At 42.3% G+C, this 71,711-nt stretch overlaps 2 protein-coding genes across 2 annotated transcripts; both read right to left on the bottom strand.

The window, feature by feature from the left end:
* Positions 1-7,385: 7,385 nt before the first annotated feature.
* On the bottom strand, positions 7,386-19,706 carry MAL2 (mal, T cell differentiation protein 2). Its single transcript, XM_049825031.1, has 4 exons — positions 19,473-19,706; positions 16,908-17,078; positions 11,701-11,859; positions 7,386-9,305 (listed from the first exon to the last, which is right to left on the bottom strand). The coding sequence occupies exons 1-4, from the start codon at positions 19,605-19,607 to the stop codon at positions 9,234-9,236; spliced, it is 537 nt and encodes a 178-aa protein (XP_049680988.1). The 5' UTR covers positions 19,608-19,706; the 3' UTR covers positions 7,386-9,233.
* A 15,342-nt stretch (positions 19,707-35,048) lies between these two features.
* Positions 35,049-56,493, bottom strand: COLEC10 (collectin subfamily member 10). Its single transcript, XM_049824923.1, has 6 exons — positions 56,207-56,493; positions 44,751-44,822; positions 43,202-43,273; positions 41,213-41,266; positions 39,844-39,939; positions 35,049-38,367 (listed from the first exon to the last, which is right to left on the bottom strand). Exons 1-6 carry the CDS (start codon positions 56,352-56,354, stop codon positions 37,976-37,978), a joined length of 834 nt encoding a protein of 277 aa, XP_049680880.1. The 5' UTR covers positions 56,355-56,493; the 3' UTR covers positions 35,049-37,975.
* Positions 56,494-71,711: the final 15,218 nt, after the last annotated feature.

The following is a 71,711-nucleotide window of genomic DNA, read 5'->3' as shown; positions in this document are numbered from 1 at the left end:
TGTTTGCCTGCATGAGCATGTGCATACAGGCAGCCCAGCCCTCGCAGAACTGTAGAAGAAAAGGTAATGAACTGGGGGAGAAAAAACCAGGACAGAAAGTATCTAGGAGATAACAAGAAAATTTTGTGAATCTTCTTTTTCAATAACCTTGTGCATATACTTAATTTTGACAATTACCTTTCAGCTTGTCACTGCTGAAAAATGTGTTCGAGGAAAGTCTGAAGAGCAGTACTAAAGGCTAAGGTAGAACTCTCTCAGCTGACTTGGGCATCTTACATTGTATCCATTTACTGTTCCCAAAACTGTGTGTAAGAGCATGACCTGATTTTACCTCTTGTTCTTCCACTGCCTTGTGAAGAACCGGTACCCAACACTGTTATTCATTTGTACCAAATCAAGCAGCGCTGTTTATGCTAGCACATACAAGTTGTACCTTTTCCTAAAAATCCTAATTTCGCTGGCTGGATTTCAAACTATCAGCTGGCCTCAGGCCTCAGCCTGAGGATGAACTCAGCATTTTGGTGATGTAGCAAGGACCGAGTGTGTAGGCGAGGCTGTATCCCACGGGGAACTTTGCCATTTGGAAGAAGTCACAAGCTGCATATAAGCGATGGCCCGTGGGTCACACCAGTGAGCCCTCTAGCCCACTGCTCTGTTTCCAACAGTGGCAAGAGGAGATGCTGTTTAGGAAGAACATGTGAGACTGCTTGTTACGTGCAGCCCTTTCCCCTAGTACGCAACATTCACAACAGTTGGATTAGGGATACTAGAGGGTATGTTCCTGCCTCATCCTTTTAGCATAAAGACCCATTAATTTGTCTAATCCCTTTTCTGAACATGCTAATACCGTCTGCCTCCACAAGCTCCTGGGTTGGCAAGCTCCAGAGGTGCACTGCCTACTGTGCAAGCGAGTAATTTCTTTTATCTCTTTTAAACTGATTTTTGCTAGCTGCCTCAAGTGTCCCTAGATCCCATACCAGGTTCTTGTAAACAAGTTATGTGTTTGGTTTAACCAGCACATTCATCATTTTGTAAATAATGATTATATCTCTCCATCGCCCCCTTCATTCCAGAGCAGAGTCCCAGTATTTTCAGTCTTTGTAAGGCAGCAGCTTCAACACCTAAACCATTTTTGCTGCCCTTTAACTCTTCTACAAGAACGCACCAGTTTTTTATATAGCAGCAACATTACACCCTCTGTCCTGTTCCTAATAACTTTCTTACGAGTTCCAACATTTTATTGGATTTTGTTTGCCATTGCATACTGAGCTGGTGATTTCAGAGAACCATCCGCAATGGCTCAGAGATCTCTTTCCTAAGTTGTAACTCTCAGTTCCAAGTCTGATATAGATAATTTTTTCCTAGATGCTTTACCCCGGAATTATCTATATTAAAGTTCATCTGCCACCTTTGAGCCAGCTCAGTTTGGTGAAGTCCTCATGGCCTGCACAGAACTTGACTGTCTGCAAGAACTTAGTATCATCTGCAAATTCTGCAATGGCAGTGACTCCATGGTATGAGCTGGTTCCGTTGCCATTTTAAATGAATTGACTTGGTTAACTTTTATAGCTCCCTAGGAAAAAAAAAATAAAAAAATCCCTCCAAAATCCCCTTAAGGTTTGAAGGCTAGTTTCCACTTCTCTAACTTAGTGGAGATTCAATCACGAACGATTTATGGGGGTCAATAAAGCCAAGTGTCCTGTAGGGAGAAGAGTGAAGGATACTGCCTCCAGCTGCCTCTTAGCTCCTCAGAAAAGGGACTTCGCTTTTCATTACTGTCCTGGGGGTTGTTCTTGATGAACATGAAATTTGTAGCATAACCATACTGACAGAAGTATGTGTCTGGCGCTGAGTTGTTGCTATGTCTGCTTATAATAAAAAGATGAAAAGGTAAGCCCCCTCCTTTCGGAGGAATCACCCAAGTTGTAACGAGTATTCCTGACTGCGCTCCCGGGAGCTTTGCTTATTTAGAAATGGGGGTGCGCAGAAGCCCTGAAGCAGGACTGCCGGAGGATTGTCCCCAGCGCGGTGCCGGTCGGTGCCGGTCGGTGCCGCCGGTGCCGGTCGGTCGGTGCCGCCGGTGCCGGACGCTCCGAGGCTGCAGCTCCATCTACCGGTGCTCATTGCCCTGATCGCCGCGTTTTAGTCACGGGCTGCAGGTGACTTGTTCTCTTTGGGGGGTCTTCGGTAATGAAAAGAGTTATGGTATGTAGGGAGGAGGTAAATCCACGGTGAGTCTCTTCTCCCGATATCCTTTCAGCCAGCAGAGGTACTCAGATCGCTGGGAGACCCCCGTAACTTGGTGATATTGCAGCAGTTCTTCATCTCAGTTTGATGCGACGGTGCACCTCAGGTACCCTGTCCAACATTGCCAACCCTAAACCATTCACAACCCATGAGTCAGGTCCCCCAAAATAATGAGATTCTACAAGTGATGGACTTTTATCTTGGAGTCTTCACACTTTCTAAGTCTGCCATGGCCACAAAGACTGTTTTTCCCTTAATGGCAGCAGCTATTCCAGCAGTAACTTATGCCAGCAGCAGGATCCTTAAGAGAAAAAAGCAAGTGACACAAGGCCAAGGAATTTGTAATACCACTTGTTTCAAAGGTCAGCTCTATTTAGTGCTGAGGGAAAATTCTGTTCTTACTTCCATTAGTGAAATTCCTCGCTGGTGACTGGACCTCAGAAGAAGTTGCATTTATGTAACTAAAAGAAAAATTTGGCCTCTTGTTCGTCATGAAATTTCTCTCTGATGTAGCTCTGTCTTTTTCTAAGAACATTTGCTCCAGCTAAGACTCGGGCTCCTTGTTTGACAGTTTCATTATTCGGGTATATTTCCTTCTTATTCTAGGCCAGGGACTGAACCTTGGGCTTCGGCCCCGGAACAGCTGTCACTGCTATGGGTCACGTCAGGCATATCTTAGCACTCAGATGACACTTCTGTCCAAGCCTTCCTCCTTTCTGTCCTCCCGCTCATCCAGGGCACATGCTGATCGGAGCCAGGGACCGGAGAGGAAGAGGAGAACTACTCCTGTCCTTCTTCCAGCTCTTAGAGCTGGTACCAAGTTGGGAAGTGGACCTGGGAAATGGACATCTCCCCTTCCCCTCCGCTCCTGAATTTTGTGTTAAAGCATCTGGTGATGATTCACCTTGCCTCTTATTCAAACAGCCCAAGGCTCTAAGCTGGCCCTACAGGTTCCCCAGGGATTCAGATCCCAGGCCAAGGTATTTACAGTTTGAAAAACAGGTATATTAAGGAGTCAAGAGCTGGATTCAGTGCCAGATTTAATGCAGGGGACAAATGGAGCCAAGTACTAAGGTCTTAATCTCCTTTCCTAATCAGTAGGCCTCCCACTCCATTTCTCCATTTGCCATAACTTTGTGTGTTATCTTGGTGGAACCACCTTGAGACCATCTGTGCCCTTTAGTGCTACTGAACAGTGAATCATATCCCAATACACCACATTAGTTTCTGGGTTGTCCAGTCTGTCCAGATCATGCATGCTGCAGCTCCCTGCTTTCTTTGCAAAAACAGGGCAGAGGCAGGGAGGAGAGAAGGTGTTTGTTTAGGTCTTACCCTGGCATAAAGCTGTGACCTAGCTGAGGTGTTCACCTGGACCCAGGTCTGGAAATACTTCCAGGTCATGAAATTTGGGAATAGTAAGACCCATGATATCATTAATTACATTATTAATTTATGCTAAAGTATGTTTTCCACCTGAAAAGTAATCACAAAGGAAAATGCCTATGGTCCTTCTGTGGGACAAAAAAGAGGCAGCTAAGTGTTTATAGGAACAAAACACTTTTTGCCTCATTAGTTGGTCTCATAAAGCTTATTGAACCTGAAACAACATCTGTAACAAAGTAATATTAAAAGCCAATCATTTGTGGGCGCTGCAAGTAGAACTGCCTAAGCATGTAATCAGATCACTAGGAAGCCCCAGCACCTTTGTACAGGACAATGGGGCTGTGTGAGGTTCCAACTCTGCAGCAAGAGGAGTGCAGAAGGTTCCTTTTCTCTGCAAAGAACCCCTCTGGGCTTGTTCTGATCCGCTGTTTATTGTGCCACACTACTGGTCCAGTGACATAGGTCACACCTTGCCGAGATGACCAGGAAAAAGTGTTTGGATGAGATTAAAATCTCCAGTGATTCTTTTAAAATTACTAGCAATGCTGCAATCACGTATGGATCCACAGGGCTCAGCTCTTGCACAAGAGCGTCTCTAGAGCCAGGCACAAGAGGTCTGACACCAGATGTGCTGGACATAAGCATAAGAATATTTTGTCCACAATTTCCAGAATCCTTACAGATATTTGCAATAATCCCACAGCGAGAAAGGTGTTAAAACCACACCTACACATAATCCAACTTGATCATTGTGTTCCCTTGAAAGGTAGCTTGACAAGTTAGTTGCCAAAACGCAGCTCAGGTTTCTGAACTGAAAGGTGCTGTGTCCTGGCAGGCTTCAGGCAGGTAATGTTTTGCTATTGCCAAGAATTTAGGGCTCAAACATGTTGTATAGGAGGAAGTAGCTGAAACCTGCAGATTCCTGAGGACCTGTTTCCTCTCTTAAGATGCAGGAGGTAGATCAACACCTCAAACAGCAACTCTGCGTAACGTATTTACAATTGGATAATCAAAATGTAAGGTCAGAACACCCAGAAACTAAGATGTTTGATCTAGGAATGCCAGTTTGGCACATTAAACCTCCCTTTGACTCATAATCCTTCACAAACAGTCATTCTACCTTTTAACCCCGTGTAACTAATTGCCGGAATAATACCACCATGGCAGAGACAGAAGTGGCACAGGTCACCTACAATCCACGCTACGCTGCTTTCCTGCCCACAGTGGGCAGCAGCATGGGCTGCTGGGCACGGCACTGACCTCTCACTTGAGGAACCAGGTTTCCTTTTCCTGCCCCACCACAGATCTCTCGTGCGAGGCCTTTGGCAAACAGGCTGCTTAGTGTCTCTGTGTCTTGACTTTCCCACCAGCGAAATGAGAATAGAACTTTTCCTCTTTGCAGGAGCACCTTCAGGATAAGTACAGTAAATTCTGAGCTGGTCAGGTTAGAAGGGGGGTTTAGATGAGTACCATAATGGACCAAAAGAAACTTAACCCAGTGGGAGAAAGGGGAACGGTCATGCTGAACTCAACTTCAAAGGAAATATTTAAATACTTTCCATTGGTGTTTACTGATTCTAATACATCGGATTTGCTTTTTCTTCTGATGGTTTTCTTTGTGTCTCAACAAAGACCAATGTGTCATGACCAATTGTACAAAATACAGCTAAGAAAGAAATACAACACGCTCTCACTTTCAAGTTTTTCTTTTTGTAAGACTGAAAAAAAGCAATGTCCTATTTGCATCTTGGTTTGAGAACTCATGGTTCACCATTATCCACAGACAAGACCTGGGAAGCCTTTCTGTACAGCTTGGACAGCCTGGCAACAGAGCATGAAATGCATCAGGACACTAGTGTTCAGAGACCAATTTCACAGTACATAGATAAAAATGGAACAAACGAGCTATCAGAGTTTTAAGCTCTCGTAACATTATTTTTTCAAATTCAGATGGGAAAGTGATGAATGTCAACATTTTTTAAAGTTATAAACCAAATGCAAAAGTACAATGATCAGAACAAGTGCAACGTGAGTCAGCATTGTCATCTGGTTTTGGAAGCTAAAGAGAAAGATGACACTGGTCTAGTGATTTTCCAGCACTGCTTCTTTAACTTTCTATGAAGGGCACAGATTTGTGTGATCACTGGTTCTGTCTCTCTCACCTTTTACAGCTGTGTTTTACAGCTGCATTTTAAGGCAGCATTTTACAGCAGCATAACTTTACTCACACCAGGAGTAATAACCAATGTATACAGCCAGAGAAATCATGAGAATCTGAATAGACTGATCCTGTATATATCAATAATGACTGCAGGACCTGTGTCACTTTGGGTTATTTCCAGGCATTCAGTGAGACAGAAGCAGAGTCAGGGCTTCTGTGAAGCACCTTGCTGTGCATATTTTCTGAGCATGTTCTAACAAAGTTTTAGCTTTTGAAAATGTGCACTTTCATTTCTCATTAGCAATAAGCAACAAACTGGTACTTCTCTCTGCACCCTTTGAAGGAAAGTCTCCTTAGAGAGAGCTTATTTACCAGCAGCTACTACACAGTGGTATCCAAAAGGCCATGAAATATTTTCCAATTCTAAGAGTAAGGACCTGCGTGGTATCTTAGATACTCCTGCACTGCAGCTTCACATCAAATTGAGATGTTTGATGAAAAGGCTATTAGGCATCTGTGGTTTCATTCCTTTCACCTTAAATTCACTGAGGTAAATTATCTCCCTATGTGCTCCCCTACTCCTTCCACTCTTTGGAGAGGGCTAAGCTTGTGTTCTTCAAGGTCATAGGCTTGAGGGAATTTTTTTACAGGGAAGAGTGAGATTTATTAGAACGAGCTATCACAAGGATTATGTGTTATTCCCATATCAGTATTTGCATACAGAAATCCCAGCACACACATACCACTTCTGAGTCACGCCTATCTTTTTAGCTCCCTGTATAACACAATACAAAATTAACTACTGGCTTTTTTCCTTTTTTTCTTCTTTTTTTTTTTTTTGAAAAAATGTAACTGCTTGTTCTGGTGTGTCCTTCCTTAGATCTTCCTCAAAGTACAGCAAAACTCCATGCACACTAACATAAAATTTCCATTCTTTCACTCCTTTTTAGCTATGAAAGCCTTTCTTCGTTACTGTAGCTTTTACCTTTCTATCTTCTCTGCCCTTTGTTTGTCTTTGATACTTAAGAGGGAAAGTTCAGCCTCTTCTCGCTGTACAGTTTCCATGCTACGCTAACTACCCTCTGCTATCTGGACTTCTATGAGTAGCTTAAGAGATTTGAATAGCACCCATCAGTCATGGCCTTTACACCTCAGGTTCAAACTCAGAGGTTAGATACAAATGCCAGCTAAACTTGGACGGCTTTTTAATTGACACTATGTGTGGGATTCATAGCCTGTAGGTTTAAATAGGTAAAAAGTTACAATCTTTCCCCCATCATCCCAGTTGGCTGCAGAGACTGTAGCTGTGGCAAGCATAGTCTGTGGTATGCAGTGCACATCCAGGTCGCAGGATGCAGGAGAAACCACACAAAAGATCTGCACCCATTTGCAATGTTGTACAACCTTACTCTTCTCCACTAATATTCATGCTGTGTCCTGTAGCAAACCGCTATACAAAACTAGCACCAATGTAATTGTGTCTTCTCAAGAAATCTTAGCCTTAATTGTATATGTCTAGCATCAGGTCAGTCAAACTTGCAAGATAGTTTTTTGATACATTCCAAAGACAGAATTAATAACCGGACTACTGCCATAAATATATTAAATAACTTTAATGCTGCTTAGCATAAGTCTTTGTTATATACTTTCATCCATATACTCCAGTGTAAATGTATTTCATACAATACAAAGTATTTTTAAAAGTATGTGACTCTAGATAAAATGTTCACAAAACAAATTTCAATGCAAGTAGAGAGTCAGAAAAAAATATCTGCCAGAGTACAAAATCTTTGGAAGATAAAAATTTCAGAAAACGAGATATACAAAACCATCCCATTGCAGTAACTCAGGATGACTGAGTGGTTCCAGTAGTCAGAAGGGCTGCCACTTACTGCTGCGTCATCCATGAGAACCTACGCTGGGTCAGCAGGGACTGCAGGGCACTACTGAGAGTGGCTGGCTCTCAGAGATCCTTGTACCTGGACAAGTGTGATAAAGTAACCTTCATAGTAGACACCCTTGCTGGCTCAAGGAGAATGAGTAGGCCTGGGAATGAAGAAAGTCCTGTCTTCCCTTACACAACCACTGCTGGTCTCTGCAGAATATTCAGGTGCACTGGCAAGATATGGTGAGCAAGTTGTTTTATGAATGACAGCGAGCCTTTATTCTCCCAGGTTATCAATTTGGCACTATTCACAAGAGCAAAAATTATTTACTAGCATTATTTAAAAAAAAAAGTTACAACATCTGCAAAATGGCATAAGTATTAGGGAACAGAGGACAATGCTACCATTTAGTTTTGTTAAATTAATTTTCTGTATATAATGTTGCATGTCATTATACAACAGGGATATTCAAGGGAGGCTCAATTATACTTCATTCATGCCAAAAGCAAACTCCATAGTGGGCGGACCGCTTTGCATTCCACTGCTTTCAGTAAGATGTTGCATAGGCATCTGTCCAAATAAAAACACCTTTACAACACTGCAGGTTTAGAAAGCAACAAATAACACACTGCAAGAATTGAGGTCAGACATTATTCACCATCTGGTAACATTCCGTTCAAATTATATTGACTCACATAATAAGTAACAAATGCAGCACTTGAAGTAATAAAAACAAACAACAAAGTAAAACAGTGCAAATATTCCTGTTAAACAAAAATATACCATGTATATACACACACAACACAAATGCACTGTTTTGTTTTGCAGTATAAATAGATCCGATTAAGCTAAATTCCTAAAACTAGTGAACTACTGACTGACAGTCCCAAACAGTTTCCATCTACTACAGAATACAGTAAGTTTTAAGGGTCAGATGGCTATAGCTGGATATGGCTATAAAAGAGTATCAAAAGATTTCACTGGATGGATATTTAAAATATTTTCTCTGTATATCAAAGTTAATAATATATATACTAAGTTGGTACCACAAAGTCAGCTTGGGGTCTGATCACGCAAGGAGCAGCACACAGAAAACCCATGACTCTACAAGGAGCCTCAAGGCCCTACCTCTGTGGAATGCACTGTAATGCTGCAAAACACTTAAGGCCCAATACCGGGGCCTTAACAAGGGGGGAGCTTTCTAGCTGTGTATGCAGTTAACATGTTGGTTTAGTTTCCATTGTCTTCCTCTTCTGATTTAGCACTGGAATTCTGTTTACCTGCTAATGACACATCTGTTTATCCCTGAACTCTGTAATACCATACAATTAGTATGCTTCTAATGAGTACACAATAGAAGTAAAAATTAGAAAGGGAAGAGATGGAAACTTGTTTTCTGTTAAGGAAATCCTGATTAGGGGTTATTTGCATTTCAGCACTTGGAAACAGATTTTAAGCAAAAAAAATCTTTTTGGAATTAGACTACAGTAAAACAGAGAAGTAGCACTTAGTTTGATCTGAAGTGGAACACCCCGGCATTAACCTCTCTTCAACTGCTATAGCCTCCATCTCCTTAATGCCAGGGCTGTGCTGCAACCATAACAAACAGCTGTAGCAAAGGCAAAAATCTAGAGGAGGAGCAGGGAAAAAAAGAAGAAAAAAGAAAAAAGTGAATCACACATTATACTATTCTACATTTTTTTTTTTCTATTCTAAATGAATACAGGAACACAAATGATTCAAATGTTACCTCCCCCAGCCAAAATGCTTAAGGTAAGGATAGGTTTGGGATCCTCTGAAGTTTTCTCAGGAACCTGCCTGTTAAAACCCTATGTTATTGCTTTTAACTTACTTGCTTGCTTCAGAAGACATTTTGAAATAGAATATGAAACAGAATGTCTGCATAAGTTATGGTACAAAGTAATCACGTGTGTATGTACACTGTGTATTTCAGTTTTCTCTTATCTAGACTGATCAAACATTAATCTCAGATTTGTTTCCAAGTGAATGCCTTTACCAGCAAATAACTAAGGCAATATCCCTCTGAACAGCAGAACGGTTTTTCTTGCAGAAATACAGAAACAGCTTCAAGTCTGGCCTCCTTGACCAGATAACCAGCCATTAGAACAACTTCCTGAGAAATTCCAGGAAGTTGTTATTGCTCAAGAATTGAATTGAATAGATTTGAACTGAAGGTCATGCCACTGTAAACTTGTATACATAATGTAAACCAGAAGGAAGAAATGAGAAACTGAATTGCTGAAAAAAATAGTTTCTCATATTGTCCAGTGCTAACGATAGATTCTGTCTCTTAGAACACAGAATTCAATAGTATCATAACAACACATCCCTTGCTTTCCATACAACTGCTAATTTGACAATTAAAGTTTTGAATAGATACTACACCATAGAACTATCACCTGTATAAAATGAACATATATATTTTTAATTACAGCATACAAAAGTAATTTAAAAAAAAAGTTAGAAACCTCCTGTTTTTTTCTATGTAGATCACAGGACTGTTTTAATGAAGTGTTTCAAAGGACTACAATTTTTTTCCTGTATGTCCTGACTTTCTAATTACATACTTTTGGAAAAAAAGACACTAAAGACTACAGTTATCTGATTCACCATTTCCCAGTATTTTTAATTAAAAATACTGAGGCAAGTTACAGAAGCCTCCTCCTCCCCTATCTTGACAGGGATTTGAGGGGCTTGAAGAACTGAATGCTCCTTTGGAAAAATAGTATGGAACTGGGAAAAGGTCTCTTGGAGTCCACAGTATCCTGTTGTCAGACAAAATGACTGAAGTGACCATGTATTCAGCGAGATCTGAGCACAATGAACAAGGATTGAAGGGCTACACTTAAGGGTAGAATTTCAGACACTTGCTTAGTATAAAGCCCTCCCTTAGTTCAGGCACAGCTATGAGACCCCACCTCTGCCCTTGTGCCATACAGCCAGGGATCAGATGTGCTCAAGTGTGTTACTGGCAAGTGGGTAATGGTGAGCCACTCTGGACTTGGGAGACTGACATGCCCACCTCACCCATTTGGAGACTGGCTTGCCAAAGCAAAAAAGCTTTTCCTTTTTATTCTCCTCTTCCACAGAGAATGTGAACCTTACACCTCACGTTCATCTGTTTTTATCTTAAGATGAACTGAAGGTGTTTACTGTGCAAAATTTATGGTGTATTTAGTTTTAAGGACAACAGATATCCCCAGAGGGTGTTAGATGCTTAATAAATATATACAGTTCCCTGAAGTATGCAAGACCCTCTGGATGGTACAAAAAACCATAAGAGCAGTAGTTTCAGTTCTTTAAGTTAAGTTTACTGGCACACCTCTACTTGCCCTTCAGGAGTCCAGCCAGGGAGAAAGCTAGAACCTGGTATATTTTCTGACTCAGCTATGCACACCCACATCATCAGATACAGTGATGATGCAACTACAGTGAGAAAAATGCAGTCTGAGCTTAGGCTATCAATAAAAGCACTCTAATCCTTGCCATAAGAGGCAGTAGGGCCCTTACAGATAACTTTTATGACTGATGTAGTAAGTACCTATCCGGAGCTTTACAAGGAGCTAGTCCAAGGTTTTTTTCCCCATGACATGTTCAGAACTATCTAAATGATATAAGAAAAGCAACTGAAAGTTTGAGCACAGGCATGAAATTCACACCTGATGTTTTGATGAAGGCTCAGTCATTACCTTTTTCTGCTATTCTAATAACCAACATTGGTCTTACAAAATATCTCTTCTAAAAATTATAAGCTATAGGGATCATATATTTAAAACACTATAGTGAAGAGTAGCAACTAAGCAGCTATCACATCAGCATTAGCTTATTCCAATATTTTTTGCATGTCACTGTTAGGCACTATTTGTTGCTCTCAAACATAATCCTTTCTCTCATGGCTCCTCTTTCTATTCCAGCTTGCTGTTAAGTTCCCAAGTTGAATGGTTGGCTACAAGGACTTACAAAGACTTCTGTTCCCCAGATACAAATATATGAAATACATACCGAGGCTGCTATGCTTATGTTATATTCATGATCAGCTAGAAGCTTCTCTTGTGTGGTGGAATTGAATTTGCGGGGAAAGTAATGCAGAGATGTAGTTGCTGCTTGCAGTAGAAAAGCTCCAAAATAAAAGACAAAAGTAACCCCATGGAAAAGAAAATCCTGAAAAGCAAATAACAGAATCAGTCTGGGCTGCAATACATATCTAATTCTTTTAGTCTTAATACAAATGAAACCCAACACTGAAACATGAATCGAGCACTGATTACAATAACTTTAGATAAGCAGTGTTAAATCCATCTGAGAGCTTAACCTGGACATGTTTTCACAGCTGCTTGCAATTATAAGCAACTCACTAATTTCATCTATATGTACATGTGCTGACCTTTCAGATCACTTTAAAGCTGTTAGAGCTTACAGAACTCCCCCTTTGTACAGCTTAGATAAAAAAAGAAGGGACATACAGGCCAACTTTATCACAATTTAAGCAGTACAATACAAGCTTGCAGCTCCCCAAATCCCTTCTCAGCTATAACCTAAGCTCCAGATGTCCCCCACTCCATGCTTAGATTTTGCTTCTGTAAATGCCCAGAAACACCTCAGCCTTGAAAGAGCTGAAGTTTGCTTCCCGATACAAGCGGAATCCAAGAACTGAGGCATTTCCTCAACCCTCTGTGACTTGGCTCTACCCAAAATAGAGTAATTTAGAAGTACTTAATGATACCGTGGAATAAAATGCCTGAGACTTGAGAGGACAGGAGTTAGGATTTACTTTAAATATGCCTCTCTCCTGGCCTCCTCTGGGAGATTCCCTCCTCTGTGGTGAATGCTAGCTGAACACAAGGTTTAAACATCTAACTCTCATTTCTGGATTCTATTAGTGGAGGACATGAAAAAGCAGCTCTGGTGCCTAAATCTCTTCATGGGTTGTATTTCGGAGTCCAGTGTTCCATGCAGCAAGATCCAAGACATGTTCCATTACAGTATTAAAATGTCTAAAATATTCTTCCAAGATCTTCTGTTGTTGAGTCTGCAAAGCTGACATTTGCACTCAGTTCCTGAGTCCATACAACGTATACTTTGTGCCTATACCTATGCAGGTCTGCAAAAGCCATAGACACAATTTTTAAAATCATACAAAAGTATATGTATGCTTTTTGGTGATATCCATGTTATACAGTCTCTGTCCAGCACTAATTAATTCTTTATACACTTTTAATTCACTTGAGTGCAATGGACTACCAGTATGCCAAGAGTGAGAACTCGGGGTACACGATGTGTGAGTCCATCACAACAGCAGACAGAATTCATATGCACTGGAAATTACTGTGCAACATCCATACCTACTGACTGTCTTATATCAAAGTGGGAATGTGCTGCATTTCCCCATTTAGAGAATTGTTTCTTCACAGATGCGAGATTCTCTTTTTATTGAAAGAATTTTCTTTTCAAACTCATCAGTTGTTCCATATTTGATAGCAGCTAAAGCTACTTAAATCACACCCTAGTCAGTTTTGGTAAGTTACGATATAAGCTGCTACTACAGTTTCCCATTCCACTTAGATCAGGAAATAATTTTCTCTTAACTAAGAATCATTTGAGGTTAGGTCATAGAGTGTATTGCTTTTCTTAATGACTGCTAATTACTGGGAATCCAAGTTTTGGCAAAACAACTGCAGTAATTCCCAACTTCTGGTTTTCCACCCTGGCTGGGTTGGGGTTTTTCTCCGTTTTTTAAAAACAATTACTTCCTCTTGGAGTATTCACCAGGAGGCCCCACTGACATCAACAGAACCGAGAAGATAAGGGGGCAGAGGGTGGCTTCCTGACCTAGCTGGGTAGCCTTTACGTGCTAGGCTTGCCAGATCTCAAGCTTTGGGCATAGTACACATTCCCTCAGTCTCTAGCTCTGTTGTAATGCCTGTACCTCATAGAAAAAAATAGCAGGGACCTACTCCAGCATGAGGGTGCTGAAGCATCGGAGAAGCTGCAGTGCTCTGCTGCAGCTGGGGGAGGCACTTCTCCCCACCAGATGCTTACTGTTGTGGCTTCCCCCCACTCACTTGAACTGGCAGGCAGACACACACATCTTTCATGCTACTGCCTGCATGCACCACGTCAGACTGCATGCAGGTGTGTGTTCACTGTGTGACAAATACTGGCCACCATATCATGGCCTGACATACCCATTTCATAGCACAGGATTCCAGCAACTTGAAAGGTCTGTGTAAATGCATGGGTAGTCAAGGACATCCATTATTCTTGGGCTGCTAAATAGCTAGCATGCAACTATGCCAGTGTTACCAGCTGTATGCTTTTGGCACCAGTGCTCATGAAGGAGCACAAATAGCTCTATGAGGAAGACAGTGCTGACTGTGTACAGGAGAGGTATTTTCAGAAGACAAACTCTTTCATTTCCTTCATTCTCCTGCCAAAGCCTCTAATTTCCTTCTCCTGGCAGCAATTACAGTGAAGCTATGTGGCATCAGTAAGGTTTCACATTCGTATGGTTATGGTTTCTGTGACCAAAAAACCCAAACTCTTAGGAGGGAGGGGTTTTTGGGTTTTAGTGATTGTTAGCATGGTGCCTAACTCTCCCTTGCCTCCACACTTGTATAATGACTGAAACCTCATACAAAGTGTATGTAAAACACTGTAAGAACTGCATGACATTTTAGTTGACATCTAATTTTGTAAATTAGTGTGTTGTGAGTCAGGCTGTAAAGGACAGCATTTGTCATACCATCTGGTTTAATACAGTGATGTACAAAGTGATGATGTATCTCCATAAGGTCCATATTCCCCCCCCCATCTTTTCACTGTGTAGCATCTTTTTTTTAAAGTATCTGTATTGGTATCAATGGAGCTACATAAGACATAAGGTATTACTAAACACAGGGCTGTCAGAAGTCCCTGCTATTTTTCAAACTTACATTTAAACTCCTGGAGTCTTAAAACACATTTGTTCATGAATCCCTACATGAAGCTATAGTACTCCAATATAACTAAGCCATGACTCTTCCCATTTTTGACCTAATGTAATGACCTGTAGCTTCTGAGTTCTATTGTAAATTGAATTTATGAAATAGCAGAAACCATGTGTTTATCTAAATACATGCCAACCTAAACCAAGGAGGTACACCTTTTTTTTTTTATAGTAATAAAAATAGTTTTAGTGTTTCTAGTAATTATTTATTTGCAACAGAAGGTAAAAAATCCTTGTGAAGTGCTGCTAAGGAGTTTAGTGCAAACGAGTTACAGAACATTTGGGCACCTGAAAATAGTTGTCAAATGATCTATATAGTGTTATTTTGTTGACAGCTGGATTTCTGCTACCATGTTAGAGATAAAATGATTCGCTCTGCATTTATTTAAGATGTTGACTTAGTTATGACAGCTTTTTATATTAAGTTAGAGTCGCACAGATGCAGCTTTTATACAAGTCAGTAGCAATTTCCTGACGTAGAAAGTTTTTCAGTAATTTATCATATACAAGGGGACAAAATTAACAGAACAACAAATCACTGCCAGCATCAAGTAGCCAATGTGTAAGACACACTTACACAATTGTTATAATATGAACATTTGTATAGCATTTTCAATCTATAAAAGGCTATGCCTTCACCCAGAAACTCTTAAATACATGCATGATTGTAAATCGTCAAACAGTTTCAATGAAACCCAGGACACTATTAATTTACTTAAATTATGCACATGCTCAAGGGCTTTGTTGCATCATAACTTGTGAGGATGTCACAGCATAAATCCCTGCAAAAGTTTCTGTAATTGTAACTCATTATTAGCCTAATTACTGTCTGTATTGTGCTGGAAAGCTGATACTATATGTATAGGTATTCGCCATCAAAGTGCTAAAGTTTTTTTTAATAGAATCCAGTCTGTTACCACTGATGGGCTTTGAAGTTATCAGTTAGAGCCCCAAACTCATGAAGCTCTAAAATTTGCTTTAAAGACCTTTTGCTTTAAGGGACTATCCATGAATAACTTGAACAGATAAGTAACCACAGATGTTGATACTGAAGCATGCAATTCCAGCTATGATCAAGAAAAGAGTTGATAGGAAAACTAAGCCGCATAAGAGGAAGGTGAAGGTGAGCAGCAGTTACAAACAGCCATACTTTAATATTTTAGAAGTTCTGGTCCTTTTGAAAGTTTTTTTTTTTGGAAATTCCCATTCTGATCACAATTTTGGCAACTCTTATTATTTACTTCCAGTAATATAAGAGAGAGTGATACCATCTCATGCTCAACTACTGAGCGCTAAAAACTCACAGTAAAAAACAGTTAATGACAACAAAGGAGTACATAAATTAGCAGACAATAACCTGAAGTATCCACGTGGTTGGTAAAAACTGGAGCCAACAGCTTCCCTTTTTTAATAGGAAGGTACAGTCTGTGAGAACTACTGGCACAAGCTGTAACAATCCATTATGGCAAGAATGAAGCCTTGTCTTCACAAAAAAGAAAAGCTCAGCAGAGTATAATGATATCTGTAGTCTCATCAGGCTTCCTCTAAGAAAGATAAACATTAAGTCTCCTAAAAAGATGTTATGCTATATCGAACTGCAGGTTACGCTGTCTTTGACTACCTAAGGTCTAACAGCTACTCACCAATACTGCCCCAGCTTTAAGGAATTGACCCGAAAGTCAGCAGAAGACTTTCTTAGGAACGGGAGGAGACTGGTGGGTGCTTTCGTCCAGTCCATGCTATCTTAGACAACCACATCACACAATATATTCACAAACGTATCACTTCCTTTACAATATTAGATTCATCTTTCTACCCCTTGTTATTCACAGGGTGTTACTACCACTTCCCTGACAGTCAGAAAATATTTTTCCATTTCCAGTCCACAATTATTTCTGGCCAGTTAAATCAATTTGTTGTCATGCCTTGTTAAACTAGTCCTCTTCCTGCTGCTCATGCATTTTATGTACTTGTAGAGGACAAGTATACTCCTTCAATCAGTTTCAAAACCTGGGCTCTTTCAGCCTCCATCATAAAAAAAGGACCTGTAATTCCTCCGTAATCCTTGTAGCCCCACTCTTTTTCCAGTTTTGAATTCCACTGTTTTGAAAACTTTCCGCTAAAACAGAAGGTCAGGCATCAAGACTTAGGATCAGTACTTCTCATGAAATGATTTTCAGTTTATAAAACAAAGGGAATCCTTAAACAAAGCAAAAAATCTTACCGTCTGGTTCCAGTTGACAGCAATTCTATTTGCATAGCCAAAGAGGAACACACACAGGAACACAACAGACAGGAACCACGCAGTCACCGCTACAAACATTACCCATCCCTGCAGTAGTGGCAGTGGAACTTGGGTAGAAGCTACCAAAATCCAGACTATTGTTCCAAACAGCTGCAAGGAAAGGAATACAGACAATGAACCAAGAGATAACTTTTATTCAGTCCTTCCTGCCTAAGAACTTATATCACACATCAACACATCCTCAGATTACTTTCAGGAACCAAGAGGAAACACTTCAAAAGCACTCAGAGAGCCCAAGGGCCATTCTCAGAAATGATAGGCACTAAGTGGCGGTAAGACGAAGCCACTCTGAAATTCTTAAAAGCTCTTAAAATAGTCTTGAAAATAGGATTTACAAACCCAGGTGACTTGCCTGCTGCTGCTCAAAATTTTACCCTCTCATTTTGAGGGAAATACAAAGAAATGTGAAAACATGGTTCACACATGCGCGTACAAACCTCTCTATATATTCTAAGGTTAGCATGACAAGGATGTACATCAGATTTGGAGTCAATCTCATACTGTTCAGGTTTGTAGTCATAATCAGATGAGATCCAGAAAAAGAGATGAAACTGCATCCTCTTTTTCAATGTATTTGTAATAAAAAGCTGAAAGCGAACACGTTAAGCAATAAAGGGAAAGAAAAAACTAGAATACAGAATAAGAATTATGTTGTAATGACTAGAAAAACATACAGCTTTCTAGAATTATGATAACCCAGGGAAGAATTCAGCACTGCCAATTTTCTTTTCAGCATACTGATTGCAGCGATTGAGTGGTGGGGATGCTGTGCTATGATGGGCTGATGGAGAATTTACGTACTCTAAGGCTTGCCTGGTTTAATCAACTCTTGGCCTAAGGAAGAGTACTATTTCTCCCTGCAAATCCTGCCTCTTTATAAAACGGAAAACTGAAGAAAATCATAATTGCCATCTGAAGTATGTTCACTTACTACAGAAAGATTTAACTTCATAATCCAAACTGCTGCATAGTGACAGCTACACAATCAATTGCCAAGTAAGTTACTACTTTCCTTTTTAAATTCTACAGATTTACAACTACAAAGTCAGAGGTTACATTTTCAGATTCAGAGAACTTTCTTTTGAATCAAGGTTGGATGAGAGATACCTTTGAAAAGATGCCTGCTATAAAAATAGTTGGTTCCTCTCTTGTGTTACATTGCAGCAGCATCTATGCAAAGATGCATTGCTAGTCTCATTTCAAAACTCCCAAGGGTTTATGTATTAGCCTTCAGGTTGTTCTCTAGGGTTTCTTTTTTAGCTGCTGCGAAGAACCGAACTTTCTCTAGTTTCACAAGGCTGCAGGTGCAAGTCTGTTACTCAGAAACCAGATAGTGATGGGCAGTGAGGAAGCAAAAGGGATAGCAGAAAGCGTCTGTTAAACAAAAAGCAGAGACACATGAAATGTTTTCAGTATTTTGAATGTGCAACCTTGCAGACTTCTTTAAAAATAAATTTAGAAATCTACCATAGCGACTGCTAATCTCAGCACCCACTGTTGCGCCATTTCTCTCATACTACACCTGTTCACTTCAACTCGGCTGTCAGATGTGTAATGGGTTGGCCAACCTAATTAACCTTCTGTCCCTACTGACTCAGGGCCTGATTTAGTGCCTGGACTTGTGCTCTGAGCTCTTTGCTCAGGTGCAGTTTTACAGCTTGCAGGGTGGGATCCATCTCACAGACTGGGACCCAAGCAATATTCTGCTCTGACCTCAAGGGGGAAAAAAAAAAATTAAAAAAAAAATAATCAGATGAGTTCTGCCAAGGTATTATTTTTTTTTTTTCTCCTGCTAATTAGTACCACAGCTCTGCAGAGCCTCATACACAGCCTTGGCTCAAAGGTCCTCAGCCCTCCGTACACCAGTAAGGCCTTACACGCACATGAAATCAAACACACTCGCAGGAGTTTGCACAGGACCCGTAACGCACACACGCACACAGACAAAAACCAGTGTAACCCTCCATGGTGAGTTTTTGGGTCTGGGACTCTGTGTGACTCAAGAGTCCTCGACGGCTTCAACAACCCCCGCAAAACCCATCTCTACGGGCCTCCTGCTGCCGCCCGGCCGGGGCGGGGCGGGGGGGGAGAAGCGCCGCCACCGCCCGGCCGGAGGTGAGCGAACACGCCGGGGCAGGGGGTAGGGAGCGGGGACGGGTCCCGCTACCCTTCCCGGCATAGCCCCGCGTCCCAAACCCCGGCCCCGGGGCCGGAGCGGGGCAGCCCGGGGGCTCCCCCCTGCCGCAGCCTCGGCCGCCCGCGCCTTTCCCGCTCGCAAAATGGCAGGTGAGGAGCGGGGCCGCCGCTCCGGCGGTCTCCGGGCAGAGGCACGGCCCCCCCTCCCGGCTCCGGGCACCACCGCCTGCGCGGGGAGGAGGCGGGCGCAGGGCAGCGGGGCGCGGAGCCGCGGCGGGGCGCTGAGGGGAGGGAAAAGCGCGGGAAGGCCGGTGGCCGGCCGCCCCCCCCCCCCCTCCCCGCACTCACGATCTCCAGGAAGATGACGGCTCCCGAGTAGGTGCGCAGGATCTCCAGGCCGGAGGGCAAAGTGACCCGGGGGGGCGGGAAGTAGGCAGCGGGGTTGGGAGGCGGCGGCATGGACGAGGCTCCCCTGGGCAACATGTTGCTGTGGCGGCGGCTGCTACCGAGCGCGGCGGGAACGGCCGAGCCGCGGCCAGGTGGGCGAGGAGGAGGAGGAGGAGGCGGCGAAAGAGGGAGCAGGTGTGGGCGAGCCTATGCGCGCCGCCCCGGCCGCCTCCCTCCCGCCCGCCCCAGCGCCGGGCCGGGCCCGCCCCGCCACCTTGCCTCGCCTCGCCTCGCCCGGGCCTGGGCGGACGTCCCCGGGGTGCCGGGGAGCGGATCCTGCCCCGCGCTTCACCGCGCCCGGCCGGGCCCCCCGGGCCGCCCTGGACGGAGGCCGCGGCGGTGCGGGCGGGCAGGGGCAGTCTCGCCCGGCGGTGGGGCGGGCTGGAGGGCTCTGCGCCCCGGGCCGGGCCTCCCGGCTGCCCCGAGGAGCCGTGCCGTGTCCCGCCGGTGGCTTTCGGCTTCCCCGGGAGGGCTGTGGGTGTTTGCGCCGGAGCGCAGCGCTCCTCCTTCGCAAGTCCCGAGTCGGGGCCAGACAGGCTTAGGGCATTACCTCCTAATGCCAGTTTGCAAAAGGTTGTTATTTACCTCCTGGTTACGGATATTTGAGGCTTCAAAATTACGAGGTTGCCTTTTTTTTTTTTTTTTAAAGGAACCTACAAGGTTGCCAGTTCAAAATACCAAAAACGTTTCGTTTGTATTTTCTTTTTGTTTAATCTGGCTTAACTGAGCACAACTACTTAAAAGTAGTAGAAAATGTTTGTTTGATGTAAAAGTTTTGGGTAGGTGAGGGTCTAGAAAGGTATGTGTTCATCGGACCACTTACAATGTATTTTCTCCTGCTTCTTAGTATAAATATCATCCCCAGATGAAGGATGTGGCATCATCCAGCATTTTTGTTTTTCCTCCTTGTGTGGCTTAGGATGGGGTGTCCTGGCACTGGGATGACTAAGCACTGTTTCACCTGGTGTTATCCCATGCAGTGTTTCTGGGTGGTTATCCTCAACATATACAGCTGCAATTTTAAAGGTTATATTTTAAGAAGGTTTCAAGCAAGTGTAGGCAGCTGCTCCGGAGGTTGAACCAGCTAGGGTGTTAACGTTGTATTCCTTTGTTTTTGGATGCGTGATGTTTCTCAGTTGTGCTTTTGTGATGACAAGAAATGCGTCAGCCTGAGATGCCTGTGTTCCCCACCCGAGGCCAAGCTCTAGGTGGGGAGCTGTTGGCTCCTCTAAACAGAGCTCATCTGTGCTTCCAGCATACCTAGTAGATAAATAGGTTTGGGACGCTTCTAAAATTCAGTAATAGCCACTTAGCTTTGAAATTGTCATGGTTTAACCCCAGCTGGCAACTAAGTACCACACAGCTGCTTGCTTACTCCCCCCTGGTGGGATGGGGAAGAGAACTGGAATAGTAAAAGTGAGAAAACTTGCGGGTTGAGATAAAGACAGTGTAACAGGTAAACCAAAAGCCACGCGTGCAAGCAAAGCAAAACAAGGAATTCATTCACCACTTCCCATCAGCTGGCAGGTGTTCAGCCATCTCCAGGAAAGCAGGGCTCCATCACACTTATCAGTTACTTGGAAGACAAATGCCATCACTCCAAATGTCTCCTCATTCCTTCTTCTTCCCCTAGCTTTCTGTGCTAAGCATGACGTCCTATGGTCTGGAATATCCCTTTGGTCAGTTTGGGTCATCTGTCCCAGCTGTGTCCCCTGTGCACCACCAGACTACTCACTGGTAGGGTGGTGTGAGAAGCAGAAAAGGCTTTGACCTTGTGTAAGCAAGCACTGCTCAGCAGTAAGGAAAACATGAGTGTGTTATCAACACTGTTTTCAGCACAAATCCAAAACATAGCCCCATACCAGCTACTGTGAAGAAAATTAACTCTATCCCAGCCAAAACCAGCACAGAAATCATGACTTCTAAAGGAGGCAGAAGCAACAGTTTGTATTCTTTCTTGTGCTCTTTCCTTGTCCCTACATGCCTTGTAGCTGGATGCCTCTTGCACTCTTAGGAAGTGGGAGCTGTGGGATTGAATTCCCATTAGGCTAAGGAAGGTGCTGAGCCCAGCCTCTCCTCTTTTCTGAGTGCTTTACCCCATTGGTTATCAGATGAGATAATACTCCTCTTCTAGACCTATTTTAAAAGTGAACCTTGTGCCCCATCCATTTATCTTCAGGGAAGGGCTCCAGGCTCTGGAGGCACATGCCTACGGGTCCTGATTTGGGTGTGTTTTGGAAGGGAATAGGGTTCAGGTTTGTGCCTAAGCGATTAGGAGTTCTGGAGACCATATGTCCAATTAATTTCACAGTCTGGCCCTAAATCTGTTGAGACAGCCCTGCAAAGGGAGAAATGTGAGTGGGTGGAAAACTGAGTTGATTAGTTTATCAATTGGAACAAGAAATGTGATTATCCTTATCTTATACAGAAGAAGTACAAATAATACTTGGTCATAAACATTTCCATTTTTATTATCCAGCCACACAATTAATCTGTGTGAAGTACAGCAGCACTGGATTTTACTGATGATTACGCACCATGTGCAGTCATTTTTTCTTGCTTGTAAATACCTTTTGTTTTTACCTGCACGTTCCTTTTAACACTGATTTTCTTGAATATTAGTAGGTTTTCACAATAAAGTCTAAACTTCACTGTTAGATATACGTATACACAATGGATTTATGGCAGTACTTTTTCCTAAATCCTAATCGTTTCAATGAAAGTAGCTGTTTAAATTATTTTTACTGTATTTGGGCAGGATGCGCTACAGTGCCATGTGGGATTCTTTATATACTGATTCATACACTGTTTAAATCTTTAAAAATCTGGATTCTTTAAAAGATTAGTATCAGGATTGCATTTTTAAGTTTCCATGGCAAAAACACATGTTTGTGTTGGACTGCTTTTTAATAGCATTTTTATGTAACTAATTGCATCTTGGCATGTTGCAGGGTAAACTAATGATGCTGCTTCAAGTCCACCAGAGTCAACAAGAATACAGAAGTATATTTATTCACTGTACATAGGAAGGTCTGTCTATACAACCAAAAGGACTAAAAACTTCTCTTAAATAGCTGTTACATAAAGTCCAAACTCTTTCCCCTTCATGTTTTTATGCTTATGGCAGCCTAATGTAAAGTTGCAATTGTCACAGAACTACAAAACCAGTTGCTATAATTTTTAGATGATAAAAATTATTGATGATTTAAGTTCCAAGTATAGTGATATAATATGTGCATATCTTTAATAGATAGAGAAATTAAAATATCTGGTTCTCAATGCTGTAATTCTCCCCCTCCCCCAAGTGACCAACCATTAGAAAAATGCATTAAATCATGGAAATCTGTAGTCAGCTACTAACCATCACATATAAGCTGTAGGGGTTAGAAGAGATAAATTGATGTTTTGAAAAAACATAGCCATACATCAGGCTGGATATGAATATTACTTATACAACAGTCCTATGTAGCAAGATTGAGACTACCTTTTGTGATGTATGGCATGACACTTCTGGAAGAGCTGAATATTTTTAAGGATACTAGAGTAATAGGTGAAAGTAATGTCAATTTAAGAGTTCATGGTTCTTAATACCTTGTCTGAGTGCGTTATCAGAAGCACCTCTGGAAGCAGATGTAACTGTGCTAATCTTATGTCTCGTATTGCAGTGTGCACAAGGGTGGTCTGCCAAAATGGCAAAAGGAGTGGAAAGCTTAAAAACAGTAAATGACAGTAACCCTATTCTTTACCCACGTGGCTCTGTTTATGCACAGGTAGATCTGTGCAAACAGATGTCCCTCAGCCAGAGTGGAGCTGAGCAAGGTTTTTCTGGTAGTATCAGGATCTGCTTCTTTCTTCCAGTTACTTTCCTGATCTGAAGGAAGTTGCCCCCAAAAGCCCTCTCTGTTTCTTTTAGATTTGCAAAGCTACTCTTTCTTAAGAAAGAACACAGACTCTTTTAATCCTGTAGTTAGTTATATATTAAAAATAGAAAGCCCGATGTTGATTATATAAAATGCAGACTGTTTTGTTTATGGATGAGTTAATTTAACATGCTCCTGGAAATGGCATGCAGGATTCTGATCTCATACTGGTGCAAAGTCAGGAGTCATTCCCCTTCAGCCAGTGAAATTAAATAGGCATAAAACTGCTTTGCATAAGATGAATAAGGAAACCCTTTAGCATCATTTGTATAGTGTATTTACTCAGTGGTAACAGAATTTTAGTGTCGTGATTGGACCAGTGCATATTATGAATTCGTGTGCAAATACCACCACATTGTTGAGGTTTCTTGGAAGGCAGCATGACAGTTTTTATTTTAACAGGCAGGGGCAGGCTTTTGATTGCATGCTGCCCCTTTTTGCATCATCAGACTAAGGGAAAAATGACTGTTGAAATAATTCGCCTGATCCAGTTAAACTGAGCTTGGGATGCCTGCCGGAAAGAGGTGATGAAGATAAATGTGCCACCTGTTTTGTCCACCAGTCCCAGGGACGGCTGGTTGCCAAACCAGTCCCCAGAGTAGCTTAAAGCGGTCTCAGAGCTGCTCTAAGCACAGTGATTTCTGGCTGGCTCGTAAGGCTGCAGTGGCACTCTGGATATGGCCTCTTCCCGCAGAAGTGTCTTTTGTGCCCAGAGCTGTGAGAGGAAAGGCGTTGACCTGGCTACTTTGGCTCTCCACAGTCCCAGGATGCCTTTTAAAGCAGGGAATCCTTAGCTGGCTGGTTAAGGGAGTTTGAGGGTCTTTTCACACAGGCACCACAGAGCTGAGAGGCTGGCGTTGAGCCAGAGACCCTCCTTGGTGGAGTAGGCTGGTGTTACTGAGAACAGAATGAGGTCTCTGACCTGTTCCGATAACATCATTTCCATGTTCCTAAGGATGCCAACACTTAATTTGATTTGGTGGCACTGCAGTTCTCTAGCAGTATGGTATAACATATAGTATAGTATAACATGCAGTCAAAGGGCCGATTCTTCTTTCATTCACACTGGGAAATTCCTCTTACATGTGTGAGGGTGCAGCAAAGGTGAAAATGCAAAATCTCATCATAGCAGAGAGGAGGATTCTAAACTTACATGGTGCAGGAGGATGGGTGGGTAGAGAGGTAGACAGAGCAGAGCAAAGTTACCAAGCGGGAACGTGTTGCAAGAAGTCAGCGTGCTGCTGCTCTTGGCATAGGTGAGCCAGCAGGAAAAATGGGTTGCATGGATTGTCCCCAGGCAGAGAATGGGAAAGTCACAGAGGTACAAATCGGAGCATAATATTCTTGTAGATGAGGCATAAGTAAATGGCACTCTTTTTTTAAGAGAGAATTGCTCAGGGAAACTGGTAGACAGACTGCATAGCAGCAATACTAAATGTTTTTTCTCCCCTGTCCCCCTCCTGCTCCATGGTGTAAAAGAGGAACGGTTCAGCTGGTTGCAGAGGAACCTGAATTCAGCAGCATGGGCAGGAGGACATGCTGTCTAAGTGCTGCCAATGCAGGATGCAGCATAGTGCTGTGCCATTAGTACTGCTGGTAGCATGGGTCTCTTCAGTCAAGGCTTGACGTAGTAATCTTCAATCATAACATGGTAGCCCCTGATCTTATCTGTCGTTGGTCAGGAGTATGTATCTATTGTTTTGATGAACTATCAGTGCTGACAGGGAGTCACTTTTTTTTCCTCAGTTGCAGTTTGTTTGCTTTTTGGGTACTGTTTGTTTTATTGAGCAAATTCCTGGCTAAAAATCCAATAGAAGGCAAAGGATAATTAAAGACAATGGTGGCTTCATTTTGTGATGAATGAATTCAGGAAGGAGAAGCAGGGAGACATATTAAAATATGCTTGTATAAAAAAGCTCCGTAATGTTTTGAAATAACATAAAAACACTGCTGCAAAAGGATTAAGCCTGTAGATTTCAAAGCACTCTAAGTTTATTCAGTTGTAAATAAAAAGGATTTATCTTAGTGTTAGAATGTACACACGTAATTAGGCCTTTATCTGATGACTGTTAGTAGGATGGTAAAGAGCTGTTTCAATGTAAGTATGGGCATCATTAAGTGAATCGTAAGTAACCTCTATATTTGCAGTTAGTTTCAGTTTGCTTGAAAAAGCAGGGTCTTATTCTACTGGCATCTGTAACTACTGGAGTTATAAGGCTAAGAAAGAGGGAGCTCTTCAACAAGCAAAACACTGGGAGACCTGTAATCCTTTTGCTGGCTATGCTTCATATCAAAACTGTCTTTGACCCCATCCTCGAAGAATTCTATGCCTGTGGTGTTTACGAACTTTCTCGTGGTAGTTCAAGCTGCACATAAGCCAATGTAATTGAGCTGCTGCCAAATGAAGTGATCCTGTTCCCCCAGCCATGGTTTCCTTCTGCCTCCTTTGCATCAAAGCTAGTGACAGTGAGGGTACAGAGTGGTCCAGACCAAGGCAAAACTGTTCTTTTTTTTTCTCTTCACTTGATTAAACTTGTGCTGAAATTAATTAATTTTCAGTTCTAACAGATCAGTTTAAAAATAAACACAAAACTTATGAACCAGATACACTGCCATGTTCTATATTCTTTATGGAATGTACAGTACATGGATGTTGTTGCAGTTTTAAGGTGATAGATGAAAAGCCATTATTATGATTTTTCTTTTAGATAAGAAATGCTGATGCAGCCTCTAGAAGCATTCACATGGTCTGAGCCATGTTTCTGCACTTCTAGACACTGTGTGCTACTGCGCCCATATTAAGTGAAGGGAAAAATCAGATCATCACAGTGAACTGTTTGTACTGAAAGAATATTGATTTCATTATGAAATTCAAGTTGTTCATAAAGAGGTGTTTGAATGTTCTTATGATTTTAGGGAAATTAGTAACTGGAGTGTATTTTCTTGAGTGATGTTTACAGTCTTTTACATCCTGGAGGACTCCAAGGGTCTCAGTAGAGATGAACGGGTCACAATATATCAGCATTTGTCTCATTTTTTGTTATTTGGTAAGCACAGAGACATGTTCTGTAACCTTGAACTTCAGATTATGAGCTTGCCTGTCCTCTGCAATGATGAACTCCCATAGGGCACTCAGGTGTTTGCAGGAGCTGGGTGCCCCATATAGAACACAAACCCTATTTCTAACGCACAGTTTTCTGATGTCAGATTGAGAAATGCTGCCTGCTGATATGCTCACATCCTCTGAAAACCAGCCCTGATATGATGGCAAGTTCCAAATAGTAACTGTTTATGATTCACCAAGTGCTGAAGTTAGTGTAACATGTGAGAACAATATCTTTATTTCAAAAGACCATAAGTTTGGGAAAATCTGTGGTTACTCCCACCTGCATAAGGGATTCCCATTCTGGGGAAGAGGCTGGAGGAATCTCAGCTGCAAATGCAATGAACTGACAAGTATTTATAATCAGGAAATTACTGTGAATATATTTCTTCAGGCCTATCTCAACTATTCAATTCCTACTGAACCCAGCCTCAGGTGCTTTCACAATGTTTGGTAAGTTTAAGCATTTGATCAAGTAGGTTTTGATTCATAGGAAAGCAAACAGGTTTGATTTTTTTTCTCCTTTCTTTCATAAATCCTAAACCAGTTAAACTGCATTCCTGTTAGCCTGGCGTCCTTTGTGAAGAAATAAGTATTACACACAGTATGTATGCAATTTCTGGATAGAAAACAATCTGTGGTTCTACTAGCATCCTTTAACTTACGAATCATTAAGGAAGTTGAAGTGGTTTCTGCAGTCCTCACACTGAGACACACACTCTACTAAGATGTGGTTTAGACTATGAAAAATAAGTTAAAGACCAACTATCTCACTTTCCCTTCATGATTTTCAATGTGAAACCCACAGAATTTACTCACAAAAACAATGAATATTTTAATTCACTCATAGCTGCTAATAGTTTCTTGTGTTCATTAGTGTCTTACTTTGTGCTTTGTTTCCTGACATCTTTCTACTTCTTGTACATGCTCCTCTTAAGTAGTGAGTGTTTTCATCCTCTACAGTAAATAACTCTTCACAGTGGACTTGCACGTTGTTCTCAGAGATGCTGGAGGAGGAGAGAGAAAAGGATGATGACTTAGCTACCAGGAAAATTTTGTAGTTTATTTACAAGGCAGTAATTAAAAAATAAAACCAAATGAACTTAAAACAGGAGCCTCCCTGCACCTTTAAACAAAATTATTCTTCTACTCTGGAATCTGATTCTGTATGGGACCTTATGTTCACGTATCCTTCTGAGTGTTTACAGTCTGTAGCAGTGCATTTCAAATACTTGCCTTGCCATTTCCTGCCTACCAGTAATTTTGTGGAGCTATTTAAGTAGCTTAAATTTTAATCCACAGGTATTTGGAAGAAGGATGAATCAGTGTTCAAAAAACGCAGCTCATTAATTTTACATAATAGCAAAAGAATAAATAGGTCAGTATTCTGTGCATTATTTTACTAATAGGATAGTCTAATTACTGTGTAGTTAGTGTTTATAGGGTACTTTGAGGATGTAATTTGTTGTACAGGACTAATGTTGTGTTCATACACTTCTATATCTAGCTATACTTGGAAAGAAATAACCTTGCATTAAATCCTTTTGGGTTTCGGTGCACAGTGAAAGAAACCAGCATGGGATTCAGCTGACCAAGTGCCTGTGTGTATCTCTGAGCTACCTGACTAGACCTCCACTACAAAGAGGAAAGAAATCACCACATTTGAGGAAAATTTTGTTTCGTACTAAAGTAGATATCTGAAAATAGAGCATATGAATCATTTGTATCTTCTTCTTGACTGCAAACAAAGTTTATGGTGGTTGGGCCTGATGTGGACATCTACCTTGACGATAACTAAAGTTAGGTGAGTGAAATCCCTGGTCCAAACTAGTTCGGTGTTTTTTGCAGTGATTTGGAAGTAAATACAAAGGCTGCTTAAAATGAGTCAAATAAAAGCCTGGGCTGGTTGATTGAAGGGACTGACTCAATATAACTTGAAGAGACTGTGTATGCCATATACATACGTACTTGGTTCCAAGCATATTTGACATAGGGAGTGAAAAATGTTAAGCTCTTTTTCTTTGCCCTCCAAGTCTGTGTTTTTCTTTGTGTCAAAGCCTAGCAGAATAAGTTCCTAGAGTAAACCCATCCAGGCCTGAAGCTGTATCAGTCTGCCCTAGCTTCCTTACAGAGACTTCTGAGCTTCTCAGCCTCTCTTCTGGTCAGTAGTGCAAGTGGTATCTCTGAAGCTGAGTCACAATCTCACGTGGTCTGTGGTAAGGTGAACACAAAGCAAATATAAGACCTTCCTCCCTTCTTGGATCTGTGGCAGACACAAAGCTCTCTCCAGCTTCCCTCACACTAAACTGATTGTCTTCTGCTGAGAGTCCTTGCAGCTCCACAGAAGCAGTTGTTCAGGTGATCAGTGGAATCCACATCTACCCACATTTTGGCTGCCCAATACTGAATGGCACACTTTACCTCAAACGTAAACAACTTCTTTCCTTCCAGGGACATCTTTGCATGTCCCAGTCTGGCTCTTCTCTAGAAAATCTTTATTGCCAGGTTTTTGCTAACTTTATTAGCCAAAAACCATCTTTCAGAGCGTAGGATGGTGTTGTGTCCCTAGAAGTCTTTCTCCAGCTCCTTTCCTCAGAACTGGTCTTCCAGATGGGCTGTGCTTCTGAGGGGGTCTCTTCAACCTTTTCCAAATCTCACCTCTACTTCCCATTTTTTGCTGTCCATACAAGCAGCTGGCCCTCATTTCCAGCTTTTCTAGTAAGCCTCACCTCCATTGGAATAGGAACTGGCTAATACCTTTCTCCATGCACAAAAAAAATTACCTGTCTGCAATGACCAAAAGGGGATGAATATAGGGACTGATGATAGCATATGCAGTGTGACATCTCTAAGTTACAAATCAGATCCTTGTGTGTTGGGAGGAACCATGGCCTGAACCCTCAGAAGTTAATGAGTTATGTGTAATTGGAACAACTGGGGAGGATAAGCAAGGATACCTATCTTTATCCCGTAACATTCCCTCCTCTGCTTCCCAAAATCTCATGGCTATTTGGATAGTTCTGAAGTAGAGTTCTTCTTCTGATGATGATGATGATGATGATGATGATGATGATGATTATCATCATCATCTTGTTTTCTCTTTTATGAGAGTCTTTTAGTGGCATGGCATGCACAGTCATTACCATCTGTCACACACTGTCCTGTCCAAGGAGAAAACAGTGTAGTGCAGTCATATACATTCCTTGCTTAAACTTTAATGGGTCCACTGGTATGTGCCTACACTGGAAAATGTTCATATCTGAGATAGTAGGAATGGAAAAAGTGTTCCTTTCACAAGGAAAGGCTTCTAATTGTCCTTGGTTCTGCAGAAAATTTCTGCTTCTTCAGGTCCTGAGAAAGCTCTCTCTCTCTTGCATATGTGAACTTGCAGAAAGGTCTGGGATTCCTGAGCTATGTAATTGAGATTTCTTTTTGGATCTACTGACAATCTTTTAGATTTCCTCTGACAAGCTTTAAAGCATTTTCAAGACCCAGAAATTGGCTCACAGTGGGAAATAAATTCCTCAGTTCACATGCTAAGCATCCGCCAACTCTGTATTCACATTTTTCTGAACAGTTTTATTTAATCTTCTACTGACTGACTGATCATCATTGTTGCTCCTTCCACCCTCCACATGGTAGAGTGTCCCACATGCTCAGGGAATGTTGTGGGGCAACCGATATAAAGACTTCTATTGTATGACGTTGGGAAAATTAGCATCTCTTGCTAGACAGTTCACTGCTGAGAGGTTAATAGGATAGCAAAGGCTTGAAACATCTAGTAAGGGGAAAAAATGAACAGGACGTTTATGACCGAACTCAAGGACGGAACTATGTCTGCAACAATAAGACCAAAGTAATAATTGGCATCTTTTAAATAATTGGCTACTTTTTAAAAGTTATGCCTGTTTTGTAGAATGCATAAGCAAGGACAAATGCAGCTCTTATCTGGGTGGAAGGGAAAGATATGTAATGAAAATGCATAGTATGAGAAGGTTATGGCTCTGCAGATGCACCCATGCTGTACTGCATCATACCAACGAGGAGCTACAGCCCCTTTACTGCCCCAACATCTGTAGATCTGCACTTGATTAGGCACAGGACTTCCACGGGATTTAAGCATAGGTATAGCACTGAGGATGTTAAGGGTCTTAGGGAGTCAGAAATCACAAATGCACATGATCGCACACACTTCCAAGCCACAGAGAGTTTTGCGTAGTTAGCGACTATGCTTTGGTAGGCTGCTACTGCTGTCTGCAAAACAGGGCGATGCAAGTTCCTGGTCCCACCCACTTAATGAAAATCAAGTGAAACTTTTCCTCCCTGTGTTGAAATATCCGAATAGAGAAACCTTTCCAGGGCAGGAGCGGGTGGGGCCCTGGGGCTGTAGTTGGGCGCGCTGCATGCAGCAGGTAGGCAGAGAATTCTTCTACTATTTGCTGTTCTCCCTTACCACACAAGCATAAAAGCAACCCACATTAAGCTGTTCCTTTGATCTTGCTCATTCTTTCTTAAACATGTTGAGTAGGTTATGTATGACTTTACTAAATAAGAAAAGAGAGAAGAAAAGAAATGGCAATTCATGGCTTTTGTACCTGTGCAAACATATTCAAGCAAGACAATCTAGAGCAATGCTTTCCAAATAACCACAAGTTAATCCCTGTCTCTGTGACACATTTACTATTTTTATCATCATACACGGTGTCAGATCACGTCTCTTAATAACGATTTCAGCCAGTTGAACTACAACTACAATGTACTATTTAAGACTGTATGTGAAACTAACTAGAGATGCCTGTATGTTCTTGTGCCTGTGGTCAAGAATGTGGCACTCCATTGCTCTAGGTGCTAATTATTTTTTTTTAAATTGACTGAACAGATTAAAGGCAGTGAAAGAAGTGGATCTGCTCAATGCCCATGTGAGATTGTTTGAAAAGTTAGAGGAAAATATATTCTTAATGGGATATATTGATTCTGTGATCATTTTTATTAGAAGTAGTTTTAAAAACATTGTATTTACCATGCTGTCATGGTTTAACTCCAGCCAGCAACTAAGTACCACGCAGCCGCTCACTCACTTTCCCCATCCAGTGGGATGGGGGAGGAAATCGGGGAAAAAAAGGCAAAACTTCTGGGTTGAGATAAGAATGGTTTAATAGAGCAGAAAAGAAGAAACTATAATGGTAATGATAACACTAATAAAATGACAACAGTAGTAATAAAAGGATTGGAATATACAAATGATGCACAGGGCAATAGCTCACCACCCGCCGACCGACACCCCGCCAGTCCCCGAGCAGCGATTCCCTGCCCCCCCCCCCCACTTCCCAGTTCCTAAACTAGATGGGACGTCCCATGGTATGGAATACACCGTTGGCCAGTTTGGGTCAGCTGCCCTGGTTGTGTCCTGTGCCAACTTCTTGTGCCCTGGCTGGCCATGAGAAGCTGAAAAATCCTTGACTATAGTCTAAACAATACTGAGCAACAACTGAAAACATCAGTGTTATCAACATTCTTCGCATGCTGAACTCAAAACATAGCACTGTACCAGCTGCTAGGAAGACAGTTAGCTCTATCCCAGCTGAAACCAGGACACATGCACACCTGTATCTTATGTTCATTCTGGACCTGGGGAGAGCAGGAGTTAACGCTTGCACTGAGTGAGATGACAATCTTCAGAATATAGGAGATCATAAAATCCTGGCTCTCCAAGAGCAGGAAGAACACTGTAGTATTCTTGCTATGAAGTAGCAAGATTTTAGGGAGCTGTCTTATGTTCACTGTACATCTACAAGCAGATGTATCAGTAGACTGGAGTGGCTAAACATGGAGGTTGGTGGAGCTCCAATGCAGAAAGGCAGTATAGAGGAGATGGAAGCAGGGACAGGCTATAGTGGAAGAATGTAGAAACGTTGCCCGAGTATGTAGGGGTAGCCTCAGGAAATCCAAAGCTTAAATACAGTTGAGACTTGCATGAGAAGTGTAACAAAAAGAGCTTCCACTGGTATCTTAATATAAAAAGACTGTGCAAGGAAAACATGGGATCACTGCTGAATGGAGGAGGTGATGTAGTGATAGCAGGCACAGATAAAGCTGAGGTATTAAATGGTTTCTTTGTCGCCTTTACAACAAGCCATCCCGTTCCTCTGTATTTAGGGCAAGGGTTCATAGAGAAATATCAGCAGTAGCTGAGGGTTGAATTGGGGGTTATGTGGGAGAGTTTGACTGGTAAGTCCCATGAGACCAGAGAGACCACATCCAAGGTGCTGAGAGAACTGGTTGATGTCTCTGCAAGGCCACTCTGTCACCTTTGAAAGGTTATGGAGATCATGGAAGGTTCCTATTGACTGGAAATAGGTGAATGTTGCAGCCTTCAAACAGGCCAAAAAGACTATCTACGGAGCTATAAGCTGATCAGCATCACTTTGTTCCCCATGAAACTTAATAGTGCGAGTCCTCTTGGAGCACATTTCTGGGCACATGAAGGAGGAGAAGCTGACTGGGAATGACCAGCATGTATCTACCATGGGTAAATCATTCCTGACCAGCCTGATTGTGTTCTAGGATAAAATGACTGCATTTGTGGATGAGGGGAGAACAGTGGATGTCACTTATCTCAGCTTTAGCAAGGCTTTTGACACTGTCTCCAACAACATTCTTGCATCTGAGTGCAGGTTTTGTGGTCTGGATGGGTGGACAATCAGATGTGTAACAACTGGTTTGATGATTGGGCTCGGAGGAGAGAGGCTAATGGGTTGTACTCTACCCAGAGGACAAATAGAGTGTGATGGGTGTCTATATACTTGGACTGCGCAGTTTAACATCTTCAGCAATTACCTGGAGGAGATGATGAAGCCCATTTTCATCAGGTTTGCAGATGACACCAAATTGGAGGGAACAGTGAGTACGCCAGCAGGCAGGGCTTCCATACAGAGGGACCTAGGCAGGCTGGAGGAATGGGCAACAGGAACCTAATGAAATTCAGCAAGGACAAATGCAAAGTTTCCTTCATCTGGGAATGCCAAGTCCTTGCACTGATACAGGCTGGGGCTGACGGGCTTTACTGAGAAGGCCCTGGGGAGTCCTGGCAGACAGCACGCTGCCTGTGCGTCAGGAGTGTGCCCTGGCAGCAAAGAAGGCTAACAGCATCCAGACTGTGCTAGAGGGAGCACAGCCAGGAGCTTGAGGGAAGAGATTATCCTCCTGCTCGGCACCTGTTAGACCCCATCTAGACACCGTGTCCTTTTGAGACCCCCAGTACAAGAAAGACAGCAAAAAAATGGAGCCAAGTTCAGCTGAGGGCCCCCAAGATTGTTGGAGTTGGAGCCGTGTGGGGAGGAGGTAAGGGAACCCGATTTGTTCAGCCTGGAGAAGAGGTGGTTTCAGGTGGACCTCATGGCAGCCTGCCAGGACCTATGAGAGGGTCTTCAAGAAGACGAAGTGAGGGTCTTCACAGTGGCAATAGGTGGGTGGACAAGAAACAGCAGGCATAAATTGAAACAAGAAAGGTTCAGAGTGCAAATAACGAAAAGAGAAACTGGGAAAAACATAATATTGGGATTGGGTAAAACGGCTTAGGTGCCAAGCTCTAACAGACCATAAATCCTGAATAGTCAGACACCATTTCCTGTGCTCCTGGCTCCATCCACTTCATGTAGAAACCTAAGGTACTTTACCCACCACAGTGAATTTCCATTGGCTAGCAGTGAAACCTGTGATATAGCCCAAATTCTTAATTATAACAAGAATTTTTTTTTTTGCAAAACACAGCTATAATAGTTGAGTTAGTGCAGGCTCAAGCTTGTGTCCGCATGGCATGGCGCAGAGCTGTATGGATCTACCTGCCAGGTTTCCTGTGTGGGATAGCCTTTTTTATTTGGTTTGGCCTATGTGTTAGGCTTCTTGGCACAATTTATTGACTGGGATCTAGTGCTGGAGTGGGTTGGACAAACACCTGATCACAGTTACGCCTGGCTAGCTTGAACATCTGTGCTGTGCCTCTCTGCTGTCCCTCTTCTGTAGTTAGCGAAGGAACGTCCACCCCAGGTCTACTTGTTTCAACTGGCATAGCCTCGCCCAAAGTTGCATGAATACGCGGTGGGTAAAAGGGTTGGTTTTGTTTATTTTTTCTATTTAAGAAAGGATGAAGCTGTTGTGGTAGGAGAGGAGGATGGAGGAACTGGGCAGTTCCAGCCTTTCCATTTCAGAAACCCAACACAAGTTCCTCACTTGCTTCCCTCAGCCGTGCAGCCAGAGACCGTGACAGTCATTCCTTCCCGTATGTTGTGGTTTAACCCCAGCCAGCAACTAAGCACCACGCAGCTGCTCGCTCACTCCTCCCCGCCCCAGTGGGATGGGGAGGAGAATCAGAAAAAAAAAGTAAAACTCATGGGTTGAGATAAGAACAGTTTAATCACTGAAATAAAATAATAATAATTGTAATGAAAGGGAAAATAACAAAAAAAGAGAGAAATAAAACCCAAGGAAAACAAGTGGTGCATAACGCAATTGCTTACCACCCACTGACCGATGACCAGCCAGTCCCCGAGCAGCGATTGGCCCCTCCTGGCCAACTCCCCCCAGTTTATATACTGAGGATGACGTCCGATGGTATGGAATATCCCTTTGGCTGGTTCGGGTCAGCTGTCCTGGCTGTGTCTCCTCCCAGCTTCTTGTGCACCTGCTTGCTGGCAAAGCATGGAAACTGAAAAATCCTTAACTTAGGATAAGCGCCACTTAGCAACAACTAAAACATCAGCGTTATCAACATTCTTCTCATACTAAATCCAAAATACAGCACTGTACCAGCTACTAGGAAGAAAATTAACTCTGTCGCAGCTGAAACTGGGACATCATACATGGAGCATGCTCCAGGGTTACTTATAACTCACAGTCTCCTAAAAAAGACCAGAGTTTCAATTTAGACATGTGTTACATGATTTTGTGTGTGGAGTGCCTGGTCCAATCTCAGGCAGAGCTTGATCCTGTAGCAAAGTATTGCTCCTTTTCACCTTCTTCCAGCTCTGAGTTTCCTCCTAAAGAACAGGAAAATGGCCTGTTCATGATGATTGTGGCATTAAGGACACCTCTGGAATTTGTCAGTCAGTGGTCTCAGCATGGCCAGAGGGTTCCAGAACTTGGACCCCCAGTCTGGCAAGCATGTTTTGGTGACTTTTGGGGTCAGAAGTAAAGATGAGGTGTGGCGAGGGTATCAGTGTGATTGTGCCTACCCCCAGGGATGTTACTATGCCACTTCTGCAGGACTAGTAAGGCCTGGCCTGCTGTGAGTGAGGCTAGCAGCCCTGGGCTTGAACTTCTAAAAGGCATTACTTTTCTTCAAGAAACTTTGCCTTGAATTAGTCATTAATTCTTTATCATTACCCATTAATGATTGTAAAACCAAAGTGTTTAGCTTAATAAGTTTATTACTATAGATCCTAAAAAGTGTAATTATGCTTAATTTGGGGGAATATCGATTCCCAGGAAGGGAACAATTCAGGATGAGTTATATTGTCCTAAGTGAACCTGTTTGGCCAAATACTCTCATAGCATAGTAGGGGAGCAATGAAAAGAAATGTGGTCCCACCCCTTCATTCACAGGTCTGAGTAATTCCCTGAAGGGAGTGTAGCAACACAGCTAATTTACTGCTGGTAGCAACAGGTGGTTTTCTGGAGGAACAAGTGGCAGTAAAACTGGATTATAAGAGTGGTTCTGAGTCACAGTCTCCTGGGTTGCTCGTGCGTTGGTCATTGCTCAGAGATGAGCTTGGGGTCTAACAACCAGCTAAATGGTTTAGAGGATTTTCCTGTTGAGGGTGAGGTTGCAGAAGTATGACTGTTTGTCTAGTTGCCTCTGCAGTGCTGTACACAGCAGTAGAAGGGAGACTTGGAGCTGACCCTCTGCATTACTAGTTGATGGCATGTCCAGCTCTTCATATACCCAGAGGAAGACTGTGTGCAGCCGGTGCTCAGTGACTTGCAGGTACATTGCTGCAATGTGCCTAGTGCCGAGCATTAGCCTCCAGATATCATTCCTTCATTTTTAGTGTCAAGTGGGAAAGACAGTCTATAGACCTTCATTGCAGGGGCCCTGGGGTTTCTCTTGACATCTCCTGCTGTGAGGAAAGATGAACCATGACTAAGAAAAGGCTCACTTCTGAAGGCAAAATAGTTGCCGTGTCTGAAGAAAATAGCTCCTTCAGTATTATCAAAGATATGAAAATGTGATCCATCGTGGGCATACTGATACGGAGATCTGAGTAGCCTGGTGCTGACAACAAAGTCTTCACACTTACTGCTCATAATTTGTGGAGAGCCCTGCTGAAGTGCATGACTAAGTTGCTCAACCACACCTGAATCTGGGTTCTTGGGGAATAAAGTCTGTCCTGTAGCTGCTTCCTGTGCAAAGGTGTGGGTGATTTTAGCATTAGGCATCAAACATCAGTGGCTACTTAGGGAGTTAACATGTTCCTAGAATCACTTGTTGAACCAGCAATGCACATTGGTATAGCTGACACTACATGTGCCTGTTTACAGCCTACAGCAATGGTTTTGCTTCCTTTGCACTGTAGTCTTTGTGCTAGACTTTTCTATGTTTTTCACAGATTTTGGGGGACATCAGAGATTAGAACTGCTCCATCTATTCTCAGATTGCCTACAAGCTGTGCAGGCTTGCATGTGGAAGTGTTGTTGCTAAGTTAATTCCTCATACCTCAGACCAGCCTGATGGATAATAGAGTTGGAAGCAGAGATAAACAAGTCCTCCCCTGCATCTCAGGCAATATAATTGCAAAGCCAAATTAAAGGGAGTATAACAACTTCTAATCTAAGTTTAAGTTGGCCCTGCTTTCCCTGGAAGATTCAACTGGATGATCCCTTCCAACTTAAATTACTCTACGATTCTAACAAAACAAGGATTTTTTCAAGAGAAACTGCAAATCTGTTCTCCCAGCTCTGAAGTCACAGGGGAATTACTGGGACTTCCTGTGCAGATCAGAGATGAGTAAAGATCACACTCTTTCCATCTGTGGACTTTGCGAAGCACATCACTAATTCATATACTAGTGAGTTTACTATTTCTGGCATTAGTGAAATCATATTCACCTCTGTGTGCTCTAAATTTGCCCCTAAATTACATATAGAAATGCCCACCCTAAATTGCACATAAAAATGAAATAAAAATTCACAACTGGCTGGATGCCCCCTGCAGACCTGTGCTGACTTTATGGTCGCTGTCATCTTAACAGTAGTTACTCTTGCTTAACCCAGTGAGGTGAAGCCTGGATTGAGCCCTATCCCTGATTGTCTACTCTCCCTACAGTGTATGAATGAGGAGACGTTATTGTATGTACAGCAGGTGCCAGGCACCTTCTACAGCACTTTTATTTCCTCTTCTTGAGGAATTCACAGACAAAGTAGATGGTGACTTGGCACTCGGAGTCGTTCCACTCTCCTGTGCTGAGCATTTCCACACAGTCCTCGCGGCCAGCTGGGTCATGAGGCTCCCCTTCCTTCCAGTTACTGTAGTTCTGCAGTGGGCTGCTGTCTGCGTACACAAACTGTCCTTCTTTTTCCATGTCGTTCAGCCCAATGAAGGCTCGGAAGAGGCCGCTGTTGGAGATGTAGTCAGCAATCAGGGCGTTGGTTGCCTCATCTTTAGGCATGGCCAGTGTTCCTCCTCTGTCCCTGCAGTGGATCAAGGCTTCTCTGTAATTCTTCTCTTCTTTCACGATGTAATAAAACTTTTCGTCTGTCTCCCTGATGCCTGCTATAACTTTAAAAGGGAAAAATAAATTGTTTAATGGCACGTCAACAGACTGAAGGTGCTTCTGTTCCAATATGACAATGAGATGATTTTTACATTAGAATTAATAAAAGGGAGAGAGGAAAAGTATTCCCACCACTGAATTTGTGATGAACAATGAGGACATGATCAGAGACTGATGCTACTAATGGGACTGACAAGCACCTTGCACATGTTAGGACAAGAACTATTCAGTCCTGATTGGCATGTGTCTCCTGTGACATTTAAGTTTTACTTCACAGATATCTAGTACTAATCAAATTAAGGCATGCTAAATGGTCAAATAGCAATGTTTAACTCTGGGTCACCCCTGTTGCTTTGCATGTTTTTGAATACAGATTGTGAAAGAGTGCCTTGGGATAGAAGCACAGGGGTAAAGATAGCTTTTCAGGCCCTTTCCATGTAGAGGAAAATCAACATGACTGCTAAAATAAGACATTTTAAAGGCAGCCTGATGTTCAGAGCTGCTGTAGCCACTAAGTGGCATTGACTAGGAATAAAACCGTGGCTGCTGAGCAGCTTTAAAAGGCAAACTACTCAGTGTATATCCTAGTGAATTAAGCAGTGCCAAGGAGCATGCCTGGGCAGGTGGAAGCTGATTGTCCCAGCTGATGGATTTCTGGAATGGTCCTGAGCAGAGCTTTGGCCTGGGGCAACTAACACTCTCCCAGACAATTCAGGAATTACCTCAGGCACAGTTTAGGAGTTAGTAGAGGGACACTTCTAATAATACAGCATTCAGTTTTATAGGATTTATAATATAGATGAGTGCTGTTCTGTGCTGCTTGCCCATAGTGCCAGGGAACAGTCTCAAACACATTTAATTTGCTGATACAGACCTAGTCCCAGAAGCAGCGGTGGAGCCTTCTCAAAATCTCTGCTATGCCAGGAAACGCGCTTCCTTCCTTTCAGTGGGGGCAGTTTGCACTGTCCACCTGACAGCACTGCCTGCAGACATGGTTTCTTATAACCCATGTCTTTGAGTGTTGGTCCCTTGTTACAGGAAAATGATGCTTGCACTGAGGGGAGCACTAGGAGTACCATGTCTGCAGCCTTCCTGTGCAGTGGAAAGACCAAGAGGTTCCTATTACTTTTCCTGCCTCTCTGAAGCAGATTGAAAGAACCTTTTTCCTTTCATTGCCTGAGTGGCCGCTGAGCCTGCGCAGATTGATAGTGCAGAGGTGGTTAGCAGGCCATGCCTTGTGCTTTTCATGATTCTTTCTGTTGTGCTGTTGATAATTTCTGTATTGTTTTTGCTTTTAATCATCAGCTGCTTATATCTTTACAGGCGTAAGACTGTTTCTTTTCCATACGTTTTCAGAATGCCTCGCACCCACTCTCTGGGTCATCTATGGATGCTGCCGTAGAGCAGCAATGATAGAAGAATAGCAATGATAAATGTTATAGGAGCCAAATAAATCACATCAAATACATAAGGATCCTTACCATTCTTTACAAACTTGATGGACGTGTTAAGACGAGCAACATTGATATTCAGCTGTCCAACAACTCTGCGGTACCTTCCACAGTCACAGACTGTGCCTGATGCAATACAAAGGATAGAGGTTTTATCTGTTTAGAAGCATTTGTGCTTGTGCATGGAGGGTTGTCTGTAGCCCACTTCCAAACCTGCTGAAGACTTGGCTGCTACTTGTGGAGAGCCAGTCTCACACTGCCCCACTGGCCATACCTCTGTTGATCAAAACAGTTAGTTCTTTGGCTCTGTACACTCCCTTACTAACTGGCCTAAGAGTCCCTACTTTTAAAAATGTCGATAGAAGAATTTGCCATCTTCTTTCCACCCATATCAGTGTGGCATTTGCACATCCTCTGCCCCTCTCATTATGGATTCCATCTAGCTGCAGAGACGTGGCTTGTCATGGTGAGCACTACAGTATTACATCTGAATGCCAAAGGTCTACCTTTGTATCTGTAAACAGCACAGGTTCCCCAGCCTTCTAATAAAAATGAAAGCCTCCATGAAATGGGGAACTGCTGCTTTCTCAGTGAAGGAGTTTTGTGAGTATGCATAGAGGTGGGATTGGCAAAACTTTGGTGGAAGGACTATGTTAGTGAATTGCTGCATGCAGCTGTGGTATAGCAGTAATAGTCGATACCAACTCAGAAAATAACTTTTAAGCACTGAAGTCTCAGTTATATTTTGTTGGTAAACTGAAATTTGGCTTGATATAGGTTTTGTTTGTTCCTCTGTTATTCTCAGAAGAAAATAAGTTGCTGATGGTCTCCCATTAAGAACCAAACTGGCATGCATATGGAATCTCTTAAAAATGAACACAACTGTACATTCAAGGTGGGAGAACATTCAAGGTTATTAGGAGTGAGAAGAACTTTCTGGGTCATCAGATCCAAATTCTCCTCCTGTAAGCAAATGCATTGCATTCATCTGACAACAGATTATCCTCTATCTAAAATCACTTATTTTTTCATCCCCATGCTCCTATTAGGAAACTTTTAAAGGACTTCATTCCTTTGGTATTCAGAAACTTTCTTCTAGTTTCCAGCATAAATGTACTGCTGGCCTCTCTATGTGTTAGTTTTTATGATATCAAACGTTGCCCATTAATTTAGGTAACTCTTCTCCATATTTTGTGTATGTTGGTATATTCGTAGGCATCAGTCATGTCCCTACCCAAGCCTTCATTTTGCTAAACAAAACTTTTTCAGTCTCTTCCTGTTCATCTATTCTCAAGTTTTCCCATGGGCCTCAAAATTTTATGAAACTCCAGGCAAACTAACCCTGAAATCAAAGACCCAGCAGACTTGACCATTCTGCAGAGAAGGATGGATAGCATACCTGCTTTTCCTTTTTTTCCAGAAACCCCCAGTAAGCCTTTGGCTCCTTTGTCACCTGAATAAAGAGGAAAATATATTCTCAGATCTCAGACAGTGCACATGTCAGGGGACTGTATTTGAAAAACCTGTTTAATAATATATTAACGGTTTGCTTCTGATAGGAGGCCCTGATGGGCTGTACTGACAGATGTGCCAAGTCAAACAAACCATGATTAATTCTGGTGTATGGAACCCTTTAATAGCTAACTCACTGATAACACAGGCATCTTGTGTGCTGCTGGTTCCTGGTACCACTTACTTTAAATATAAACTGCAAAATGATCCTGAGAGGCAGAAAGCACTCAAGAAATCTGCGAGAGGTGAGACCTGGGTTCTCTCATTGCCTTGCAGGACAGAGCCCTTCCCTGGGTTCAGTAGCTCCATGATGGGATGAGGCTGATGTGAACAAAGCCACTGTGCAACAGATTACGTGTGCGGGCAGCAGTTAGTGCCTGCACAAAATGAGGTCAGTAAGGAGCAGTGTTTCCTTTCAGATACAGGTCATGGAAATGTGATTTATTTTCATCCACTGCTTTCCTCTTCTTCTGTAAATCATAAAAATCATAGAAATACTTCTCCAAATGCTGTGCTACTATATAAGTGAAGGTGACTAGCTTTTTAAAAAATCTCAGCTGTAATTTGGATCAGGAACAGCTAGACTTCACTTGAAATTCATGTCAGCTCTTCTTTTATGAATTAAAACCTTCAGAGGTCAAAAAATATTAATGCTTGCTCTGCCTTGTTGATGGCTGTGTTTTGATGGGCTTTTTCCTTTATATGGTCGTGGTTTTTTAAAGAAATGAGGAGTTGGCTGTCATTTTAATTAGCATTGCTTGACACTGCACACACAGGCTGAAATTTCAGGGTTGCTTCATTAAGAACTTGAATGTTTAGTGCTAGATTTAAACAGTGACTTAGTGACCTTTGCTTCTGCAAATAAAGAAAGAAAATAAGAGAAAGCTTGATATAAAGGCTCAGAGCATTGGTTTACTTACAGATAAAGATAAGCAATTTGTGGCATTCTTAAATTCTCTTCTTTGGTGATTGAAGACATATTGGGAGATAACCATCTGTGTTTTCAGTTGTCTAGGTACTTCTGAAAATTAGTCCCTCAGGCCAAATTCTTTTGTTCTTCTCTGATACTAAGGCTGGCTAGAGGCCATCAAAGGTTTATTAAAAACATTGGGTTGAGGAGCTCCCTGGAGAGATTGTTCCACCCAGCCCCCACATGCCTGGGTTGATGTGCTGGTTAGAGACCACAGAGTTCCCCTGGGGATGGTGGAATCCTTGCTCAGCTTTCAAGGCAGGTCTCCTTGTGCAAGAAGTACTATTCCTTCTTAAGTAGCTCTTTAGGAATACTGGAAAGGAATGCCTGGGCCTCTTCTCAGATGACTAGAGCAAAATTTCATGAAATTATTGTCCAGGTAGACTTGGATTCTACCTTGATTTGCAAGTAGTTGTTGTCCCTTGTTACATGAGTGCTTTCTTAAAACTCCTAAAATCCTTTTCTTACCGAGCTGTCCTGTGCACTGCTTGCTCATGTGTCCCACAGCAGTGCAGGTGGCAAGGTGAGGCATCCTGAGCAGCAGCAGCATATTGACTTAGGCCTTCAGTGTCCAAAGCAGAGGCAAAAATTTGGCTTTCTCTTTTAGACCGTTCAGGTGACTGACTTCACGAGGGCCCGATTTCTCCCTTCCTCTTTTACCATCAAAGAGGACTGATTTCTTTACTCATAAAGCAAATTATTTTAGCCAAGTAAGTCAGATATATTGCACATGGGAAGTAAAACGAGAATATCTCAGTTAGCTCTCGTCACCAATCTTTATGCATAACTTTATTTGGAGGGCATTGGTCACAGTCATTATTTGATATTACTCCATACCTGGAACTCTCACAAAACACATATTTACCTTGAGGGGAAAACCAAGAAAATTCCTGGACCAGAGCTTACCCTTTCCACCAATTGGGCCGATTTTCCCAAGCATTCCCTGGTCACCAACATCCCCCACAGGTCCCTTGTTTCCTAGGAGAAGAAATAAAGAGGAAAATAGTATGGATGGTTTCTGTCATTTCTTTCCCAAGGCACTGTTTAGGTCTCTACTGCTGCTATTTTTCCTGGGCATGGCCAGTCTGCATGTGTGGCAAAGTCAAAATGAGTGGAGCCCCAAGGATGGTTGGAGGAGGACAGCACAGATCTCTGCTACTGTAGGATACAACGGTAGGACATTGCAAGGCACCTTAGTAGAACTGCCTGTTCAAATGCCCAGAAACATCATGTTGTCTTATAGAAAATACTAACTAAAACTGCTAGTGAGTATTCAAATATTGATTTTACTTCACAGCCAAGCCAGGCTGATGGCAGGTTTTATCTGTTTTTTTTTCTCTCCACCCCAGACAAAAGCCTTTCCTTCTTCCTTGAGGTAGTGTGCTCATGGCTTTGTGGGGAATCTTTCTCAAAGCAGGAGTGCAAATAGGAAGCTACTAGTTTTTCTGTATGTGCTTTTCCAGTCCTCAGAGCACCAAAATAATGAATGCCTTTTTAACTGATTAATAGTTTAAGTTCTAAAATAGCTGGCTAGTGATGACAGCCCAATTTAGAGAATCTCAGTTTGCACACCAAATTTAACCTCACTAAGATGCTTCGTAAATGCTTGGTTATCTGATTCCATTGTGTCCTACCCGATCTTCTTTTTAAGTTAAGAAGCAAGGTCATATGAATGCATTTTAAAATGGAAAAGGTTTTTTTATTATAACAATAATAACAGGGTGATTTTAAAGTCTTAAACCACTGTCAAGGAAGAAAGACTATGGTTATGCATTATCATTAAATTCTAATGATAAATTAAGCTTTTGATTTAGATTATGCAAACAAGGCTGACACCATCACATCTGGTGCCTCTGAATGCTCTGCCCAGCTCACACTGTGGATATGGGATATGTTTAATAGAGCCGAGTCCTGAGACATCTGTGACTCCTTGTTCTCAGCTCACATGCTGTTTAATCAGAGGAACTTTGTTTCTCAGTGTATGCCTCCATTTGCTTTTCTGCAAAATAGGGACAACTGAGACCAAATTTTGTTGGGCATCCTGATGTATTACTAGGAAATAACTCTCAAAATTAAGTTTTAACTAAAGGATCATTTCAGCAAGCAAACAGTAGTCTTTCTGATTATACATATGATCTGGGTAATGATTATATATATGATCTGGGTCTTCCGGATCACACTCATGACAGCCACTTGGGAGAGCAGCAGTAAATGTACAGTTTTATTACATGACTCTTTGAATTCATTGCCATATATAATTGTCCTGTGTATAAGTAGGAATTGCACCAAGGCCTCCGAGTATTGTTAGGTTCACTGATTAATGTTTGACAGGGTTGTGAAATCCACTGGTGCAACGGGAATGAAAAGCATTAAACATCACTGATCATATGCACCAGTACGGTTGTATATAATGATACTCACATATCAGTAATAGCCAACAAAGAGTCATAAATACCTTTTGGTCCTTTTGGTCCAACCTTTCCTTGTTTGCCCACTTCTCCTCTATCTCCTTTTTCACCTTCATCCCCTTCCAAAACACAGAAAAAAAGCATCATGGTACATTTCTTTCAGTGCAGTAAGTGCAACTATTCATCCTCGGAAAGTAAAGTTCACAGGGTTTTTTTCCTACTAATTTGCCTTGAAGAGACAGTATCCATGGGATAAATTTCCAGAGAAGACCTGATCAATCTGACCACCATTAGGAAACCTAAAAACTTTCCCTTTTGGAGAGGCTATTCCAGCATGAGTGTTATACAACACCAATTTCTAGTCCTACCCTCTAAGCCCTATTAGCTATAAAGCAGATAAATAAGCCAGTCTTTCTCTGTTGGGAAACCTGTACATGCATGGAGGAACTGCCAGGGAAGGAATAGGAATTTATTAATTGTTCCTAGTGTCTCTGTAGTGACCCTGTGTTCAAGGTATGCAGATGCTTTTGGAATGAGAGGAATGTAAATATGTTGAAATAGATCTTAACATAGACCTTAGCACTTAGTATGGCAGAATTCTTGCCTTCAGTTTTTGACAGGTGACATTTATATGTTGATATAACAAACATGTTTTGCAAGTACTCCAATCCTTTGTTTTGAAAATGTCATACACAGAGTATCTGTAAGAGGTAAAATCATTGCATTTATTACAGTAGTGCAGAGATTTCTCCAAATGAGATCAAGACCCTATTACACAGGCTCCTGTTTAGTACTATATAAGTGCTCTTACTATTGTAAAAGAGACAGTCTCTCACTGAGAAGCTTACAGTCTAAAGGAGAAGACGGCAATTAGTAGGAAAGAAATGTTATCTCCTTCCTTAGGCAGCATACAATTTTGCTTCGCATTATGCAGGAAATTGGAGGCACGTCTGGAGCTGATTTTCTTATCTTCTACTTCTGAGTTTTGAGCCAAATCCCAAGAACATCTTTCCTCCTTTTTTTTTTTTTTTTTTTTTTTAAGACAAATGTTGAGTGGGGGACAACCCCTCCACCCCTTTGCAATAAATGACCAGCACTGAATACAGGCAGCCTTCCAAAGCCTCTCCCCCTGTCCCCTACCTTTGTCCTCAATAAGCCTTGCCATGCGGTGGGAAGCAGTGCTACAGTCTTTTGGCCAAGCCAGGATCTCACATGTGAGTGGCAGCCAGTTGTGTCTGGGCCTCCAGCCCAGAAGGGGAGACGAGGCAGCAGTTCAGCATACGGAGTACCCCAGGGAGAGAAGTCTGTCTGGATGTCAGCAAAAGAGAAGTGAGGACAGAATAGCATTATGTGACAAGACCAATAACCTGCCTCCCCAAGGATGTTGCCTCCAGCCCTGGCAGAAGGTGCTCATGGAACTGGGTGTGCTGAGCGTGACTATGACTCAGGCAGCCACTTCCAGCCTCCCACGAGCAGTGGTTTAAAGGGCTTGCCTGAGCCAAGCACTGCATCCAGACCACTCGTGAACAGCCAGTAGTGATTCTTCCCTGCACAGATTAGTCCTGTGCCTTTTAAACCCATTTATATTTTTGGGTCCTATAATATCCTGTGGCAAAAAGGTCAATGATATAATTATGTGATGAAGAAGAAAGTAGCTTTCCATGGTTGCTTTCAGACTGATCGTTTCATTGGATCTCATTTTCTGAAAAATACTGCCCACTCATTCCTGATTTACCTTCTCCTACTTCCGTAGCCATAGGTAGCATTTCATGGGCTGTTCCATGGGGTGATGACAGATGAGAAGTGGTGCATATTGATTGCAGCACATAAAATGTAGTATTAGCTGTTTGGCTCCTTTCCATGTCAGTTACATGGACTGGCCTGAGTCTGTCCCTGTATGCTGAAAAAAACTTCAGTGTTGAGACTTGTGGAGAGCAGACTCGTCCCGTTGGTCAGGATGGGGGGATCCCACTGGGGAGGATGTTCCTGTTGGGGGGGATGGCCAGTGGTCTGAGCTGAGGAAGATAAAGGGCTGAACTTCTGTCGGTGTTAGAGGGAGGAAGCATTTGCTAGAGGGATGGGTAAGGAGGAAACATGTCGTGGTGTGTTTGCTGGCTCACTCAGGTGCTTTGTTTGTTTTTAACCCTACCTGCTACAGGACAAAGTAGGAAGGGAAAGGCTGTAAGCAGCCAGCAATAGAAATTTTAAATATCTCTATTTTCACTAGTTCTTAAAAAATGCTCGAAAAGTCAGTATATGTTTCCAAAAGCCAAGCTCCTTAAATATCCAGTTGAAGCTGTGGGTCTGAGCCTGGAGCTGATGGAAGGATGCCTGCTTATACTGGGTTCCTGTCTAGAGATCATCAAACAGCAGAGCTAGAAAATGTACGGTTTAATTTTGCTGTTGGCCTCAGTGCTAACAACATTGACAACTGAGAAATCAAGAAATTCTCCTTTCCAAACCCACCTATGAAACCCTTGAGAAAACTGTAAAAGTCATTTCCCAGTAGTTCAGAAATTCAGAAAAGATTCCCAGAGGCTGACAAAGGGCTTGTGAAATGGAATTCCAGGAGAAGGTTAAGAGCTGATCTGATCACGGTCTGCAAACCTATACAGGGGGAGAAATGTGTAATAATCAAAAGGAAGCAGGGTGTGATTCAAAGGCTGGAAAAGAGTCCTGACTAGAAATGCAACGTGAGGATTAACAAATGGACTGTGCTCTCCAGAAGGGGAGGGAGAAGTAGGAGACTCTTCATGTCCAACCTTTCCCCATACAATGAATTGCTTTGTCTAAGATGCACTGTAACTCTGGGTCAGGTGTAGAAACTGCTGAGAGTTTCTTTGGCCTGTGTCACACGGGAAAGCAAAGCAGATTCCTGCTGACCTTCCAAACCAGGAGGACCACCCATCACCCTGGCAGTCCTGATTGCTTCTCTCAGACCAGCTAGTTACATTCCCTGTGGCTTGCAGACTGCTTTGTTGGGTTGAAGGCTCTAGAGAGACTGATGTTTTCTGCAGAAGGAAGACCTCTGTGTGAGAAAGATGCTTTTTTTTTTTTTTTTTGTAAGAAACATTGCTTAGACAGTTAATCTTAGAAATAGAGCCCAGGAAAGAAAAGCAATATACCAGTGGAGAAGCTGTGATTACTTTCTGAAGGTGTTTTCTTCCAATCTCAGTTTCAACATTTTGAGCCACTAAAAGCTGCAATGATTTTTTCTGAGAGACTTCAGAGCAAGCATTTCACACACAGGGCTGATGGAGATGAAGCTAAGTTGAGGTGTATGGGCCATCAGACTAAGAGTTGGAAGATGAAAGGGATAAAAGGTGTGGGAAAGTTTGTTCTGAAGATTTTGAGAGATTAGGGAGCCGTCTCAACTGCTGTTGCTAACACCTCATGTAGTCCCAATTTTTGCTGAAGCCCTCTCAAAGCCTAAGGGAGAGGGAAGTAAGAACTATCACCTGTTTCATCTTGGTGTAAAGCAGCCTAACACACTCTGCTTTAGTTTCCCTACCTAGGAAAATGGGAAGAATAATAATTTGCCTATCTGTAAGGGAGGGAAATCCTTCTTTTCTTTTCATATTGCAGCTGAGAATGGGTAGGCCATTACAAAGCAAGGGTAGAAGCAAACAGTATTAATTAGTGGTGCCATCTCATTGTTAATTTAAGACTGAATTACGCCCAGTGCTTGATGATACGGTGTTATAATTATAAATGCATTGTGTCCTCCTTCAGCTGTTCTGTGCAGTCATCTCAGATTTTGGCAAGAAACGTGAACTCTTGGGTTATGCTCCCCCCTTGTGGTGTCGTTACGATTTGCAACCAGGTAGGAGGGATTGTGAGAGGTTGGTTGACTTTGTTTAGGGCAGGGGTCGAGTTGGCATTGTCTCTAATTTATAATAAGCATCTCTCCCTTTCCTCTGGGACTTCATGTGGACAGGCCATACCGCTGTATTAGCCACTTTTTTGTAATCTTCCAGAAAACTGAATCTAAATCCTGGCAGTACTCTGAACTGGGTTTTTGCATTTTGTACTACTGTGCTTTGTGCAACATGAGTTTTCTTAGAGAAGAAAACCCCTCTGGTCCCTGACCTCATATGCTTGTAGCCTATACCTAGAGATTAACCTCTCCTTTGTGCTGCTTTACACTTGGGGCAGTGTCAAGTTAAGTTTTAACCTAATTAGCGGATTGTCACCTTGAAACTGTGGTTGCAAGGATGTCAGATAATGCACTGCACTAGCATTTGAAGCATGGGTGAAGCACTTGGAGCCAGTAGCTGAAGCAAGACCATTTCTCAACCTTGTTAGTATTCCCGCAAGATGATTCACTTCTGTGTCACAGATTTAAAATACCAGACTATTAAAATGAACGCATGAAACAATAAATTACTAGAGTCTTCCAACTTGGGACTGTGCAAGACAGGAGGAAAGCAGAACCTATAAGCAGTAAATGACGGTTGCAGCCATTAAAAATTTTTAATTGTAATTGAGAGGGAACCTCAGTCCTTCCTTCTCCTTTAAACAAGCTTAGGAAGATGCTGAAGGTCTAATAATCAGCAGGATTTTTAGGCACTTGAAAGGAGCTCTGCCTTTTTAGGAGTTTCACTAAATAACACAATGTTGAGAGGTTACATTTTGTAAGAATTTAATTAGTAAGATTTTACTGACCTTCAAGTGACTTAGATTTTCCTGACGAATCTTTTGTAGGCAATTTATTTTGTATTTTTTGTTTTGTATTCATGAACTGAGGAAGTTTTCAGGTCCAATTGTTCACATATGTTTAGTGATTCTCCAAGTCTCGTGATCGAAGGCTGACCCTGGTTCTTGGAGAATCAGGGTGTAATCCCTGGGGATTATGGAGCCCACATTTATCTATAGAGACCGCTCTGCATCAGAGTGAGAGCATGTCTGCAGGCTGCCTGAAGGCTGAAGCTGGGAGGAGACTCCCAGCTGGGTTTATGTGTGTGTTTCTCTGTGAGCACGTAGTCTTTTCGCTCGAAGCTCTGCTGAGAGACTCCCCGGGTCCACGCAGGGTTTTACTGAGACACTGTGTCAGGTGTGCTGGAAAGCCATGGCCTCAGGTCAGCTCCAGTTCCTGTCTTCTGACCAAAAATACTACAGAAATGGTAACGCTCTCTCAGCCTCCTCTTTCGCAGGTATACTTTCCTCCACGCTCCAGGGCATTTCCACCCTTTCAAATGATAGAAACACCACTTATGTTGCGCTATAGCACAGTTGTCCTCCTACATCAGATACTCAGAATTGAAAAAAAGCCTACATCCAGCCAAAAAGTCCTTGAGAAGCCCTGGGGGCGTGACCGATTTGCAGTGAGGAGGGGAAGGATGGTTAATCTTGATTAGTATGCACTTGGATGCTTTGCACTGCTTGCAGTGGATGCATTTAGCATTCCTAGGCATAGCCGATGTCCCACCACAAAGGCTTTGTATGCAATATATTTCAGGGTTTTACTCCCCCACCCCGATCATGCGTGACACAGTTCTGCTGAGTTCCATGTTTCATACTAGTAGTCCCACCTGAGCTGGTGTAGGGACCCTCTCCACCTCCACAGACAGAATATGAAGAGTACAGGTGATTTCTCCCTGTCCTGGGTGTTAAACTAAAGAGATGAGGATATGTGCATCGTCGTAAAGCCTTGAGAAACTGAATGCCTTGCCCTCCTGGAAGAGCTTTGCAGAGAGCCACAGGATTAGCTCTGCAGCCTGGGGACACAGAGTGACGACCCCAAGCAGGGTGAACCTTTGCAGCACTTGAGCACGCACAATCTCTATTGAGAGGTTTTGTCACCAGAGGGAGTCGCAGACTCCAAGAAATAAGCAAATACAGCCCAGTTTGTCTTTCCAGTGTACGAGCACATCACAGCTACCTCAATGGAAAGCCTCAAGATTTCCTCTAATTTCACTTTCGGTGTCTTTTAGATCCTTAGCAAATTTCCTGTAGCAGTGGGGATTCTTGCTTTCAAGTTGTATCTGGCTAGTGAGGACAGGATTTCCTGACACCCTCCGCCTGTCTGACACACTGTCCTCTCCCCTGCCCTCCTCCCTTCAGCCCCCAGCACCAGCCTGCATGCCTCCCTCCCCTCTGCCTGATGTTGAGCACTCTTCTGATCCTGTGTTGAAGTAATTCAACTCACTAAACAGAGGAATATAAATAAGGCAAATAATACATATTTTTCATGAGTGAGCTGAATCAGCTGAGTGAGAAGTCTGATGAGTAGACAGCCGAGCCAGCACAAGGTGAAGGTAGGAACACATAGTCAGAGTGGGGGAAGAAGATGTTGGGCCTCCCTTTTTGGCAGAAAACCTGACAGATGAGTGCAGCCGTAGTGTGCAACTGCACCCATAGCCATTTTCCCAAGTGTCCTGCAGGAACATGCAGGGCTCCCACAGATTCCACCATCAGAAATAAAGCATTTTTCTCACAAGCTCTTGGACTTGTATTTTTTTACCTAGCTCCAAATTAGACAACAGGGGCCCTTCCCTGGTCAAATAGAAAGACTCTTCAAATATAAACTGGATTGTCTGCTCGCTTTCCTGCTTTCCACTTATAAACATCCACTAACTTCAGTGGAAATACCCTCTTCTCCTATTGCATTGCATGAGCCAGACTCAAGCCTTCAGTAGGCTCAGTGAAGCTCTGCTGACTTGTATTATTTGAAAGTGTTGGCCTTTGTGCATGACTGGGACATATATTATTTCTTTAATAACACAAAAATAATTAAAATTATTCCTGATTCTGTTTTCACTTAGTCTGCCCAATTTAATTTTCCCAGACTATTCCCCTGCCATTCTGACATGATCTCGGAGACCCACAGATTTCGGTGGCTTCAGTGAGGAATCAGACTGACATTGGTAAGAAATACAGACCCAATATCTTTTGAATTTATGTACTTAAGTCCATACATACATGCTTTGTAGCTCAGGCTGATAAATGTCAGAAACTTAATGTATGCGAAAATGAGGAAGTCTAAAAGACATGAAAAATAGAATTATGTGTTGAAATTAAAGGGCTCCAGATCAAACGTGAGGCGCTAAGAGGAAAATTTAGTTATAGGTTTGAACAGCCTATAGGATGTGGTAAGGCATTTTATATTTTCGGAAGGAAATGTGGATAACAGCATATCTGGTTTCTGAGAGAGTTTGAGATTTTCCAGGAGTGGAATTGCGTAAGTGCAATTAAAGCTGAGAGATGGACAGCTATACTGGAGACCACAGTAAATGCTATTTTGAGGGGCCAGCCGATGTCATAGAGTTTATAAGCATCATTTGTCAGAAATAATAATAAGGAAACATTTTACATCTAAATTGCTATGGGAAACTCCCGGTATTCTTCAGATTTCATCTCATTCCAGTTTCTCAACCTGGATCTGATTCAAGACCTTTGAAGTTCCTGTGTCTGGATTTCAAAGGAAATGAGCTGGGACCTGGGACAGATAGCAAGATCTGGAGCTGGTCTCTGAAGCACTGAGCTCCCACGAATCCATGTGAAATCAGCTTCCGCAGAGCCAGCCCTGCCCCGGTCTTCTTCTCCCCCGGCCATGCTTTTGATAGGAGTTTAGGAGTCAAAGTTTTGGGGCCTCTGCTTATTTCTGCCCTCACGTTGTTGCTTATTGACTTACTCAGACCAGGTCAGATCCCATCTATGTCAACAGCCCACTTAAAACTTCCTTTGCAGGTTAGACAAAACTGAGCTTGCAGTCTCCAGGCAAGAGCAGGCTAGAAGAAAGGATAGAGCTGGGACACCGGTCGAAGGCAGAGCCCAGGGCAGCAGAGCCTGGTGTTCCTGCCGCTGCCAGGCCATGGACCAACAACTGGTGCTTTTGCTCTCACTGCATTAGCTGCTGCCTCCCCACAGTCCCAGGTCCTGTCTCGGCAGCAGCAACAGCCAGCCTGCTTCCAGGCTTGGAAGGGTGGAAGGTAAGCAACAGGGCCACGACTAATTTTGTGAGGGCAAGCGCTTGGCTGCCCTGGGAAATTTGTTGTTTTGTTTATGCTTGATCTGGTTCTCTTTGGACTCAAGAAGTCGATGGAGTACAGAGCTTGGCATTTATTGCCCTAGTTACTCAGCTGTGGATCAGCATTACCTAATATAAGTTTTCAGAGGTCCTGTGCCACAGCACTCCAGCTAAGACCAAGTTGTTGCTAAACATCTCAGGTCAAACACCGAAAATCACTAGTTACGAATACTGAAATTCTGTTTTGGTCCAAAGCACATCATTTTTTTCCTTTTTTTCATTTCCTAAGGTATTTCGATAAGGATCCTAGAAAATGCCTCACACATTTCTGTTTTTAACTGCTATGTCAGCCAGCTTGCTGTGTACCTCAAAAGCTTTTTCAGGAAGGCAGAACAAGACAGCCATTGCATTAGGGCTATGTTCACTAAAATAATCCCCTCTTTTTCAGAAGAGACCCGAGTATTGCCTAGAAAAGGAAACTGGGAGAGGAGTGCCAGCTTTTGTTTTTCTCTTACTCTTTTTTCACCTTTTCCTGGAATTCCTCTTTAGAAAATTTCTTTGCATAATTCATTACAAACAGACTTCAACTGTCGTTTGCTTGCACCGGGGACGGAAAAGCAGCAGATAGATGAAGGGGATAGCAAGGCTCCTGGTTTGCATCACGCAGAACCACCAGAGGTCAGACTTAAACTCCTATTCGTTTCTAATGCTGAGCACTTTAATTCAGACTGACTTCTATCATTGCAACAGAAAGTGCAAAAGGCTTACAGGACATTTACTGCATTCCTTCTGTTCCTGGGAGACTGCATCCTTCCAGAGTATTTTCTAGTTTTTTGTGTTATACACACAGGCCTCTGGTTTTGCCTCATGCTTTTTGGGAGCTGGTGGGACTGTCACAACCGGTTTGAAGACTTTCCTGATAATCAGCCTGGAATTACCCTTCCTTTTCATCCCATTGCTTATATCATACTTCTCTTGTGACATCTCAGGTATGAGCATAACAGAGTATACTTTTGAAGGGGAAGAATTTGGCTTGCACGAATTAACTTGGACAAGCTACATTTGGCTTGTACAAGAAGTGGCGAATTTTCACAACTCTAATGACCATTTTTGAATAGATGATTTTCAGGGTGAGCATGTGGAGAGGTTGGGTGGTTGCTCCTGCAGCAACTGTGAATGCCTAGATGGTGAAGTGAGTAATGCAACCTCCAATAGTGCAAGAAATAAAGGGCTATAAATTCTGAGCCTCTGCAAGCAACCTCACTTCTCCCTCAGTTTTCTCCTCTCCATTGTGCTGTGTGATGGGAACAGCATTATTGCTGCTGCATAGCACCAGAGACCATCCCGCTTGTAGCCCACAGACTGGATCGAGCCTACAGGACAATTTCTGCCTTGCACTGAGATAGGTGAGGTGGGACAGTGTAGGAAGTCTTACAGCTAGTTGCTTTGGCCCATTAGACACTCCCATGTTCATATGGAAGGAGGAGGTTGCCACAATAGGAATCTGGCTCCTGGTGGTACAAAAAGCTGGCCAATGTACTGTGCAAGCTCAGCACCTCTGTCCTGTGGGAGCACTGCTGTGTTCTGCCATAGCCGAAGGTGCTGAACAGATGGAGGTGATGGGGTGAAAATTGTGCAGGGTGGGTCAAACCCCATTTTTGGGAGAATGGTGGACAAAGAGGCACAACAGATGTAGCACAGAAAGTAAAACTTGAAGCAACAAAAGTCAGAGACTTGTTCATTGTTAGGGTTAAAGTTTGAGCAGCAAAGTGTTGCCAGTGGCTGTGGTGTGGTCGTAGGCTGGGGATCATGCGCTCTGAGTCTGTAGACATAAGATGGATAGAGGAAAACTGGCAGCGGGACAGACTTCCTTCTGCCGTATTAGGTCAGCATGCTTCATCCTTGACTACAAGGGATGCCTGAGGAGTTACAGGGTAGTTCACACACCCAGCCTGGTCAGTCTTTAATTGCCCATCTGACTGACAGTCAGAACAACCAGTGCCATTGAGAGCCACTTGTAACTGTCCTGGGTGAGCTCAGCTCTGGTAGGAACTGAAATTGGGCTATAGGATCATATCACATAGACTGCAAAATGTATTTGATGACCTGCAATGGATGTGAGCCAGTAATTTGGAGGTGATTTACTCAATACTCCTTTTACCAGTCATGGATCTTGGGCATGGTAATCTAATTTTAAAGTAGTAGTGAGGACCATGCCAATCTGCTGTTTGGCTCTCTTGTGTCTTGGTGTCAGCCAGGAGGCAGCAGGACTGGTAATGACTAAATCCTGACTTTCTCAGTATCGTGCTTGCAAAGAACCATAATATCTAACCTTTAAATGCTCCCTATACAAGCTAGACCACAGAAACCAGCTGGAGTCCCAGCTACTCTCATGTTGTCACCAGACCACCTCATTAGCCTTGTGACTTATTAAACACAATTCTGTCAAACTTTGTTCTCCAGCCTGCCATTATTCAGATACTAACTAAACAAACTCCCACTAGCTCCCTTAGGGATCATTACATCTCTCTGCATTTATGCTGTGGCAGCAAAAGTTTAAGCTCGGATTGTAATCATAAAGAAATTAACTTGCTGATTAAAAATGGTCCTTTAAGCAACATGCATTTGAATAATCCATCATAAAAACAAATGAGTCTGTAACAGTGCTTTTGACTTGATAATCTTTTTTTTGCTTAAAATTTAAATCAGTTGCATTTTTTTCTCTCAGTCTGTAGCCTATAGAAAAATACAATGAGTTACTAAAAAGAAAGCAATAGTTTGAACTGCAATAGCCATGGTGTGGAATACATATTTTAGATGTGTCACTGCAAGATAGATTTGTACATCATGGACCTAATTTTTAGCTGAGATACCCTCCAGGCAATTCCGTTGACGTTAGTTGTGTTACACAAAAAGTAAGTTAATGCAGAATATTTGGTTTCAGATATTTGCAAAGTGTTTTGAAGATAAAAGACCTGCACATGCCAGAGCTGATCCAGTTGTTGTTGAAATGTGTAGCGGAGGTCCTGTTTAATTCAACAAGAGCTGCTGGATCAGGTCTGATGAATGCAGTAGAGCTGTGTTTACAAGTAAACATTTAGAAATAATGACAGTTCAGTCATTTTAAATATTGCATCTCTTCCTACCTGCAGGTGCAAAGTGAACCATTAACAGTTCACAAGAGGTGCCTACTTTTAGACAAAGTAACTCAATTTGTGGCTGCTAGCAGTGCTGGTTATGTGATGAATACAAGAAGTAAGTGAAGATTTATGTGGCTGGAGAAAGACGCAAAAGGACACCTCTAATTTATATGAGAATATGTGACACTCTTCCTGAAACTGAAGAAAACAAATTCAAATCTCCTTGCTTCATCACTTTCCCCCATCACAGTTCCACTTTTCTAGACATTTGTACAGTCCGCAATAATTCACATCTTTCATCCCCAGCCCATGCCACAAGCCCTTCATGTCTCTATTTTTAAAAATCAGCCTTTATCAGTACTGGTCTCAGCATTAGCAACCTGATATTCCTCACCTTTTGGTCCAGGTAAAATTGTGTGTGTCGAGCAGACATCTGTTGTAGGTCGATTGTCAACATCAAACCCAAAAATCTGAACTTGGAAGATAAAAAGCACTACTAGGGTCCCGTATTTCCTTAGCTGTTGTTCTTTCTTGCTGCTCATCCTTGCAGCTTCTCAGGAAATGCCTTTCGTTGTTACAGTCTTAACAAATGCAGCCAACTCAAAAATAAATGCTTCACTAACTGAAGCAGTGCAAAGATTGGGAGCTACATGCAAGAACAGCTAAATAAAGTGAAGAAAGGAGTTTGACGATGCTGTAGTTATTTCTGTCCTGCACATTATCCAGGATATTTATTTAACACTGACAGCTGTTTATTCCAATTTATCTCTTATCTGTGAGATGTTTAGCTGCTTTTGCCATGGAAAATTTCTTCAATAGATGGGAATATCTCTTTTGTCATCTTTTTTTCCTTTTGGCACTGACTCTCATGCCCAGCTTTTCACTTACTCAAGGGACAAAAGACTTTGGTATTGTATCCAAGTGAGTACTAATTAGTTATAGGATACTTGTGGCTGGTTGTATGCTGGAAGAGTAATGCAGACTCCATATAACATGTAGAGAGACTTTTCCACAAAATCTTTCCTCCAAGTGGACTGTTAGTGACAATGGATGAGCTGTGGGTGGAAGTCACTGGTGCTATTTCACACCTTTTGGGTGCCATGTACCCATAGTCCCCAGAGTAGTAAATGAAAAGTTGATGTTGTCAATGGGTATTTGAGCCAGAAACCCACAAATGATGGTTTTGTGCTTACAGATTGCTCCACAATGGTTGCTGCAAGCTCAGATTATGTTGGTAGACACAGTACAGAAGGACAGACTTCAGGATAGAAACCACAGAGCAGGAGAAGCTTGAATGACTGCAGTACCTCCTCCCATATCACCTTTCCCCTGTACTGGGAGAGACCATATATCAGGACAGTGGTGTAGCATAGGTCCCAGCAGAACGTCATCTTTGGGTTGTCCAGGAGCTGCTGCTGGTTCAAATCCGTATGAAGTAGCTGTCAGGTTTTCAGTTAGGTGCTAGGACTTTGAAACCAGGTGTAGGAGGCCTCTTGGATGGAGGAACAGGTAGCATGCAAGACCTCTATATATCCTTTTGGAAGGAACTGTGACAGACACCCATCCATGTGCAATCCCTTCCTAGAAAAAACTCTAGCTTTCTCTTAGGGAGAGCACAGTAACCAGGGACAGCAGACCGTTCGAGGTAGCCTAGCAGAAAACAAAGGGGACATGAGTATTTGTAATCTTTCCAGGAAGTTTGTTAACTTCTGGTTTCTCACACAACAAAGGAGACAGCTACTCAAAATGCTGAACTATGCTTTTGAACTGCCTAGTGTGTGAGAGCACATTTGCTTTCCGTTCTAGGCAAAAATTATTTCCTATAATAATAGCTTTTGAGATGCTTTCCTCATTATTTAAAAGAGTATTAGTTCTTTAGCCCGACAACATTTCAGCCTTTTGGTAGACAGAATAAGTAGCAACACTGATGTAAAAGCGAATACCTTTTCTTAAAGGCTGAAGGAAGGCTTTGATTTCAAGCTTTCATCTGGGATGAAATGTTGGCCAAAGTCCCAAGAGGGGTCAAGACACTCCTCTCCCTCTTTCTTTCTAGCCTGGTCACAGACTGTCCCACTTTTCAAAACACTTTTCTTTTTTGTTAAACTGTATACAGTACTTTTCAGAAGTAAATAGTGGTCTCTGTCCTAATAAATGTCATCTAACTAACACCCTCAAATGTGGCCTTGATAATGGTTACACCACAGCTAGAGGGGGAGGAAAGAGAAAGCCGGGATTATAGATGGATAGAGTCGTACCAGGAATAAACTTGTTCCTCTGTGATTTGCGTTGGGCACTGTGCCTCTGACTTGTACACTGTAAATCTGTTTTATTTATCTTTTTCTTCTCTTCACTTTCCATTTTGTGAGCAGAAGGTCAATGTAAGAGCAAGAATAGAGAGCGTAGGAGTGGGAAGCTAGTGTACTTAGCTTTGGAGGAGGCATTTTGGGAAATGTTGCCAAACTGACGTGAATGATGCTATCTGTTCCACAGTACTGAGAGACTTACAGTGACTTCTTTGTTATTTATCTGGGATAAAGAGGGGTAAGTGTAAGTGAGAGAGGAAACCATTTGTTTAACCACTTCAGTCACTGACCAGGACTAAGCAGGGAACATTTTTCTGATGCTGCTATTGCTGTGTTCATTTACAAATGTTCTCATTCCACATTAGAAAAGAAATCAAGACCCTTCTTTTTTTTTTTTTTCTTCCTGACAGTCACAAAACCCCTAAACACACAGTGAGAAATGAAGTTTAATATATCCAAGAACTTGCTGATGAAGGCACTTACTTAAAATGTAGGAGATCCAGAGTCAAATTCTTCCTCTGCCTAATTCAAACCAGTGTTTGCACTAGAGCCTTAGGGTTATATTGCCTTATTACAAGGCTGTTTGCTAATCAGTTATGTCTTCCTGTATGTTGGACCAGAAATCCTGTCCTGGAGCTAGGAAACCTGCCTTAACAGGCAATCCATCAAAACTGATATACTAGCACGAAAAGCTTGGTATTCTGGCAAATCAGTATTTATCAAACCAGTTTCACTGAAGAATCTGCAAGCAGCTTCATTGCTGATGGAGATTTAATGAGGCACATTGCCTATTGTGCATGTTAATTCTCATTGAATTGGGCTTAGAGAAATGTCTGTAGGCAAGAGAGAAAAACAAACTAGGCAGTGTTGTCCAGACATAAAAGACATAAAGCAAACCTTTGCTAAGGTGTGAATGTTTTACAAGGAAACCCTGAGAAGACACAAAAGAAAATCCTGAAAGATTCTGTTCCTTTGAGATGAGCAGTAGCCAGGTAACCTTTGTGTAGTACATTCCCTCCTTGGAGTCCAAGTACTTCCTTTGTAATTTGTATTACCTTCACTTGCTTATTCTTCAGACGTTGGTAGTTAAATGTCAATAGACTATAAGGAATACAGACAACATCCTGAAATGGTGTTCATCCAAAGGTGGTCAGATCTACAGCCAATTTTAATAATTTGTAGAGTCCCAGATCCTGTGGTTGAACTCCAGGTTAATACATCTTGCTTATAACCACGGGCTGATTCAGCCAGAAATGCTGAGTCCACTGGCATCCCTTCTAACCCAAATTTAGTATTAAGGAGAGCTTTCCTGTTCTGTACCTTACTGTACTGAAAAATCTGGGGGCATCTGAAGTAAAAGAAAAAAAAAGTACAGTATTTCTCAGCTTTGGGATCCTAGATGGTTTCAGTTCTCCTGGTATCAGAGGTCATGACAATTTGGAGCGTTTCAGCCTGTCATACCGGATACATCAATCACGATGGCAAAGTTTAGAGAGAATGGAAGAGGAAAAGCAGTAATGTGGTTTGCCAAGTGTAGGGACAAAAGTAGTCCTAGGGCTATTTTGTAAAATGTCATTTTTGGTTTTGACACCACGCAATGACTACTCGAGCCTGTAAACACAGTCTCCACCAGTTGTTGTTCCTCTGCGTAAGATATAAACAATGACTAGACCTTGATATGCCTGCAAATAACTGACAAAAAGAATGAAACTAAGGACAAAATTGTCCAAAATCTCCTTGCTTCTATGTTCAGTAAACAGAGTTTGTAGGACTCCAATGATTTTAGGTAATCCTTGTTGGATATTTGAGGGGCTTCATCAGCCTCAGCAGCGTAGAAATATATGTTCCCCTATCAGCTATGATCTTCCTGGTTTCCTGCTAGTGAGTTTGAGTCTGTTGACTTGGGTACCTTGAGGGATGGGCATGAGTGTTCCCTGGTCTGACACAGGGATGGCGCTCTGGCAGAACCTTACGTCTGTTTTAGAGCTTACAACCCTTTCTTGGGATACTCCTACCTCTCCTTTCCCACTCCTATCTCCCCCAGCTTTTAGCCCTTAAACAGAAAAGCTGACCCAGATTCCAGCTGAAAGTGTCTGCTGAGAGGCAGGAGGGATCTGGAGACAGCTGGTACCCAGGAAGCAGAACAGCTGGTCAGCACTGAAATCTCAGAAGGAGCTGGGGTTGCAGACCACAGATTCAGAGAGCTGCTGGACACTTTATGAGGTGCAGTACTAAACCCTGGACCCTGTTTTTTAAACAGACCTCAACTGTGTGTAACTTCTGCTCACTCAGGTAGCACTGCATTACAACTTTGCATTTCTAACTTTTGCACTTTGCAAGAATTTACTGGCTCAAAGTGAATGTGTTATAAGCAGTTTTATTTTGAACACTTTCATTGAGAATATTCTGTGACAGTTAGCCTGCAGGCTTTCAATTCTACTGAAGATGCCTTTGACTTTACTCATATGGCAACAGCCTTTCTGAGAGGCCTAAGACAGATACCTATTGCTATTGTTTTCCATGCAGTCACTTGGAGAAGCTGTCCAAAAAAGTAAGGCATTCACATATGCATTCAGAGATGCGATAGAAAGTGAAATACTCGGTGTGGTTTGTAATTGTGTTTATCTAAGCGCAGCCTCTTCCTGTGTCAGAACAGATTTTTGCAAACAAGAGGGCAATGATTCAGTTCCAGGGGAAGACTGACAAAATAAACCCCAGCTTCTGCTGACCTGATGCAGTGCTGAACCAGTGTCCTACCCTGGGAAAATATTTCCTGCTTCATTTTCATAAATATTTATGTAATTCCTTCTGGGAAACATGTCTTCTTCAGAAAACTGAACATGCTGCTCTCTGACACAAATTTAACTGTTTGTTTACACATGAGAGATTACGGGCGTGTACCCAGCCTTGGATTTTTACAATCTTATCTCAGGCATTTCTGTCTTAGATTTCTCCTTCACTCTACTCCTAGAGATCGCATCATGTTTTGAGCCACAGGACTTAGTTCTGGCTCTGGAGTTTGAACATCCCTGATGCTCTTTGCAGAGCTATTATTTTGAGCTGCAGAAATAGGGAACAAATGTCATGTTCTGTCTGGAATCACATTTCTGTCCTGCCTAGTTATGCCCTTCCCATTCTAGTTTGAGGCGCCTCTCTAAAAAACAAACAAACAAACAAAAAAACATGTAAGCAATTAAACAGAAGATTTCATGGCTAATGAATGTATTTATATTTAGAAACAGACCTAAACATACTGCTGTGAACTGAAATAGAACTGGCATGCAGTCTTTTGAGTTTGCCTTCTAAGTTTATAGTAAGGATCAGCGGCAAAGTTATGCACAAGTTGCCCCAAGAGAACACATATGCTCCCCACCACGACAAACTGAAAAAGGTTGATCCTGCTCTCCTTAACATTTTTTAAGAGAACAGAAAAGTCACTCACCTTGAAGTACAGACTGACAGAGCCTTGTACAAAGCCTTGTATTAGTGCAAAGCTGAGCTTTGCTTGCCAACACACTAGTGGTTCACATCCATGAAGTGGTGAACTGTGTTGGGTGCTCCAGAGAAAGCCATGTGGTGGGTGGAAGACATAGTCACAAGAGATGGCAGACGCTAAGCTTGTGCCCAGGATAAAACATGCAAATGAGTACGTGGTACCTAGGTAATGTGCTGACCTGTGGATTTTATATGAAACCTGTTTATCATGCAGAGCAATGACAAAACTTCAAAGCACAAGGTCTGTCAGTCCTACAGGATCTTAGTCTCCTGGTCCTAGCATTCAGCTGCTGTGCCTTGCATTACCCGTTTGAACTTATTGTTGAACATGAGTATTTACAGACTATATAGATTTATAATTATTTAGTTTCTCTTTTTTTCATCTTTTTCAGTTCAAACTCTGCTGCACGCTTTCCACATGGAGACAGAGCCGAACAGCTTTTAGCATTTTCTTCAGCACTTTGCAAAAGAAACCCCAACAAACGAGGAGGCAGCTACCTGCCCTGGAAGATTTATGAGCTCATCCGGCAAAAAGGGAAGGCAAGGGTGCGAGGAAGATGAGAGAGAGGGAAACAAAATGGACAAGGAAGAATCCACAGGAAACCAGAGAAAGCTTGAAGACGTCCCTCCTAGCCCATAGGTATGTGATAATATGTGCGTAGTCTCAAACAGGCATTCCAGATTTTTTTTTTCTGCTGTGTTGTTGAACACCATCAGTGGTGACAGTGGCTGCTCACTGCTTCAAAGGGGCTGACTTCCTGCTCTCAGAGCTCCTGGCCTTGGTCACTGCCTGAACCATGCTACCAAATGTGTCTCAAGACATCTGCCCTGCTCAGTGAACTCTATCTTACCTCCTGACTTGCTTCCCTGGTGTTTGGGGACGCACAGTGTTGTGTAATGTGTATCGTAACCTTAGTTTCATGTCTGCGTGGGTGTCTTTCTGGCAAGAAAAAGAAAGTTTTGAACCTCATTCTCCCACCTTCCTAGTTATTGTCTGACAGGCTGTTTGCTAGTGAAGGGGAGGGAGGGTGATGATGGTGGCATATTTTCTGCTTGACAGCCTAAAAAAACCAAAGGAGAAAAACCCCTTCACTCAGTTCATATACAGAAAGCTGTTTGTTTGTTTGTTTGTTTGTTTGTTTGTTTTAACCTGATAATGAATTAGAAGGTTTACAACTTCAAGTTTTGTGTAATGAAGAAAGATTAAAAAAAGAAGGTATTTTTCTGCTCAATTCTGATTAATGCTAGTACCTCTGGAGCTTTTGACCTGTGATTTGGAAACTGGAAGGCTGGATTCCAGTCCCCACTTCATATGCATGTCTCTGAATTATGGATACTTGCTTAGATATACTATGTGGTGTCATTATGGCTGAGTTTTAGTTTAACAGTAGTTTAACATATAAAGTACAGCACTAGCACAGACTGGATAAAAGGACTGATGTGACTTCTGCCATTTGGAGTAATTCACATCACTCACAACTACTGCGGAGCCACCTCTGGCAAGGAAAAAATTGAGCTACAGGGCTTATAAAAAGATTTCTGAATATTAATTACTTTGCCATTGATGGGAATTGTTGGCAACCACTGAGTTTTCAGAATTTTTCCCCAAGGCAGGATTCCCCCAACTTCAAGTTTTTGTTTGTCTCATGCCCACATAGGAAGTGACACTTGCTTGGGTGCTTTGCTTTTTAATCTACCTACTCTCTGGCTGCAGCAATATAAGTACAGATATAGAAGAAAGGCTCATAAATCAGCACAGTATTTCTCATCACCAAAAACTGGTGCATGGTTTTGTTTAATGTGTGGGCTTTTATGACAGCGTTCAAAAGAATTTATGAGTTTAGAAGTAACATTAAATCAGTTCCAAGGACAGCGTCGGACTATGTCCAACGCTGTCACTAAAACATGATGTAGCATTGTCATTTCTCCAAGGGTTTTGTAGATTCCAACTTTATTATGGGATTCACAGTTGCTTTCAGTCTAAGGGACAGGAAATTGCCACAACCTGCTAGGTGCTTGCAGTTTGGTCAGAGCAGCATGTGCTGGGAGGAAACAGTAGATCCCGGCAGGTTTTTGTCCTATGCTGTGGTAGAGAGGTCTTACCCCTTGAGCCATAACCAGCCAGAAGCAGTTAAGAATAAACCTGAACTTGTGGGCAGCTGGCTTAATGGTAAGAAATTACCTCTAATGTTAACTGGTCCTTGGTTTTATAGCGCAGAAGAGGTTTGTCATGCAAAGCATCCACAGTGCTGCATCACAGATCAGATGTTTTCTTTCCAAAGACCAACAACCTGATCAAAAGAATAAGGACTATGCAAAGGGCAGGCAGAGCTTGAATTGCAACCCATCATTAAGAAATCTCCAATTGCTCTTCTCCTTCCTCTCCTTCCTCTCCTTTTCTTGTGCAATGTATGTCCTGATCCCTTAGCAACAAAAATGACTTCACACAGTGGAGGAGGCTATTTGGCTGATCTCAGAGGTGATTCCAGCTTCATGCTGTTGACACGGTCCATTAACTGTTGAGTCTGTGCAGAGGCTCCAGCCATGCTGTTGCATCCACATTCCTGGGCTTGGATTTGTGCCCTTCTTGCCCACAGTCAGTGCGTGCGCACGATCGCTTGGCTGCCCACCCTAGTGCCCATGCAGTAGGATGGCACAGTGCCTGCTCACAGAGGTGGGAAGCCAATTTTCACCAGGGTACAGATGAGCACTGGAAGTGGATTTAGACTGGCATTCTGCTGAATGCTGCCTACGCCAGTTCCCCAGCTGGAACTGGCCTCTTTTCAATGATAACTTTTTTTTTTTTTTTTTTTTTTTTTAATTTCTAGACTGAATTGATCTGAAAGTGAATTACTGCCTGTTAGCACTAGGAAGAGATTCACAGACAGCACGTGTTTTCCTTTAAGGAGGATCTGTTGTGGGGAATGAGTCAGTAACTGCGAGTCTTTCCCTGTGTGCAGATGCCAGTGTGTCCTCAGTGCCGACTCCCTCAGATGTGATGACTGTACCCACTGTCATGCTATGCCATACGGACAGACGCGTGTTCAGCAAGTGTCCGTCCATGCTGTGGTGGGGAGGGCGATGGAAGCACAAACTGAATGCTTAGCTGCCCTTTTTCAAGGAGGCAAAGGGCAAGAGCTGAGATTTATTGACTAGAGCCCCTAAACATCACGGCAAACATGATGCCTTTATACCTCCAAAGCTTTGCATCAATCAGCGCTTAAATAGTAAGTAATGGGGACATACAGTAACAGAGCAAGGAAACAAAGGAATTGAGCCATCTTAAAAAAGAAAGGAAGGATGAGGAAATGAGAATTTATGATTTATCTGTTATTCTAATTACATGGGATTAGAACCAGACTAGAAACATCTGCTGCTCTGATTTTGCTGCTCCTGGGATTCCTCAGCCCTTTCCTCCTAAGTGGAACATTTCAAGTGAGCAGAATCTGGCCTGAGGAAATCCATAAAGCTGTATTCATTACTTAGGTTTTCTGTTTGTGCTGATTTAAAGATTTGGCTGTTTTGATTTTCTTTGGATTAGCTGAGCTCAAGGGAACTCTCCAAAGGAATGTGCCATTGGTTTTCTGTTGGTGGTTTTGTATGTGATGCGATGCATTAAAACTTTCATGCAGGCAGTCATTAATTGTCAAAACCAAAAATACCCCTACACTCCTGTCTGCAATTGTCTATAGTGTGCTATATTTGGGACATATTATGGTTTCTATCATTAAGAAGGCCTCCTTGTAATGCCCCATCATGGATAAAACATAGCCACAAAAATGATGCATATGGACAAAATATAAAGTGAAATTACGGGTTTCTATACTGAAATGGAACTACTGATGATGCATATGCCAGACACAAGTGACACACAGAACAGAACTGTTAGTAAACAGAGGGAAAACTATAAATATGCTTAAGACGAGACATCACGCATTGTTTCAAGCAACAAACTTTGTACTAAAAGAAAGAAAAAAGATCACAAATCTAGACAGACAGCACTGCTAAAAGTTATATAGCTGCATGATTCATTCCCCAAAGAAATCAATGTCAGGATGACATTTTTCTTCAGGCAGTACTGGCAACTGCTCGTAATTTGGGTAAACTTTCTCTGCCCTATAAAAACAAACCATCAAACCAAAAGGTAACCACTGAAACAGCTACCACTCAACCAAAAAAACACAGTATTTTAAACAGAGCACAACATAAAACTGCATGAGTCAATCTACCGTAAACTTTCGGCAAATAGGATGTGTCATAGAGATCAACTTCGGTGTTTCCAAAGAGCATAGGCTTATGCAGCAGGCTTTTTAGAAACAAACTTCGCTCCAAATAGTAATTCCCTGTTTTCAATAAACCCTGACTGGCTGCAACTAGTTATTTCTCCTGATACAGACAGCCAAAATAACTGACTCGTAAACAGAAGCCTATGGAGCTAGATTAATTACAGGGATTACATATAGTATTCAGAGCTTTTAAAACCAGAAGGGATCATTACGATGATCCCGGCTGGCCTCCTACGTAACGTAAGCCTTGGAATTTCACTGAACAATTCCTGCTCATAGCTACTGGTGGTGATGGGAAGATGTATCATCTCTATTTAACTACTTCAAGTGAGTGAAAACACAAGTACCCCATTCCAGTGGCTAGTTACCCTTGTTTTGTAAGCAGCTGCATCTTCTGCAATCTTTCTTTACTAAAAATAAAGTATATTTAATATGTGTGCCTGTTTAAATAAACAATTGCATTTGAAGTATTTATAACTTTTAATCAATTTTAGGCCCAAATGCCAACTAGTTCTGCATCCTGTATACTAAAAGCCAATTTATGATATTGTGTATTGCAGTTAGAGAGCACCTTTCATCCTGAAGTGTTACACTTCTTACCAGTGAAATTTTTCAGCACACAGCAATACATGTTTCTTGGTTTGCTTTCCATTAGATAACAGTCCTGAGGTCCACTGTTTTAGCTTGTTGCAGCATATAGTGTTCTTGACAAACTCCACAGGTATTTAAGTTAGAGGCTTTAGTCTTGCCACTGTCTTTCATGTAGGGAGGTGGCTGAGATGTTGCCTGGCAGTCCTTAGTGACTTTGATTGTTCTCATTTGGTGCTCCTTAATGTCCCTCTTGAGAAAAAACTGAGTTCAGATATTTGCAAAACCTCAACATTTTGCCTTTTAGATGAGACAGCCAGTTTGCTTGATAAAGCAGAGTCATCTCTCCATTATGCATGGGAAGATGATTTGGTTTGCAGATCAACCAGTGCAGTGTTTACAGAGAGAGCTAAGTTGATCCCATGTGAGTCAGTTTAGGTCCAGCAAAGCTAAGGAGTTTAGGCACAATACCACAGTATTGTTTATGCAGTTGTTCCGAAGAACAGTTCAGGTCCAGAAGAAGTTGTACCTGTATTTTTCCTTTGGCTGTGGTATCTCATAACTCTGGAGAGTTGATTCTAATAGATTTCTGCAAGGCATTTGACTTTGTACCTATATGTGGGGGAAACAAATGCCACCATGAATGAGAATAAGAAAGCCAGGTAGCTCTTTTAGTCCCACCTTGTTATACCAGAGAGGCATGTGGCAAGAGTTTGAGAAGGATGCATAATGCAGTTGGGAAAGAGATAGGAGCAACAGAGAATATCCCAAGCTACCTTTCTGTGGAAAGGAGGAAATAGGGTAAAGAGAAAAATATAGGGAAGCTACAGACCTGGAGTGAGCTTCTCCAGTGGGTCTTTGAATGCAAATAATGAAAAAGCATGACTCCAAGGAAGCAGTTTTGCAGGTGAGCATTCAGAAAGACAATGAAGAGTTAAAGATCTGTGATGGAGAAATAGAAAAACTCCCATTAACTTCCCTGAGTTTTGTACCAAATCCTTTGTGAATTATATAGCATGGAAAATCAGGTGTTTAAATATGAAGAGCCCAGCCCACCTCTTCACCAGGTTCACTTCAACAGAATGGCATAAACTCACAATGGGAACAGGTATATGTAGAAGAACATAAGAATGGACATATCAAAGGTCCTTCCATTCCAAGTGACTGTTTTTCACTTACTTTGGAAAGCAGAAAAAATACAGGGTGAATTCACATGACAAATAATGTGATAAAGATAGTGAGACTTATGCAGAAAGGTTTCGATTGAAGACAATTCTGTGCATTTGCCCAACAATACAATTTTGTGTCCATGAGTGCTTTCATTTTGGCATGGCTCATCAATCTGTATTAAGTTTCATTCAGAAGTTTCTGAGGTTTGCAAAAAGGAGAAATCACAAAGAAGGGTTGTTACATTTAATGTTGATGAACAGCTTGTCTATTATCAACATCCCAACGAGGAAGCAAGGTATAATTTATTCCACCACTGCTGGAGAAAGGCTACATATTGGATTATTCAGTGAATCATGCTGGAGAGCAATAAAATGGGCCATCATTCTCAGTATTTAGTCAAGTACACGGAATTTTACTAATATGACTTGATTGTTTCTTAAGACAGAAAATCTAATAAAAAAGAAAAAGAGTTTAAATGTCAGATCCCAACTACGGAATACATCTGAGTGTCACAAGATCAGAAATTTGGTACTGTTTCTTCAATTGAAAGAATTTTTTTTGAGTCATAGATGTATTTGCTTACCTAAGGGCTTTTCCGGTCTGATGGAAAATTTCTCACTACCTCACTACAACTATTACAACTGGTGTCTGTCGGAGAATATGATGAATGTTACCAATAATTCACAGAATCACCTAAAAATCAATTGTTGATATGGCTTTATAGATCCAAATTTTAAAAATTATTATCTTGTCTGCAATTTCCCAGAGCTGGGCTGTGTCTTCCCTTAGCTTCCTGAGAAAATCTACTATTATCTTCATCAGAGACTGAAACTGCATGCTGTTGATAGTCACTTGGGAACTATTAGCATAACCTCTGTTTTTCTGTCCTTTATTTTTGTAATGCTCACTGACTGGAAAAGTGAATAAACATGTAACTGTAAATGGCCAGTTGGAAAATCCAGAACTTTCACAGAAGAGTCATGTGGACGATCACTTGTTCTCCATGTCTCAACTTTGTGGTGGTCTGGGAGGCAAAAAAGACCTTCCTCTGGCAACCTCCAAAGATGAACAAGTTAGAAAAATAGCTGTATTTGGGTATTTTTTTTCCTGACATCAAAGCTTCTTGAGAGAGAAATGTGCTATTACGTGACATTATTCTTTTTTTCTTGCTGTAATAGCTGTGGCAGACACTCAGCATTTGCTTTGCGCATTTAAAATGCTGATTCATTCAGGGAGACCAGAGAAGAAACCTGCTGAGGGTTCTGCTCATCCTGAAGTCAGTGGTAGCACTTTTATTGGGATAACCTGGACCAGCAACAGACACCCCATATGTGTGTGTACACTGGAGGAAAGGAGGAAATGTAGGAGGAAATTTTTCTCCAACCTGATGCTCTGTGGTAGGCTGTATTTCATATTGCTTTAATCTTCGGGGTGGTAGCTGGCCTACCTGCATGCCTGGGAGCCTTGACCCATTTCAGCATAAAAGGTTCTTGTTACTTCATCCTAAGAATTTGTAACATCTTTGGTGCTTCCAACAGGGCTATGAAATATGGCTGTGTAGGAGTGTGCACATACATATGTGGCAGGTCAAAAAGGAGGGAGCTCTTAGTGTAGAAAAAAAATACATTTCTTTTGTCTCACAAAACTTTTTCCAGAGATGTTTCCCACCTCTCCCTACCAGAGGTCAGGGAAGTTGTGGCATCTTGCTGGCACCACAAGCCAACGCTGGCGTGCCAGTAGCTCCACTGCAGCCAGCACAGCAGGAGAGATGACAGGGATGCTGGAGCTGCTCTCTGAAGAAAGGGGGCTGGGAGAAGCTCCCTCCTTTGCCCCACTCTAGGAGCCCTCTCCACCCCCTCTTTCACCAGTTCTCTCCACTGGCAATAAGGTGGCTGGTAGCTGAGAAAGTTTGTCTGGTTTCTCCAGCAGCTGGCTTCTGTGTAGCTATCACAAGCAGACAGTATTGATGTCCCACTGATGATGAAGAGGTGGCTGCATGTGAACAGAGTAGGCTTTCGTTAAAAAATACATTAGCAACACACGCTTGAAACTCATACTTTTTTTTTAGCTGGAAAATCAAGTCCTCTGAAGTTGGGAAATGCCAGATATCTGTCTGTCTGACCAACCCAAATTCAGCCTGGTGTTTGTGTGTTCTGCTACAATCTTCAGTTGCCTTCATCACGGACTCTTTCTTCCCCAAGGCCCTGATTCATATGAATTTAGATCTGGTTACAAAATCAACGCTTTGAAATTAGGAAGTACCAAGCCTGGGGGTTCCCAATTATCCTTCATTCTGCAACATTGCAGGCCTGCCCTTCTCCATTTCATGCCTAGCCTGAACACAAAGTGTCAAAATTTAGGCTATCTGGGCAAATGCAAATGTGTTATTTCTTAACTTCTGAAAGTTTCATTTTGCCACTGTTGCAATCTCTTAATGCTCTTTCTTTGGTAAGTAATAAACAGTGTAGAAAAATTCCTATTGAATCCAATAATCTGAAAGGATCAGTGATGTGAAAGGACTGTGGGCTACCAATACAGCTTTACTGCACTTAATGGATCAGTTCATCCATTCATATGCACCTGTCACTTTTCAAGTATCTAAGTCAAAGGCTAGTATAAACTCCAAGGCATAGGAAGGAGAAAAGCAAATAATGTGTGGGCTGTAAGCAGAAATTCAGCCTTTGTACCTAACAGTAGAGCAGAATTGTAAGAAAACTGGCAGAAATTTTAAAATCGATAGGAAGATAAAATCTCCAGCCCCAAAACAAATTATGAAGAAGTTTTAAAAAACAACTTCAGCCATAAAGAAGACTAAATATTATAGACACTTTTTTTATTTTCGGTCTTGCACCAGGCTGCTGACCTGAGGCTTGGCAAACCTACCTCTTGGTTTTGGTTTTGTCACTGACCTGCTGCATAACATACGGAGACCCAGACATTCAGTGTTTTGCTTAGTTACCAAGAAGGTTTTTATGGCACATTGTCCATTTCCTATGAATTTTCCTTCATGTGGATGTCTACCCCTAAGATTAATCTAATAATAACAATATATTACAACTTTTCAGCCCTAATTTATTTTCCTTTTCTGCAAAGAATCTTCTTCTGACATTTTGTGTATTGCGGTGCCAGTGGAGGTGAACAGATGCAGTTGAACTGTTAAGATAGAGCCCTTCCCCAAGACGTAGTTGAATTGTTAAGACAGAGGCCTCCCCAAATGGCTCTTGTTCATTGTAACATGCTGACTAAATATGACAAAGTTTTCTGCATCAGCAGTGCTTTGCTGTGTCTGAGTGTGTTGACCCCTTCTCAGTAAAAGCTTTTTGACGCAAGTGCCCAAAGGCATGTGAGATCGTGTTGTTTGTAACTATAAGCCACTGGTTAAAAGTGACTTGAGTTTTGAGAAGATATTACTGTAAAATATTTCTTTGTCTGAAGCAGTATGGCACTTGACAACTTAACAGCTAAGTGTGCCTAAGCATTTTGATATATTTGAGTATTAAAGAAACAGCATAGTGCTGCCATAGGGAAAATTGTTAGGAGTTTTTTTTGTTCGCTAGACTATCCTCAGCTGGTTTATTTGTTATTTCAGCAAAATGAGCGCACCCCTGTGTTATTTTGGGGATACATCCACTCCTGGAGCTGGGTGCAGAACACGCACAAAGCACTCGGGCTATTGCACTTATGCTGTGTAAAAGAGATGAGGCTTTACCCAGATTCTTGCCTGATGCTTCAAAGCAACTCTTACAAGTTGTGTCTTTAGTCCCTTCAGCAGGCATGTTTGGCACAAGACGAAAGTGGGTAGTTTCCTTACTTGGAGAAACATATACTGTGGCAAGAGAGGTAGCACTGCTTCCAGTGCATGTAATAGGTACCACATGCATAAAATCTCTGTGTGACTTTTACTAAGCCAGCATTTAAAGTGAAGTTGGCTCTGAAGTGAAATCCCCTTAGGAAGTGCAGGTGGAAAGCCTGTGACACCTTTATTCTGCCTAATTGAGGGAAATGAAACCTTTTAATCGTCAGTCCAGTATCACAGCTGGCTGATTTCACAGACTGT

Source organism: Accipiter gentilis, chromosome 2, assembly GCF_929443795.1.
Source record: "Accipiter gentilis chromosome 2, bAccGen1.1, whole genome shotgun sequence".
In the NCBI taxonomy this organism is placed as follows: Eukaryota; Metazoa; Chordata; class Aves; order Accipitriformes; family Accipitridae; genus Astur; species Astur gentilis.
Note: the sequence above shows the minus strand (reverse complement) of the source record. Positions and strands in the feature narration are given on the sequence as shown.

What these genes read in the sequence shown, in the direction of transcription:
- MAL2 (XM_049825031.1), bottom strand. Translation starts at nt 19,607, where the DNA reads ATGTTGCCCAGGGGAGCCTCGTCCATGCCGCCGCCTCCCAACCCCGCT. An exon ending in CCGTCATCTTCCTGGAGATC is followed by an intron (nt 17,079 to 19,472) that starts GTGAGTGCGGGG and finishes CTTTCCTTGCAG; the next exon opens with CTGTTTGGAACAATAGTCTG. An exon ending in ACATAAGCATAGCAGCCTCG is followed by an intron (nt 9,306 to 11,700) that starts GTATGTATTTCA and finishes CTCCTCCTCTAG; the next exon opens with ATTTTTGCCTTTGCTACAGC.
- COLEC10 (XM_049824923.1), bottom strand. Translation starts at nt 56,354, where the DNA reads ATGAGCAGCAAGAAAGAACAACAGCTAAGGAAATACGGGACCCTAGTA. An exon ending in AATTTTACCTGGACCAAAAG is followed by an intron (nt 44,823 to 56,206) that starts GTGAGGAATATC and finishes GTGTTTTGGAAG; the next exon opens with GGGATGAAGGTGAAAAAGGA. An exon ending in CGGCCCAATTGGTGGAAAGG is followed by an intron (nt 41,267 to 43,201) that starts GTAAGCTCTGGT and finishes CTCTTTATTCAG; the next exon opens with GTGACAAAGGAGCCAAAGGC.